Source organism: Elaeis guineensis, chromosome 14 (genome assembly GCF_000442705.2).
Source record: "Elaeis guineensis isolate ETL-2024a chromosome 14, EG11, whole genome shotgun sequence".
Taxonomy (NCBI): domain Eukaryota; kingdom Viridiplantae; phylum Streptophyta; class Magnoliopsida; order Arecales; family Arecaceae; genus Elaeis; species Elaeis guineensis.
In genome coordinates this window covers 21,743,886-21,815,974 of record NC_026006.2, presented here as the reverse complement: position 1 = coordinate 21,815,974, position 72,089 = coordinate 21,743,886, and positions in this window count along the sequence as shown.

Below are 72,089 nucleotides of genomic sequence, written 5' to 3'. Positions count from 1 at the left end.
CTTGCTCAATCATTCCATCAGCTCGATCATGTACAATACATGATCAGTGACAGAGGCACCATCCTGTATTTTGACGTTGAAGATGGCACAACTAGTCCTGTGCCTCTCCACATCATCGGGTGTGCCAAAGGCATCATCCAACACTTGAAGCATGTCCTTTGGCTGAGCTGTCTCGAATCTGCAACTGAGCTCGTCGCTCATGGCAGCCAGCATGATACAGTGCACCGTTGTCCGATCATTGAGCCACTTCTGGTAAGTGTCTCTAACTGTTCCACGTGCATTGACAGCTGGCTTCTCAGGTGCAGGATCCATTATCACATATAGGATCCGTTCATGCTCCAGGACTATCTTCAACTTTCGGTACCAGCTATCGAAGTTGGATCCCACCAAGTTATCATTGTCCAACAATGATCTTAGCGATAGGGAAGTGGCCATATCTGCACAAAAGAAAATCATAACCTAATTAGTAATTGATTCATTAAACCTAAGGATTTGGACTTTAATCAAAAGGTTTCTCCCACTATTTTATTCGAATTGGTAGCCTCTACCTCCAATTCGAGGAATTACCCCAATTCCTTAGTGGGTACTAGAATCCACTTAGACTGCACACAAGCCCAACTTTTGTTGGCCAACCTATGTACATCTAAGGGTAGGTTCATAACCAATTGTTTCTCTAAATAATTTCTAGTAATTTTAATTTTGCCCCAGAAATCTAATCAGTAGGCTTTGGCCTCCACTGTAAGGATCCAGTTAGGTCCAACCATTAACATGATCATACTTGGTGTATCTAACCAACGAATGATTAAGCCCAACTTTGGTTGGCTCACCTAACCACCATTAGAGAGACACTTCCAAGTCGTCATATGATGAGTGATAATTCCATTAGTCAACAAGCACCAGGCCTTTGGGTCTGCAATGATTATTGAGTTAATGGACTCATTATCAAATACCTTAATGGGAGGCTATGACTCAGTTATCTCCATAACTTTATCATTTTAAGGACCTAATAATTTTAGAGGATTTAAATAATATAGAGGATGAGGTCAGATGAACCAGCTTATCATGATCCTCCCACTGGCTTCACCAAGTCAGCTTAAGGGAGACCATTAAAAGGGCTGGTCTAGGAGCACCTGAATCAGTCACACTGATTTATCTAGCTGACATGGGTCAGCTCGAATAGTCAAGTGATCCGATCAAAACATAATTTCACCAAGAGCCCAGGTAAGTTTGATTAGTGGGAGGGTCTGCCAAAGCTTGCCTTAGACACCATCAGAAATGGCCAGGTAAGCGGGCTCCCAATTAAAAACCACCGGTCTGATTTACCTTAGACACCAACTGGTTTAATTAGTTTCAATTAGATCAACCTAACAGTTCGTGCTAGACCGCTTAACCAAGAATCAAGTCCATTTGGTTCTCGTTAAAGATATGGACTTGACCAACTACAACTATTGTAATTGATCTAGAGAATCCTTGACCTAATCTAAGACAACAATTGATTAGATTTAGTCAATTCTCTAATTAAATCCATCTTCAATCTAACCATAGATCTAACCCAATTAATGGACCTAATTCTCACTAACCCATTAACCCAATGTGTTATGGTTTGTGTCTTAGGTTCTTCAATTCACAATTCTAGAACCTAATCAAATAACTTCTTAATTCTTAATTAAGTTTTGTGCTGAGGGTTGGGTTCGACTTTTCAAAAAATAATTTTTATATTGATAAAATAATTTTATAATATGATTCTACCAACCATATTGCATGTTTGTTTCATAATCAAGATACAAGTGAAATAAACATGAAACTACTTTAGATCTAATCTAAACAGATTCATGTAATTGAAACAATTTCAACTTTAAACAATTTATTTGCACAAAATTATTAACAAAGAGATTTTATTTCAGATTTAAACATCTTTTAAATTCAATAAATCATAAATTTAATCTAGATCATATCTAACAAATTTATGATTAAAGATAGATCTACACAAACTAGGACAACCTTTGCACTGTAAGGGGTAAACCTTACAGTAGGACAACCTTGCAGTTCGTGATTGATCTAAAATTTTAATTTTAGATTTAATAATCAGATTATAAATTAGATCTAATCTAAGAAATAATCTAAGCATATATAAATAATCATGTAATAAAGAACCTAGGCTCTGATACCAATTGTTTGAACCAGATCTAGGGTTTCAGGGTTAGATCTTGAAACTTTTTCAAGATCATACAGCGGAAGACTAAAATAAATCAAAATTATTTTTTAAAATCAGAGAATCCCTAGATCTAAGATCTTATTACATGATTATTACATAACATTAAATCAAAAATTAAAATATATAAATATAGCATGAACTACATGTTGATCATATCAACATGTTTCTATACTACATCTAATGTATGTATTAAATAATAGATCAAATCTATTACCTTGTAAGTTAGACGTTCTAACCTCGCTGATCCGGGCTTGAGGATGATGTTGTAAGCCGCACATGCATCCAGCCTCTAGGAGTCATCCACACGAGCCCACGAATCTCGATCAGAAGTCCTGCTTCAGGAAATCAGCACAGTATGCTAGTACTGCGCTGATCCTTCTTTGATGGTTGATCGGTGCCTCCTTCTTCTTGATTTGGACTCTTCCAAAGATGAAAAGTAGAAGGAGGAGTTTCAGATCTGAGACGCTCTCAGGAAACTCAAGATGGAGGGAGGAAAGATATGAAAAACAAACAACCCTAGAAGAAGACCCTCTTCTTCTTCTCATTTCTCTCTCTAGACACCCTAACTTGTATCTTTTATGTCTCCACGACCCAAAGGTCTTTCTCTTTGATTTTTGGATGGCTCAAAGGTCTCTCAAATCTCTATCTTTTTTAAAAATTTTATGAAGAAACTCATTTTATACAGAGAGATATGATAGAGTCCTTGTCTAGATCAAATACCTAGTCAAGGCTTATCCAAACATGGCAAGTTAAGGGGTGCCCAACTCTTGAGCACCTCCTCCATATTTTCATACATGGATCATCAGAAAAGGATGCACAATGTATACCCTAAAAGCCATGAAAATTTCAAAAAAATTTTGGATAAATTTGGTGCAAAATTGAAAGAGTTTTGGATTTCTAAAACTCTATCTCATAGAATTCGAAATCCAAACTTATTCCTTTTTGATTTGATCCAAACCACCTTCCATGTAAGAAATAAGAGAGGAAACCTTTTGTGAACGTGGGAGAGACCTGGGAGAGGGCTTTTGTCACACAAAATAAGTGGAGATTGGTGTTGAATAAGAGAGAGGGCGTGGGGAAGGCTTATGTGGCACAAGGTGGAATCCTAGTCTTACTAGGATTCTATCTCATGACTTGTTTTAATTTGGTTTCTCAAACCAAATCAAACCAAAATTAGATCAACCTAATTAAAATAGATCTTAACCTAATTAAAAATCTAATTTAATCAGATTAAATTAGATTTAAATCTGATTTAATTTTTTAATCAAATTAGAAATTAGATTGACCCAAGTCCTAGTTGAACTAGGACTAGTTTTTTCTTGCACTTGACTTATCCAATAAACCAATTGGACTTGATCCAATCAAGCCCAAACTAAATCTAATTAAATCATATTTAATTAGACTTAATCTCAGCCCATTGGCTTAATCAAATTAAGCCAATTAGCAATCGAATTGCTAATCGATCCTCCTGCAACACTTGCACTGGGTTAAATGTCAATCGTATTGATCATTTAACCCTAGAATGATTCTTAATCATTGATCAACCATCCGATCGGATCATGAACTCTAATGTGTGTAACCTCATAGGTCCGAACCTAAGTCGGTAGCACAGGAATAAATTTCTGTACCAATCGAAGTGACCATCTAGCAATGGTACCCGACGACCGGATAGGTCGAATGTATAGAACAACGTCCTTAGAACCCATGTAGATATAGTTTTCATATAATTCATCCCCTTGACCAAAATGATCATAGAACATCCTAGAGTTCAACTGTCAACTCTGATCAGGTTGTCCACATTGTATTTCAAAATATCAAATCCATCTAATGGATTACCCTGGCCAAAGTTTTGCTAAATTGAAATACAGCGACTCATTCTTCTCCAACTCTTGGAGTGGTCAATCCCATCTCGATCACACTCTGACTTCGCAAGTACTTGACTGTGCCCAGAAGCCTTCCATCTCTGAATTAGAAATTCAGTTAGTCCAGTACCAAAGCATAGTGAGTTGCTTGCAAGTCACTGAGGCGATCTCAAGTCTAAGGGACACTTATACTTATATCTCATCAGAGACATTCTCGACAGCAGAATGCTCTGGAGTTGGTCATGTTCAATGATGATGTACCCTTACATCTCACCTGTATGCCATACCAGTGTCTCCACACTCCTTGGTTAAGAGGACAACCAACTCATATGGCCTACAACGACCTATGCTCGATAGAAGCTGTCGTCCTTATTAACAGCCTATCATTTGGTCATGAACAGTTTTAAGGACTAATCGATAAATCCTCTCTTTATCAAACTTAAATAGTCTTAAAGACTTCATCATAACAACAGAGTTCATTAGAAGATGAAAGTTTATGATGAAGATGTCAAATATATTTTATTTATTAACAAATCAATTACAATACTTGGTTGCTCAACCGTCAACAGCTTGACAATTGGCTTTTGGGACATATTTTCCAACATAAATTTTATTCCTATGTTATCAATTTAAGTTCGAACCTATGGGTTACACACAATAGAGTTTCTCTCTGATCAATTGGTAGATCGACGATTGAGAATTGTTTGAGGGTAAAATCATTAATATGATTGATGATTAACCCTATGCAATAGTTGCAATAATATTATTCGCTAAGTGTTAGTAAAATTCAAAGAGATTAATTAAGAATTAGATTACTGATTAACTTAATTTAATTGAGTATTAAAGTTTGGATCAAGTCTAATTGAATTGGATTCAATTAGGTCAAGCCCGATTAGGTTATGAGATGACCTAATCACTAAGAAAAAATGAATCCTGATTTGATCAGGACTATGGCTCAGTTAATTCTCTGATTCGATCAGGTTTAATTAAGGCAATAGGAACCTAATTAGATTAGATTTATTATGGTCTATTTAGGTCTAATTAAATTCGATTTGGATGAAATCTAATTCAGGACTTAATTGACTAAACCCTAGAGTCCAATGTGATTGGATTTCCTCCCTTGTGCCACTCTCCTTTCTTCATGCCATGCTCTCTTCGCTAAATCTGATTTAGCATGAGTTGACACCATGCCAAATGCCCCATGTGGTCACCCATTAAGGATAGGATAGGGTTAGTTTTAGTTTGAATTCGATTTGAACTAAAAGTCCTTATCCCAAACAAACTCCTACCTATCGGCCCCTTATGAAGGCTTCCGATTTGTGCGACACTAAGGGAAGAGTTCTTGATTATTTTCCATGCAAAAAGGCTTTATTCAGCCCCCTCTTTGATCTAGCTTTGGATGGAATCAAGTGGCATTTGATTTGAAATTCAAAGGAAGTTTGAGTTTGAATCAAACAAGACCTTATCTCATCCTATATCCTTGGTTCGACAATCATTAAAAGGAGATGTTTTTTTGTGTGCCACCCTAGAGAAGAATTCTACTATAAGAAATCAGATAGAGAGAGGGGTCGAACATGCCTTGGGGCGTGAGGTTTGGGGTGGGCTTCTATTTCTTTGGCCTAAGCATTGGAGGAGATCCAACTCCTCTTTGGGTGAGAGACCTAGAATTATTCTGGGGTTTTTGGGTGAGGAAAAATACAAGAGAGAAAAGAGTTCTCCTCTGATTTTTTCTCCACCAACCAGCACTTCCTCTGATCCATCTTCGATGTTATAAGGGTTCGAGATGATCGAAGAAGAGGATCAAATTAGATCCACAATCAGAAGCTATCTATGTGAGCTAGCACTCCCATGGAAGGCTGATCGGTTCGAGAGTTTCATATGGATAATTTATAGAGGCCAGATACTCTGTATGGTTGCGAGCGACTAGCATAGCCTCAAATCAATGAGTTTCAATTGCGGTGTTCATCTACCCACACTCAGGTATAGGGTTCGAAACCGTAATAATTGTAGATATGATCTACTCCTTGTGCAAATTTTTTCACATACTTGTTGATTTTAAATTCAGATTTTTTTATGCATACTATATAATGTTATAGATTCTTTTATAGGTGTTTTAAGATTTGATCTTATACATATATTTTTAGATTAAAATATTTAATTTAGCTTTATTCTGCTGTGAAAATTTTGAAATACATACATGAAATCTTATCTTTTCTCATCAGTGGTATCAAAGCACTAGGTTCTTTATGACATGTATATCTATACATATAGTTTAAAATTTTATTTTAAATTGAAGTATGTGATGTTTATTTATGATGTTTATTATCTAATTTTGATTGACCAAAATACAATAATCAGATCTGAAATAATTTAGATTAAATCTAAATTAATTAGATTAGATGATCTGAGTAGTGTAGTAGTCAGATTGGGTAGATTGCTATGACCGTCTGATCATAGGAAAAAGTAAGATTTCATGACCCTCTCCTTCCATTCGATGAGATTCTCTTATGGCGTGTAGGGGTGCCCTTTTAACTCATAAAGATGAACAGTGAAAAGAAGTGATATCTAATCTAATAATTAAAATTATTTTAATCATCGATGTATAAAATAATTTTGAAAAAATTTAGCAATCTATTGCTATTCTGTCGAACTGAGCCGACTCAGTCTTATTTGAGTCAACTCAATTCGGGAGTTTGTCGATCTTATCCTTATTTGGGTCAACCCAGTATCCTTGTGTGTCAGCTTAGTTTCTTGCGAGCGATCTATTTTTGTATTAGAAACCCTAATTTATATATCACCACAGTGAGCGACTAAGTTTCAAAACTTGGTCTACCCACTTTGGTGAGTTGGCTCAGTCATTTAGAACTATTATATTGCATATAAATTTATTTATAAAAATATTTACAAAATTTAAAACTATTTTCAAATATTGAACCCTAATCCATGTTAGCCTCAAACTTAATTAAGAATTAAGTTGAACCTATTAGATCTATAATTATAAATTAAAGATCTAATGTCATTTGCATAAAATATGGGGGATGGGTTTATGGGTTAGTTGGATCAGGTCTTCCTAATTGGGTTAGACCTTAGGATTAGAATCAAAGAACTAAATAGAATAAATAGAGAAATTAATTAAGTCTAACTAAAAATTAAATTAGCTTAAATCAGGATTTCTCTAAAGTCAATACAATAGTTGTAGTTGGTCAAGTTCATGCCTTTGATTAGATCCAAATAGACTTTAATTTTAAGCTCAGTGGTTGAACCCAAGTCTATAAGCTAATCGAATTGAAATTAATTGACCAGTTGGTGTCTAAAGTAAGTTTGGCAGTCTTGATCGATAGTTATTAATTAGGAGCTATTCGTATAGATTGAGTTTATGGTGAGTTAGTGACATATCTCTTCCATCGATCTTACTTATTTGGCCAACATGGTGAATTATATTTTGATCAGATCACTTAATGATTAGGGTTAACCCATGCTCACTAGAAAATCAGTTGTGACTGATTTAGGTATCCCTAGTTCGACTTGTCTTTGTCCTCTTTATGACTTGATGAAGTCAGTGGGAGGATTTGTGGCTTGTCAGTTAGACTGACTTGTTTCTAGTTCACCTTGATCTGACTTGGTAAAGTCAGTGGGAGAATTATGATTAGCTGATCTATGTCTTTAATTTTATTAAATTATGTTAATCAAATCTTCTAAATTATTAGATCCATAAAATGAGCTAGTTATGGGGATAATTAGATCATAGCCTCTCACTAAAGTAAATGGTAATGGGTCCATTATTTCAGATTGACATTGTAGGCACCTTACGTCTGGTATTTTTCTGAATGATAAAATTATCATTTATTATATGATGACTCTGTTGTACTATCTGATAAATGATTAGATTGGTTGAGCCATACTCGAGCTTAACCATTCATTAGTTAGAATCACTGAGTAGGTTCATATTAATAGTTGGACCTAATCAGAACTTTCAGTGGAAGCCCTTAGCCTACTGAAACTTATTATTAAAAATTATTTAAAGAAATAATTAGTTGAAAATCTACCTGTAGATGTACATGGGTTGGCCGAGCTATATTCGGACCCGTATGCAATCTGTGTAGATTCTAGTACCTACTAAGGAATTAAGATAATTCTTCAAATTGGAGGTAGAGACTACCAATTCGTATAAAATAATAAAAAAATCTTTAGACTAAAGTCCATATCTTTAGACTTAATTAATTCATATACTCATTAGGTCTGTATTTTTTTTTCAGAAATGACCAGTACCATGTCGCTCCACTCACTGTTTGATAGTGAGGAGCTTATTGGATCCAACTTTGATAACCAGTATAGGAAGTTGAACATTGGCCTTGAGCTCAATCTAGCTGAGAAGTCTAAAGCTGAACCGAGTCGACAGACTATGACCCAAATAGGCTAAAGAGAAATGAGTAATTAGTTACTGATCAAGGTGATAACACCTTATAATTTCTCTATATGTGACATTACTACCTGGGTATTAGATATCGAAAGTTCAGTTCATATTTGTAATTCATTACAAGGACTTCAAATTAATAGAAAATTTATGAACGACGAGAGATTCTTGAATGTGGGAGATGTAAGCCAAGTTCCAATCCTGACTTTAGGAGTCGTCGAGCTTGTTTTCAAATTCAATAGTATCATTTTGAGTAATTGTCACTATTGTCCATCTTTCTTGATGAATATAATCTCTATTGGTTTTTTGACCAAAGATAGTTATAGTTTATCAATAAAAAATAATTATTATGATATAATTATGAATGATGTTACAATAATATGAGGATAATTAAGAAATGGCATCTATATTTTTTTACAGCCTATGAGATTAATGTACACTCCAAATAAACATCCTAAGTTAGATAATGTCACAGATGCCTACCATTGACATTGTAGACTTAATCACATTAACAAGAATAGGATAAACATGTGAGCACAAGAGTATCCTCAATATCAATGATTGTGAAACTTTGCTAACTTGTGAGTCTTGTCTTCATGAAAAAATGACTAGGTCATCTTTACTAAAAAAAGTGAATGAGCCAGTGAAGTTCTAGATCTAATATATAGTGATGTATGTAGATCTATAAATATTAATGCTAGAAGAGGGTATACTATTTCATTATGTTCACAGATGATCTATCTAGATATGGATATGTCTACTTGATGAAATATAAGTCTGAATCATTTGAAATATTCAAATGATTCCGTAATGAAGTAGAAAAATAAACTAAGAAAAATATTAAAACTCTTTGATCTGACTAAGGAGGTGAATATTTTTCTAGTGAATTTCTAATATATTTAGGAGAGAATGAGATTTTCTTATAATGGACTTCTTCAGGGACACCACAGCATAATGGCATCTTAGAAAGGAGGAATCAAATCCTGTTAGATATGGTTCAGTCCATGATAGGATTTACAAGTCTGTCGATCTTTTTTTGAGGATATGCACATGAGATGGCCTATTTTATGCACAATAATGTTTCGAGCAAGTCAGTTAGTAAAATACTATATGAGATATGATCAGAATGTAGGCCGAACCTCTCTTATCTTAAGATTTGGAGATGTCCGGCTTATGTCAAACGATTACAGACCGACAAGCTCGGAGCTAAGTCCGATAAGTGTTATTTTGTAGGGTATCCTAAGAAAATGAGGGGATATTACTTTTACCTTCCTACTGAATAAAAGATGTTTATCAGTAGTAAGACACACTTTTTGGAAAAAAAGTTTCTTAGTGAAGGAACAAGTGCCCCTAAAGTTGAGCTTAATGAAGTTCGACAAGTAGAAGAACTGACACCAATGATTAAACTTGAATCGAATTTGATGAGATCAAATTCGGAGCCCAATGTAGAATCACTTTTAAGGTGATTCGGTAGAGTACCACATCAATCGGATAGATACTATGATTTTTTGATTCGAGACAGTGATCCTGTTGAGCTCGATGAGAACGATGATGATCCGATCATCTATATGGATGCAATGCAGTGGTCTGACTTTGAGAAATGACTTGAAATCATGAAGTTCGAAATGGAGTCCATGAAGATCAATGATATGTGGGTATTAGTTGATCCACCTGAAGGGATAAAACCCATAGGGTGTAAGTTAGTCTTCAAAAGAAAAAGGGACACAAATGGAAAGGTGTAGATCTATAAAGTCCTTCTGGTTGCCAAAAGATATCATCAGCATTATGGTATTGACTATGACAAGATGTTTTCTTCTATGATAATGCTCAAGTCCATTCGAATCATGTTTGCGATAGCAGCACATCTGGACTATGAAGTCTGATAAATAGATGTGAAGATAGCTTTTTGAAATAGAGAGTTGAATGAAGAAGTGTATATGATACAACCTGAAGGGTTCACATCCACAGATGAGTCTAAGTATGCAAGCTTCAAAGATCCATTTATGGATTGAAGCAGACATCTCAGAGTTGGAACATATATTTTGATAAAGTGATTAGAACTTATGGCTTCGTTAAGAACGAAGAGGAACCCTGCATATACAAGTGAGCTAATGGTTCAATGGTTATATTTTTTATTTTATATGTGGATGATATTCTCTTAATCAAAAATAATATTCCTATATTATAGAGAATAAAAGTGTGGCTGTCGTCACAGTTCTTCTTGAAGGATTTGGGAGAAGCAGCCTACATCCTAAGGATGAAGATCTATATAGATAGATCTAAGAGGCTACTTGGGCTCTCCCAGTCTATATACATAGATACTATGTTGAAACAGTTTAGCATAGAGAAGTTCAAGAAAGACTATCTTATGATAGGCCATGGAATATCTCTTTTGAAGAAAGATTGTCTAACAACCCTTCAAGAGAGAAAGCGTATGAGTAGAATTTTATATACCTCGATAGTGGATTCTATAATGTACGCCATGATATGTATGAGATCGAATGTGGCATACTCATTAGGGGTAGTGAGCAGATACCAGTCAGATCCAAATGAAAACTATTGAAAGGTTGCAAAAACCATCCTTAAGTATTGGAAAATACTAAGGATCAGTAGCTCATTTTTGGAGAATTTGACTTGAAATTCATGGGATACACTGATTTTAGTTTTCAGTCAGATCATGATGATAGCAAGAGCATGTCTGGATACATATTTATCTTGAATGATAGAGCAGTCTGTTGAAAAAATTTTAAGCAACATACTGTGGCTGACTCAATATGCGAGGTGGGGTATATCGTGGCATCTGATGCTGCAAAAGAAGCTGTGTGGCTGAGAAAGTTCATCAGCAAGCTTAGAGTGGCACCCTCTATTGATGGTCGAATTTTGCTCTACTATGACAGTACTGTAGTCATAGCTCAGGCAAAGGAGTCGAAGGCATATCAGCGGACGAAGCATATTCTATGTCACTAACACTTTGTCCGAAAGATCGTGGATCGAAGTGATATCGAACTTCAGAAGATCGATAGAAAGAAAAACCTGATCGACCCATTTACTAAAGCCCTTACGGTCAAGATGTTCGAATACCATAAATTGAAGATGGATATACGATACTGTACCGATTGGCTTTAGTCCAAGTGGGAGTTGTTGAAAAATATGTTCCAAAGCCAATCATCAGTCTATTGACAGTTATGCTAATTGGTGTAAGTATATATGAATTAATCATTAATAAAATATTATTTGACAGTTTTCATCATAAGTTGTACATCTTTATTTACGAACTCCTGTATTGTGATGAAGTCCTTAAAACTATTTTATTCGATAAAGGAGGATTTATCGTTTAGTCCTTAAACTTGTTCACGACTAAATGATATATTTATTATAAGAACGATAATTGTATCAAGTATAGATCATTATGTGCCATAGAGTTAGTTATCTTCTTAACCAAGGAGCGTGGAGATGCTGGTATGGCATGTAGGCAAAATATAGATATACATTTCACTGAACGTGACTAACTCCGGAGTACTCTACTGTCAAGAGTTACTCTGAAGGGATATGGGTATAAGTATCCCTCCAATCTGAAATCACCATGGTAACTTGCAAGCAACTCACTATACTTTGGTATCGGACTATCTAAATTTTTAATTCAAGATCGAAAGGTTTTTAGGTACCGTCAAGCACTTGTGAAGTCAGTGCATGAGTCAAGATGGGATTGACCACTCCAAAGGATTGGAGAGAATGCTTTGTATTTCAATTTAGTATAACTTTGGCCAGGACAATCCTTGTAAGGAGTCACAAAATTTATTAGACTGAGACACATAATGGATGTACTGTTAAGAGTTGACAGTTTAAACTCTAAATCATCTTGAGCATCAAAGGTCAAAGAGATGAACTATACAGCAACCATATGCTAGTAGGTTCTGAGTATTACTTTGCATATATTTGGCCTATCTGGACATCAGATACATTGCTAGATAGTTATTTTGATGGGTATAAAAATATGTTCCTATGCTACTGACTTAGGTTCGAATCTATGAGGTCACACACAATAAAAATTTCTCTCCAATCAATTGGTAGATCGACGATTGAGAATCATCTGAGAGTAAAATTGTTGATACGATTAATGATTAATCCTATGTAATAGTTGCAATAATATTATTCGCTAAATGTTAGTAAAATTTAGGAGGATTAATTAGCAATTAGATTGCTAATTAACTCAATTTGATTAAGCATTAAAGTCTGGATCAAGTCTAATTGAATTAGATTTAATTAGGTCAAGTCCGATTAGATTATGAGATGACTTAATCGTTAAAAGAGAATTAATCCTGATTTGATCAGAACTATAGCTTAGTTAATTCTCTGATTCGATCAGATTTAATTGAGGCCAAAGGAACCTATGTAGATTAGGTTCATCGTGGTCTATTTAGGTCTAATTAAATTGGATTTGGATGAAATCTAATTAAGGACTTAGTTGACTAAACCCTAGTCCAATGTGATTGGACTTCCTCCCTTGCACCACTCTCCTTTCTTCATGCCATGCTCTCTTCGCTAAATCTAATTTAGCATGAGTTTGTACCATGATAAATGCCCCATGTGATCGCCCATTAGGGATAGGATAGGGTTAGTTTTAGTTTGAATTTGATTTGAACTAAAGTCCTTATCCCAAATAAACTCCTACCTGTCGGCACCTTGTGAAGGCTTTCGGTTTGTACGACTCTAAGGGAAGAGTTCTTGATTATTTTTCATGCAAAAAGGCTTTGTTCAGCCCCTTATTTGATTTGAAATTCAAAGGGAGTTTGAGTTTGAATCAGACAAGACCTTATCTCATCCAACATCCCTGGTTCGGCAACCATTAAAAAGAGATGTTTTTTTGTGCACTACCCTAGTGAAGAATTCTACAATAAGAAATTAGATAGAGAGAGCGACCGAACATACCTTGGGGCATGAGGTTTGGGGTGGGCTTCTAGTTCCTTGACATGAGCATTGGAGGAGATCCAACTCCTCTTTGGGTGAGAGACCTAGAATTGTTCTAAGATTTTCGAGTGAGAAAAAAATACAAGAGAGAAGAGAATTCTCCTCTAATTTTTCCTCCACCATCTAGCACCTTCCCTAATCTATCTTCGACATCGAAAGGGTCCAAGGTGATCGAAGAAGAGGATCAAATCAGATTCACCATTAGAAGCCATCTATGCAAGCTAGCACTCCCGTGGAAGGTTTGAGGGCTTCATGTGGATGATCCTTAGAGATCGGATACTCTGTGTGACTGCGAGCGACTAGTAGAGTCTCAGATCAATAAGTTTTAGTTATGGTGTTCATCTACCCACACTCGGTATAGGGTTCGGAACCCTAGTAGCTGTAGATATGATCTTCTCTTTGTGCAGATATTTTCACATGCTTGCTAATTTTAAATTCAGATTTTTTTCATGCATACTATATCATGTCATAGATCTTTTTATAGATATTTTAAGATCTGATCTTATACATGTATTTATAGACTAAAATATTTAATCTAGCTTTATTCCACTATAAAAATTTTGAAATGTATACATGAAACCCTACACTTTTCTCATCAATGGTATCAGAGCACTAGGTTTTTATGACATGTATATCTATACATATAGTTTAAAATCTGATTTTAAATTGAAGCATGTGATGTTTATTTATGATATTTATTATCTGATTTTGATATGATCTAAATGTAATAATCAGATCTAAAATAATTTAGATTAAATCTAAATTAATTAGATTAGATGATCTGAGTAGTGTAGTAATCAGATTAGGTAGATTGCTATGGCTGTCTGATAATAAAAAAAGTAGGGTTTCATGGCCCTCTTCTCCCATTCGATGGGATTCTCCTATGGCATGTAAGGGTGTCCTTTTTACCTATGAAGATGAACAGCAAAAAGAAGTGACATCTAATTTAATGATTAAAATTATTTTAATTATTGATGTGCAAAATAATTCTAAAAAAATTTAGCAATCTATTACTGTTCTGCCAAACTGAGCCGACTCGGTCATGTTTGAGTCAACTCAATTTGGGAGTTTGTCAATCCAATCCTTGTTTGGGTCAACCCAGTACCCTGGTGTGTCGGATTAGTTTCTTACTGAGTCGACCCATTTCTATATTAGAAACCCTGATTTATGTATCACCACAGTGAGCCGACCAAGTTTCAAAACTTGGTTGACCTACTTTGGTGAGTCGATTTAATCCAGAGATGAGCCAACTTAATCATTCAGAACTATTATTTTATGTATAAATTTATCTATAAAAATATTTAATAAAATTTAAAACTATTTTCAAATATCAAATCCAAACCCATGTTAGTCCGAAACTTAATTAAGAATTAAGTTGAACCTATTAGATCTAGAATTATGAATTAAAGATCTAATGTCATTCACATAAAATAGAAGGATGGATTTATGGGTTAGCTGGATCAGATCCTCCTAATTGGGTTAGACCCTAGGGTTAGAATCAAAAAACTAAATAGACTAAATAGAAAAATTGATTAAGTTTAACTAAAAGTTGAATTAGATTAAATCAGAATTTCTCTAGAGTCAATAAAATAGTTGTAGTTGGTCTAATCCATAGCTTTGATTAGACCCAAATAAACTTTGATCTTGAGCTCAGTGGTTAAAACCAAGTCTATAAGCTGATCGAATTGAAACTAATTAACCAGTTGGTATCTAAGATAAATTTGGCAGTCTTGATCGATGGTCATTAATTGGGAGCTACTCACATAAATTGCGTCTATGATGAGTTAAGGGCATATTCTTCCCACCGATCTCACTTATCTGATCAATATGGTAAATTATATTTTGATCAGATTACTTAATGATTAGGGTTGACCCATGCTTACTAGAAAATCAGTTGTGACTGATTTAGGTGCCTCTAGTTCAACTTATCTTTGTCCTCTTTATGACTTGATGAAGTCAGTGGGAGAATTTTTGACTTTTCAGTTGGATCGACTTATTTCTAGTTCACCTTAATCTGACTTGATGAAGTCAGTGGGAGAATTATGATTTACTGATCTGTGTCTTTAATTCTATTAAATTGTGTTAACCAAATCTTCAAAATTATTAGGCCCATAAAATGAGTTGGTTATGGGAATAACTAGATCATAGCCTCCCATTAAGGTGAATGGTAATGGATCTATTATTTTAGATTGACATTGCAGGTGCCTTACGCCTGGTGTTTCTCTAAATGATAGAATTATCATTCATTATATGATGACTCTATTATACTATCTGATGAATGATTGGATTGACTGAGCCATACTCGAGCCTAACCATTTATTAGTTAGAATCACTGAGTAGGTTCATGTTAATGGTTGGATCTAACCGGGACTTTCAGTGGAGGTCTTTAGCCTACTAAAATAAAATCTAGGGTAAAACTTATTGCTAAAAATTATTTAAAAAAATAATTAGTTGAGAACCTACCCATAGATACATATGGATTGGTCGAGCCATACTTGGGCCTGTATACAGTCTGTATGGATTTTAGTATCCACTAAGGAATTAAAATAATTTTTCGAATTAGAGGTTGAGGTTATCAATTTGTATAAAATAGTGAAAGAACCTTTAAACTAAAGTCTATGTCTTTAGGCTTAATTAATTCATATACCAATTAGGTCTGTATTTTTTCTTTTTTTTAGAAATGGCCAGTACCATGTTGCTCCACTCACTGTTTGACGGTGATTGGATCCAACTTGGATAACTAGTATCAGAAGTTGAACATTGATCTTGAACCTAATCTAGTTGAGAAGTCTAAAGCTAAATCGAGTCAGGCAAACTATGACCCAAATAGGCTAAAGAAAAATGAGCAATTAGTTGCTGGTCAAGGTGCTTATATGATAACAACTTGTAATTTATCTATATGTGACACTACTATCTGGGTATTGGATACCGAAAGTCCAATTCACATTTACAATTCATTGTAAAGACTTTAAGTTAATAAAAAATTTAAGAACGGTGAGAGATTCCTGAATGTGAGAGACGGAAGTCAAGTTTCAATCCTGGCTTTAGGAGTCGTCGAGCTTATTTTCAAATTCAATAGTATCATTTTGAGTGATTATCACTATTATCCATCTTTCTTGATGAATATAATCTCTTTTGGCCTTTTGACCAAAGATGGTTATAGTTTATCAATAAAGAATGATTATTGTGATATCATTATAAATGATGTTACAATAATACGAGGATAATTAAGAAGTGATATTTATATATTGTCACAGCCTGTGAGTGTAATGTACACTCCAAATAAATATCTTAAGTTAGATAATGTCATGGATGCCTACCTTTGACATTATAGGCTCGATCCCATTAACAAGAGTAGGATAAATAGGTTAGCACAAGAGAGTATCCTCAATATTAATGATTATGAATCTTTGCCGATCTGTGAGTCTTGTCTTCTTGAAAAGATGACTAAGTCATCTTTTACTGAAAAAGGTGAACAAGCCAGTGAAGTTCTAGATCTAATATATAGTGATGTATGTAGAACTTTGAACATTAGTATCAGAGGAGGGTATAACTATTTCATTACATTTATAGATGATCTATCTAGATATAGATATATTTACTTGATAAAATACAAGTCTGAATCATTTGAAATGTTCAAACGATTCCATAATGAAGTAGAAAAATAAACTGGAAAGAGTATTAAAACTCTTTAGTCTGACCGCGGGGGTGAATATCTTTTCAGTAAATTTTTAACATATTTAGGAGAGAATGTGATTCTTTCACAATGAACTCCTTCAGGGACACCACAACATAAAGATATCTCGAAAAAGAGGAATCGAACCCTATTAGACATGGTTCGATCCATGATGGGGTTTGCAAGTCTGTTGATCTCTTTTTAGGGATATGCACTTGAGACAGTCTATTTTATGCTCAATAATATTTCGAGCAAGTCAGTTAGTAAAATACTATTGAGATATGGTCAGGGTGTAGGCCGAACCTCTCTTACCTTAAGATTTGGAGATGTCCGACTTATGTCAAACGATTACATATTGACAAGCTCGGACTTAGATTCGATAAGTATTATTTTGTAAGATATCCCAAGAAAATGAGAAGATATTACTTTTACTTTCTTACTGAATAAAAGATGTTTGTCAGCAGTAAGGCATATTTTTTAGAAAATGAGTTCCTTGGTAAAGGAACAAGTGCCTCTAAAGTCAAGCTTGATGAAGTTCGACAAGTAGAAAAACTGACACCACTGATCGAACTTGAACTGGATTTGATTAGATCAAACCCGAAGCTCATTGTAGAACCACTCTTAAGGTGATCCGATAGAGTACCACGTCAATCAGATAGATACTATGATTTCTTAATCTGGGATAGTGATCCTGTTAAGCTTAATAAGAACAACAAGGATCCTATCACCTATATGGATACGATGCAGAATTTTGACTCTGAAAAATGGCTTGAAGCCATGAAGTTCGAAATGAAGTCCATGAAGATCAACGATGTGTGGACATTAGTTGATCCACCTGAAAGGGTAAAACTCATGGGGTGTAAGTGGGTCTTCAAAAGGAAAAGGGGCAAAGACAGAAAGATGGAGACCTATAAAGTCAGTTTGGTTGTCAAGAGGTATCGTCAGCATTATGATATTGACTATGATGAGATATTTTCTCCTGTGATAATGCTCAAGTCCATTCGGATCATGCTTGTGATAACAGCATACTAGGATTATGAAGTCTAGCAAATAGATGTGAAGATAGCTTTCCTAAATGGAGAGCTAAACGAAGAGGTGTATATGATACAACCTGAAGGATTCACATCCATAAACGAGTTCAAAGTGTGCAAGCTTCAGAGATCCATTTATGAATTGAAGCAGGCATCTCAGAGTTAGAACATACATTTTGATAAAGTGATCAGAATGTATAGCTTCATTAAAAATAGAGAGGAATCCTATATATACAAGTGGGCTAATGATTTAGTGGTTGTATTTCTTATTTTTTATATGGATGATATTCCCTACATTTAGGAAATAAAAGTGTGGCTATCGTCATACTTCTCCATGAAGGATTTAGGAGAAGCAGCCTACATCATAGGGATGAAGATCTATAAAAATAGATCTAAAAGGCTGCTTGGGCTCTCCTAATCTATATACATAGATACCATACTAAAATGATTCAGCATGGAGAATTCTAAAAAGGGCTATCTTTCGATAGGCAATAAAATTTCTCTGTTGAAGAAGGATTATCTGACAACCCCCCAAGAGAGAGAGCATATGAGTAAAATTTTATATACCTCGGTAGTGGGTTCTATAATGTACGTCATGACATGTACGAGATCGGATGTGACATACTTACTAGAGATAGTGAGCAGATACCTATCAGATCCGAGTGAGAATCATTGAAAGATTGCTAAAATCATCCTTAAATATTTGAAAAATACTAAGAACCAGTAACTCATTTATGAAGAATCTGACTTGAAATTCATGAGATACACTGATTTTAATTTTCAATCAGATCGTGACAATAGCAAGAGCGTGTCAGGATACATATTTACGCTGAATGATAGAGAAGTTTGCTGGAAAAATTTCAAGAAGCACACTATGGCCAACTCAGTATGTGAGGTGGAGTACATCACGGCATCTGATGCTACAAAAGACCCTGTGTGGCTGAGAAAGTTTATCAGTGAGCGTGGAGTGGCACCCTTCATTGATAATCCAGTTCTGCTCTATTGCTACAGTATTAGAGCCATAGCTCAGGCAAAGAAGCTGAAGGCACATCAGCAGATGAAGCATATTCTGCATCATTATCATCTTGTTCGAAAGATCGTGGATCAAGATGACATCAAGCTTCAAAGATCGATGGAAAAAAAAACCTGGTGTTGGAAAACAGGCAGTTCAAACATGTATATTTTTTAAAAATTTTTATAGCTGAAGCAGTAGATTAAACTATTTAATCTCCTACATATACTTTAGATTAGATCTAAACTATCTTTCTAAGGATCTATGACATGAAAATATTGCACAAAAAAATCCGATCTAAAAAAAAACACTACATCGATTGTATCGATGCCCTAAATCAGATCTAATGCTTAGATCTCATCCGATGAGTTCAGAACCTATTATCTAATCATGGGTCAATGATCACCACTACTGATACACATGATAGGAGGTCTTTTCTGATGTCGAGTAGCTGCACAGTGCATCCGACCTCCACAGGTGATCCACTCGAAATGCCAAATAGATAGTCCATCCTGAGAGTGCTAGCTCGCGACGAAGGCTCTAGATGGCTGATGGAGACTCCTTTTTTCAGATCAAATGGATCCCTCTAGACTAGAAGAAATAGCTTTTCAAGGAGGAGATGGTGTGGAAGAAGAAGAACAAAACACTTTTTGTCTTTTTCTCTCATAAAATAGGAACTAGAAAACCCTAGAACCCCCACCCTAGATCTCATGCCCCAAAGAGGATCTTCTTTCTCTTTTTCTCATGCACGAACACCCACCCCTCTCTCTCAGATTTCTCAAACCCTCTCTAAGGTTCTCTCATGCCAAATCTGAAGTTTTTTGGCACGTAAGAAATTAGCCCTTCTTAAAGTGGCATCCCATGAAGAGTTGGATAATTTGGTTCAGCTTCAAACAAGATATAATCTTATCATGAATTCAAATCAAATTTGAACTTTTTTTAAACTAGATTTAATCCATAACTAAAGAACTTAGAAAGGAGGGTGACATAACTTAGATTGGTATAAAAAATATCACGCAAAAATTTATTTTGCACATGAGAAGAAGGTGGCTAGGTAGAGTCCCACAAAACTTGGACTCTTGATTTAAGTTTGATTTCAAACCAAGTTAAACTCAAACTCAATCCAACAAAATTTTAATCCAAAGAGAATCAAAAGAAGGCATCACACACCTTCTGAGCATAAAAAATTCCACATGAAATCTATTCTCATGCATGAAGAAAGGATGGGCACAGGTAGAGGTAGCGCAAGGGGTGTTTTCGTACCTTTTGAATTCAAACTTGTGTTCTTATCTAATTAAGTTTTTGATCTAACTAAATTAGGTTAGACCCAATTAGATTATTTAATCTAATTAGGTAACAAGTGATCTTGATTAAATTCTAATCAGATTAGAAATTAATTGAGCTTGAATCAGGAATCGAACACCCTTAGCAATTAGACTATCTCATAACCTAATCAGGTCAAACCAAGTTGAATCCTATTCAATTAGATTTAATCCAAACTTCAATACACAATCAAATTGAGTTAATCAGTTATGTAATTACTAATCAATCCTTTTATAATTAACCAATAATTAGAGAATTAATTTATTATAATTTTTGCACAAGGTTAATCATCAATCAAATTGACGATTAAATCCTAGAATGATTCTCAACTGTTGATCAGCCACATGATCAGTCAGAAACTTCTTTTGAGCATGATCCCATAAGTTTAAACCTAAGCTGGTAACATAGAAATAACTTTCTACACTAATCGATGTAACCATCTAGCAATGAAACCCAATGTCTGGATAGGTCGAAAGATTGCAAAGCATCATTCATGAACCTATTGGCATATGGTTATCGTATAATTCATCTCTTTGATCCTAATGCTCAAGGTGACCTAGAGTTTAACTGTCAAATCCAGATAAGTCAGCCACATTGTATCTCAATCTTTCAAATCTATCACATGTATTATTCTGGCCAAGATTTTACTAAATTGAAACACACTGATGCATTAACTCCTACTTATTAAGAGAGAGGTCAATTCTATCTTGACTCACATACTGACTTCACAAGTACTTAGCTGTATCCAGAAATCTTTTATCACTGAATTAAAAATTCAGATAGTCTGACATCAAAGCACAGTGAATTGTTTGCAAGTCATCGTGATGATCTCAGATTGAAGGGATACTTATATCGATATCTTTCGCGAGCTTCTCTTGACAGCAGAGTGCTCAACAGTTGATCATGTTCAACGAGATATACTCTTACATTCTACTTGCATACCATATTAGTGTCTCCACACCACTTGGTTACGAGGACAACCAATGCATAGGACACACAATGACCTATACTCGATAAATGCTATCATCCTAGTAATAGCGTAATATTTGGTCATAAACTAAATTTAAAGACTAAACGATATATCCTCTTATATTGATTAAGATAGTCCTAAGAACTTCATCACAATAATTAGAGTTCATTAAGAAGATGTACACTACTTTATGATGAAAAAATTAAATAATAATTTTATTAGTTTATCAATTCATATACATTGATTAGCACAACTGTCAACAGGCTGATGATTGGCTTTGGGACATAATTTCTAACAACTCCCACTTGACCTAAAGCCAATCATACAGTATTGGATATCCATCTTCAGTTTATGATCTTCGAACTCCTTGATACTGAGGGCTTTAGTAAATGGATCAGTCAGATTCTTCTTTCTATCGATCTTCTAAAGCTCGACATCATCTTGATCCACGATCTTCCAGATCAGATGATAGCGGTGCAGAATATGTTTAGTGCACTGATGTAACTTCGGTTGCTTCACTTAAGCAATGGCTCTAGTGCTGTCACAATATAATAAAATAGGGCCATCGAGGGAGGGTGCCACTCTGAGCTCGTCGATGAACTTCCATAACCACACAGCTTCTTTCGTAATATCGGATGCCGCGACATTTTCACCTTGTAAGTAGAGTCGGCCACAGTATGCTGCTTGAAATTTTTCTAGCAGATTGCTCCACCATTTAGGATATAGATATAATCCAACATACTCTTGTTGTCATCATGATTTGACTGAAAATTGAAGTCTGTAAACCCCCTAAGTTTTAAGTCAGATTTTTCATAAACAAGCCACTGGTCCTTGGTATTTCTTAAATACTTAAGGATGGTTTTTACAATCTTCTAGTGGTTCTCCCCTGGATCGGACTAGTATCTGCTCATTACTCTTAGTGAGTATGCTACGTCTAGTCTTGTATATGTCATAGCGTATATTATGGAATCTACTACTAAAGCATATGGAATCCTGCTCATATGCTCTCTCTCTTGAGGAGTTGTCAGACAATCTGTTTTTGAGAGAGTAATTCTATGACCTATCAAAAGATAGCCCTTCATAGAATTTTTCATATTGAACTATTTCAGCACAGTATCGATGTATGTGGACTGAGATAATTCAAGTATCCTTTTAGTTCTATCTCTATAGATCTTCATCCTAAAGATATAGGATGCTTCTCCCAAGTCCTTCATGGAGAACTGAGATTACAGTCAGACCTTTATTCCTTGTAATATAGGAACATCATTTTCGATTAAGAGAATGTCATTCACATACAGAATAAAAAATACTATCATAAAATTGTTAACCCATTTGTATATGCGGTATTCTTCTCTGTTCCTAACAAAGCCATACGTTCTGATCACTTTATCAAAATGCATGTTCCAACTCCTACTTGCTTGTTTCAATCCATAAATGGATCTCTGAAGGTTGCATTGTTAGAAAATATATCCCAAAACCAATCATCAGTCTGTTGACAATTGTGCTCATACTTGTAAATGTATATGAATTTTTATTAATAAAAGTTATTTGTCTTTTTCATTATAAATTGTCCATCTTATTTTGAACTCCTGTATTGTAATAAAGTCCTTAGGACTATAATTAATCGATAAAGAAGGATTTATCATTTGTTCTTAAAGGTGTTCGCGATCAAATGATATGCTGTTAATAGGACAATAGCAATATCAAGTATAGATCGTTGCGTGCCATGTGAGTTGATTATCCTCTTAACCAAAGAGTGTGAAGATACTTATGACATGCAGATGGAATGTAGAAGTACATTCACATCGAACGTGATCATTTATCGAGCACTCTGCTATCAAGAGTAGCTCGTGAAGGGTATGGGTATAAGTATCCTTCAGATCTGAGACCACCATGGTGACTTGTAAGCAACTCACTATACTTTAGTACTGGACCATCTGAGTTTCTAATTCAATGACGGAAGGATACTTGATGCAGTCAAGTACTTATCAAGTCAGTGTGTGAGTCAAGATGAAATTGACTTCTCTGAATTAGCAGGAGATATGCATCAGTATATTTCAATTTAGTAAAATCTTGATCAGAATAATCCATCTGATGAATTTGAAAGGTTGAAATATAATGTGGTCAACTATATTAGGATTGACAGCCAAACCCTAGGTCACCTTAAGCATTAGGATCAAAGAAATGAATTATACGCTAACCATATGTCAGTAGGTTCTAGAGTGTTGCTTTGCAATTTTTCGATCTATCCGAATGTCGGATCCCTTTGCTAGATGGTTACATCGATTAGTATGAAAAATTATTTTTATGCTATCAACTTAGGTTCAAACCTATGGGGTCACACACATTAGAAGATTCGGACAGATTTGATGGCTGAAGAGTCCAATTGAATTGTGACTCTGGTAAGGAGTCCCACTGGAATTAGGACTTCGGAGGACAGTCCCATTGGATTGGAACTCTACTATTAATAAAAAATTAATTAATAATTAAATTACTAATTAACTTAATTTGATTGAGTAAAGAGCTTTGGATCAAGTCTAATTGAATTAGATTCAGTTCGACTTAGATTGGGTTTGATATGATCAAGCCTGATTACAAAAAAAATTTGATCCTGATTCGATCAGAACTTGAGCTCAGCTAATTCCTAATTGGGTTAAAAATTTATTGAGATGATTGGACTTTTAATTAGATTAAGTTTATTTCGATCATTGAGTTCAAACTAAATTTGATTTGGTTCAGAATCAAATTAGAAATGAAGAGTTCCAGTCGGCAGAGACTCTATCCTTATCTCTTGCGCCACACTTAGACCCATGCCCACATCTCAATGCCAAATTGGATTTGGCTTGAGCTTTTTGGCATCAAGGGAGTGGGCTCAGTAAGGGTGGGTGGCAATGGATGGTGAGTCATATTCTTATCTGCTGCCTAATTCGAATGCGATCCGAATTAGAGATAAGGTGATAAGAAGGAAAGGAATTTTTCAAACAAGGAAAGAAGGTGGCACCAAATTGAATTTTTCCTTAATTTTTTTGAAGTGTTTTTGGGTATGTGAGATATCAAATCTCTTCCTCATGCCAATCAGCAATTTTTTAAAATTTTGAGATGCCCAAAATTTTGTTTTGGCATGGACTCCATGGCGCCCTCCCCTTGGATCAAAACCCCAGCACTGGTCTATATAAAGGGGGCTCCTCCCTTGGACGTCCAATCATTAGTTCCTGTTGCCCAGCTATGCAACCCAAGAGGGGGGGGGGTGAATTGGGTTTCTAAAAATTTTAAGCTTAACTAATGACTTATGAAAAATATTCGTCAATAGCTAAATGAATGAGGAGAGTAAACTTAAATCAAGACTAATTGCCAAAAGCAAGAATGCAAGGAAATAATGAAGAGTTAAAGAGAAGCAATTATGCACACCACAAATAAAAGAATTTATAGTGGTTCGGTGCCAACCTTGCACCTACATCCACTCCCCAAGCTCCTACTTGGGAATTCCAATCTACTAATCTTGTATTCAACCCAAATACAAACGTCGGAAACTCTGACTCTAGCTATCCCAAGCTAGACCACTTATTTTTCGGGTACAAGCCAACCCAATACACTCCGATTCTAGGTTCGGATCAATCTTCCCTTGTTTTGGAACCCCTCCAAAATAAAAACAATCACACAAACTGAGTGAAACAATTTATAGCATAAATAAGTACAGAAAAAGCTCCTTTAATGAGCGAATATAACTTTAAATACACTTTACTCAAGAGAAGAAGACCCTCTTTGGATTTTCTTAAGGTAGTTGGAGACTTAAAAGTATACTTGAAGAGTTGGTGAGCTTGGATTAAAGGCTTCTTCAAAGCTTTGAATGAACTCTTGATAAGGGCTGAAAAGTTGACTTGAAAAACCCTTTTTCAAATTCTCTCTTTTGAATGCTCTTGAATGCTCTCTTGAATGCTCTTCAAATCTCTTTTCTTTTTCTTTTGAATGCTCTTGAATGCTCTCTTGAATGCTCTTCAAATCTCTTTTTTTCTCTTACTTGTTTCCCACCTTTTGAATCCTTTTATAGCTTTAAGAAATAGAGGAAAACATTCTAGGCTGAAAAAGAGCCGTTAGACCACATTAAATGAGCATTAAAAGTACTTAAAATGGGTTAAAAACTAGCCGTTGCGGAGAAATTCCGTCACAGGGGTCGACTCATGGGTCGACTCATGCCTGGGGGTCGACTCATGGGTCGACCTCTGTGGTTGAATACCAGAAAACAGGGTTCTGTGATTTTTGGCCTAAAAACTGCAGGGGTCGACTCATGGGTCGACTCATGCCTTGAGGGTCGACTCATGAGTCGACTCACAGGTTGTGCCAAGCCAAAAATTCTGCGTGCCAAACACCTCATTGTACCATGAGCTGACTCATGGGTCGACTCATGGATTTCAAACATGCATAACTTTCAAAATATAAGTCCAAAAACAATAAAAATTTCGCCAATAGATCACAAATCTTTTGTTCTATGATTTAATACTTTCAAATCAGGATTTTGGTAAAATTACGATTTTGCCCCTGAAGAACAATGGGTCTTTTTCAAATGAAAATTATTAGTACCCCTTCAACTGCTTTGTAATCATCAAAATCAATCTAAGGAGCAACAATCTTCCCCTTTTTGATGATGACAAAATACTTGAACAAAAGTATCTATGTGAATCATGAATTTCAAAAGAATGCATTATAAGTGCATTAGCTTGAAAAGAAGATTGATTCTTTTGGCATGTGATACAAATGCTCATTTGCATAAAAAATTTGCCCATTTGCTTAAAGATTTGAAAATTTGCTCATTTGATTATATGATTTTGGTGTTAGAGTAGAAAATTTATTTTTGTTATCAGAGCAAATTGTATCTTGAAAATTTGCTCATTCTCATTTGATTATTTAGTTTTAGTATCAGAGCAAAAATAATTAAGTGTACCAATATATGTCTAAGAATTAATTATAAAATATATCAGAGCATGTCAAATTTAAGATGTATCAGAGCAAGTTAAATTTTAAAGCATATCAGAGCATGTTTAAGGAGTAATTTTAATGGTTGCTCATTTTCATTGTACTTAGCAATTTACTCATTGTATTTTTGAGTCATTTAATAATTTTGCTTTTGATATTATTCTTTAATTTCTCCCCAATTCATTTATTTTATTTTCAAGTCTTTTAATAATTTATAATTTTGTTTTTAATTTTTTTTCTTTAATTTCTCTCCCTTTTTGACATCATCAAACATTGTTAACTCCCCCTCTTTTTCTGAATACATTTTCTCTTTAGTGTTTCTTCAAACTTCTAATGCTAATCATTAATGTTTGCTCCCCCTAAATACAGCAATCATTAACCAAAATATGCCATAGATTACCATAGATATGAATTATCAACAAAGAGAAGATATATAATCAAGAGATGATTGACATCATTACAAAGAGTAGATATATAATTAAAAGATGATTAAAAACATAGTTGTTTCAATACATATTTCATATCATAAAAGTCAGCTAGCTAATGTCATTACATGGCCCAAAATACAGATCCTAGAAAGAACAAGAGACTAACACCTAGGATCTAGTAAAGCTCATGACTAGATGGATCGGAGTCATCAGAGATAGGGTGAGGAGATGATGGATCTCGACCAAGAGCACGTCCTCTACCCCGTCTGCCTCTGCCACGAGTGGAGGTGCTGGCACGAGCAGGTGAGCGAGATGAACTAGGAGGCTGAGAACGTTGAGAGGCCAAAGACTGGACTGAAAGAGTGAGTCTAATGGAATCAAGAACGTTCAGTGCTCTCGAAACAGACTGAAGCAGAGCAGTGAACTGAGTAGATGCATGCTCACTCGAGCCTCTGATCTCTCTCCTCAATAACTCATAACCACCCTCCAAAGCACCTCTAAGCCTGCCAGCCTCTGCAGTAAGGTCTGTGACCTCAATAGAGCTCTCCTGTGGCTGAGGATGGGCCAAAGCTAAGACTTGCCCCTGCAAGTCAAGAACTCTCTCAGTTAGTCTCCAAATGCTGTCCTCGAGCTGCTAAATCCGAATAGACTGATCTGAGATCAACTGAAATACAGTGGAGATATGGGGAATCAAGGTCTGATCAGATGAATCTAATGAAGTGGACCCTGGTGTAAATGTAGAAGTGCTCCACTGTCGAGAAAGCAAGGTAGCCACATGCTGAGAAATCTGCTCGATCTGATCATCAGCTAATCTGAACTCTGGAGGAGGTGCTCTGCTCTCTGGCTGCTGTACTGGTGTGTACCTCCTGGCAGAATCTGAAGGGCCAGCCTCTGGGTCTGAAACAAACTGGATATCTGGAGATGCTGCCCTGAAGTCATGGAGAGGAGATGAGGGACCTTCTTCTTCAGCTCTGTCTTCTACTCTATCCTCAGCTCTCTCCTCAGAACCCTTGATCCAACCACCATCAGATTTAGTGAATCCCATATGGTGCAGAGTGTGTTGGTTGATGGTGTCTGCGTGAGAAAGCTTAGCAGATGCCTCCCCCTCAAAACTGACTCCAAACCTCCTGAAGACTAGTGTGAGAGCCATACCAAAAGGCAAATGTGCCTTGGATCTGTTCAGTGTCTCTCTCATGGCCTCAATCATTAAAACAGGGAGGTTTAATGGGGTTTGAGTGATCACATGAAACATTATACAAATATCTCTGTCAGAAAGGAGGTCATGCCTACCACTTCTAGGGAAGAAGAGCTTTGTCACTAATTGGTGTAAGATCCTCATTTCAATTGACAAAATTTTGGCTTCCAATTTATTCAAACTTCCTGAGTAGGTTCCTCCTAGAATTACATTGATCCCCTCTTCCTTTACTGGGAGTTCCATGTAAGAATATCCCTCACAGGGCAAATGTAGTATCTCTCCCAAAATAATAGGATCCAGACAGATATCAACTCCCTTAACTGTAGAAGTTACTGTTCCATTGCCATAATGCAGATTTTGATAAAATTCTCTAACCAGGTCTACAAAAGTAACTTCCTTGAGAGAGCAGTAAAAACCCCAACCCTGGTTTTTTATCTTTGTCCCAAAGGAGAAATCTTCTTTTTCAAAGAATCTAAAATCCACATTCTTTCCGATTTCAATCTTTCTATCAGATAGAGGGATTTTGCTAGGGCTAAGGGGAGACTGAGAGGGACCTTGAGCTGACACTGAAGCCGAAATGGGAGCAGTGGAGGACTGAGCAGCTTGCCTTTTCCTACGGACGCTTTCTTCCAGCTCACAGACCGATTTTCTTCTTTGAGAGAGCTTCATCTTTGGGGTCATTCTTACCACAAGAGCAGGCAGGGAGACTCGGAGGATCAAATGGATGAGTAGAAGAAGGGTTACAAGAGGATGGAAAGGGATTTTGGTGGAGAGAAGAGATGGTTTTGAGAAGAACGGTGGATGCTAGGGCATGCTCCAACCGCTTCAATCAACGGAGAAAGATGCGAAAATCTCCTTTCCCAGGCGGTGATTTGAGGTGGAGAGGAGAAGGTAGAATGTTCTTGAGCTAAATCTTTAGTTTTGGAGAGAAAGAAGATGAAGATGATGGGTCTTGGAGGGAGGAAGACGAAGAGAATGAGGGGTCGGCTCATGAACAGGTTTAAGATAAAAAGGAATGAACCCGTGGGATATTGGCCGAAAATTACAAGTTTGCCAATGGGTCGACCCTAGGGGGTCGACTCATGAATCACAAAAATTCAGAAAAAATATGAATAAATTTCGAAAAAATTTAAAATTTTGGGAGAAGAAATTTTGCTCAAAGATAAGTTGTGAGAATGATAATCTTAAGCTTTTAGGACCAAGAGAGATGATGAAAATTGATCTCAAATCGATTCCTTGGAAATGGAGAAACACTTAGGCATAAGGATCAAGAATTCCTAGATTTCTCCTAATTTCACAGAATCTATCCTCGCTAAGGGCCTTTGTAAAGATATCAGCTAATTGATTTTCAGTGCAAACATATTCAAGAGTTATATCTTTGTTTTGAACATGTTCTCTTATAAAATGATGTCTTATTTCAATATGCTTAGACCTTGAATGTTGAATTGGATTTTTAGTTAGATTTATGGCACTTGTGTTGTCACATCTTATGGGTGTTTCATTAAGTTTGATTTCAAAATCTTCGAGTTGTTGTTTAATCCACAAGATTTGAGCACAACAACTTCCGGCTGCAATGTATTCGGCCTCAGCCGTAGACAGTGCTACCGAATTTTATTTCTTGCTAAATCAGGAGATTAGGTTAACTCCAAGAAATTGGCAAGTTCTACTTGTGCTTTTTCTATCTAATCTACATCCAGCAAAATCAGCATCTGAATATCCTAATAAATCAATTAGTGAGTCCTTAGAGTACTATAACCCTAGAGTTTGAGTACCATTCAAGTATCTAAAGATTCTTTTAACAACATTCAAATGAGATTCTTTAGGATTAGATTGATATCTAGCACACAAACAAACACTAAACATGATATCAGGCCTACTTGCAGTTAAATATAATAGAGAGCCAATCATACCTCTATAGTATTTTAAGTCTACACATTTACCTTCATCATCCTTGTCAAGCTTACTTGAGGGGCTCATGGGTGTGCCAATCGGTTTGGAGTTCTCCATTCTAAATCTTTTGAGTAGTTTCTTGGTGTACTTGCTTTGGGTGATGGAGATTCTCTCTTTTGTTTGTTTGATTTGGAGTCCGAGGAAGAAAGTGAGTTCTCCCATCATGCTCATTTCGAACTCTCCCTGCATGAGCTTAGCAAAGTCTTGACAAAGAGATTCATTAGTAGACCCAAAAATTATGTCATCAACATAAATTTGTATTACTAACATATCATTTTGATTTCTTTTAATAAAGAGGGTTGTGTCTACATTACCTCTTAAAAAACTATTATTTAGTAAAAATTTGCTTAGTCTATCATACCAAGCCCTAGGTACTTGTTTTAATCCATATAAAGCTTTATTTAATTTAAAAATATGATTAGGAAAAGCATGATTTTCAAATCCTGGGGGTTGTTCTACATAGACTTCTTCAGCAATATATCCATTCAAAAATATACTTTTAACATCCATTTGAAATAATTTGAATTTCATAAAGCAAGCATATGCAAGTAGAAGTCTAATGGCTTCTAATCTAGCAACAGGTGCAAAGGTCTCATCAAAATTAATTTCTTCTTCTTGATTATAACCTTTAGCAACCAATCTTGCTTTATTTCTTATTACATTACCATGTTCATCTAATTTGTTCCTAAAGACCCATTTTGTACCAATTATTGAATAATTTTTAGGTCTTGATACTAAAGTCCAAACATTATTTCTTTCAAATTGATTAAGTTCCTCTTGCATTGTATTAATCCAATTATGATCATTTTCAGCTTCTTCAATAGTTTTTGGTTCAAAATGAGATACAAAAGCACAATGATTAAATATATCTCTAAGTGAAGAACGAGTTTTTACCCCATGCATAGGATCACCAATAATCAACTCCTTAGGGTGATTGTGAACATACCTCCATTCTTTGGGTAGATCATTTGTACCTTGAGGTTGTTCTTGAATTTCTTTACCTCTCTCATCTTGTTTGTCTTCTTGTTCCTCGTCCTCTTGAGTTGTTGAATCTTTCAGAGTGATCTCCTTCATTCCTTCTATTAGAGGATCTGCATCATCAATACCCTCATTCTTCCTTGAAGGAAGATCGTTAGATTCATCAAAAACAATATGTATGGACTCCTCTACTACTAAAGTTCTTTTGCTAAAAACTCTAAAAGCTTTACTAGTGGAGGAGTAACCAAGAAAGATCGCTTCATCTGATTTTGCATCAAATTTACCAAGTCTTTTTTTGCCATTATTTAGTATAAAATATCGACAACCAAAAACATGAAAATATGTAATATTTGGTTTTCTTTCTTTCCAAAGTTCATAGGGGTTTTCTTTAAAATTTGTCTAATCAAAGCACGATTTAAAATGTAACATGCTGTGTTAATTGCTTCCGCCCAAAAATATCTTGGAAGGTTGCTTTCACAAAGCATGGTACGGACCATTTCTTCTAAGGTTCTATTTTTCTTTTCTACTACCCCATTTTGTTGGGGAGTCCTAGGAGCAGAGAAGTTATGGCCAATTCCATTTTCATCACAAAAGTTTTCAAAGTCTTGATTTTCAAATTCAGTTCCATGATCGCTTCGAATATTTTGAATTGAAAATCCTTTTTCATTAGAGACTTTTCGATAAAATTTAGTGAAAATATGAAAAGTTTCATCTTTGTGTGCTAAAAAGAAAACCCAAGTAAAACGAGAGTAATCATCTATAATTACAAAACCATATCGTTTTCCTCCTAGACTAGTGGTTCTAGTTGGTCCAAATAAGTCCATATGCAAAAGCTCTAAAGGTCTAGAAGTTGAAACAATATTTTTGGATTTAAATGAAACTCTTGTTTGTTTACCTAGTTGGCATGCATCACAAATTCTATCTTTTTCAAAATTCAGTTTAGGCAAGCCAAGAACTAATTCTTTCTTAATTAATTTTGAAAGAGAATGCATGCTAATATGTGCAAGTCTACGATGCCAAAGCCAACTAGTCTCATTAACTTTAGCATTCAAGGATACTAGGCATTGCATGTTTATTTTGGCTAAATCATTTAAATCTACCATATAAACATTGCCATGTCTATATCCAATAAATTTAATGCCATCGTTAATAGGACTAGTTACAATGCAAACAGATGATTCAAAAACAACTTTATATCCTTTATCATAAAATTGACTAATGCTTAGTAAATTATGCTTTAAACCATTAACTAACAAAATATTTTCAATGTATTTGGAGGGAGTGATACCAATGTTACCTATACCGATGATCTTTCCTTTGTCATTGTCTCCAAAGGTGACCATCCCTCCATCCTTAGCATCAAGCGTGATGAATTATGATTCATCACCAGTCATGTGTCTCGAGCATCCACTATCAAGATACCATTTCCTGTTTCCTCCTTGGGATGCTAGACACACCTGCAAGCAAAAGTTAAATTTTTGTTTTAGGTACCCAAGCTTTCTTGGGTCTTTTTTGGTTAGTCATAATGGTTCCTTTTGAAACCCATATTTTCTTTATAGTTGAGTTTGCAGATTTGTTAAAGAAGCAAGTGTATGACTTATGTCCTACTCTACCATATTTAAAATAAGTAATATTAGTAGACTTGTTACTTAAAGAGTTTACATAAATATTTTTCAGATATTTTTGTTTCTTCAAGGGGTTATAGCCAAGTCCAGCCTTATCATATACGGCTTTTTGATTATCAAGAATCATATTGAGTTTATTTGAACTCAAGGTGAACTTTTCTACTATTGGTTTCAGCTTGGCAATTTCATTCTTTAAGCTTTGATTTTCTTGAAGCAAGGTGGATTTTTCAATTGAAAAGTTTTCAGCTTGTTTCAATAAAGATTGATTTTTCAATTTTAGCTCTTTGTTCTTCATCCCTAGTTTCTTTAATTCATCAACTAAATCATAGAATGCTTCATGTAATTCTTCAAATGTAAAGTCACTAGGGGTTTCGAAAATTACCTCATTTTCGTGTGCCATAAGGCACAGATTGGCTTGTTCGATTGAGGTTTCTTCATCGGAGCTTGAGTCATCACTCGCACTCCATGTGGCCATCATGGCCTTCTTCTTGAACTTCTTGGGACCTTTCTTCAGTTGAGGACATTCGGATTTGAAGTGTCCCGACTTCTTGCACTCGTAGCAGATAAGGGGTTGGTCTTTCTCTTTTTCTTTGCTTTGTTCCTCTTTTGTGAATGGCCTCTTCCTCATCCCCTGTTTCCTTTTTCTCAAAAATTTCTTAAATCTTCGGGTGATGAGTGCCATCTCTTCATCCTGTTCATCATCTTCAGTGTCATCAGTTTCTTCATCAGGAGGAGCTGTGGATTTGAGGGCAATGGTTCTTTTCTTTTTGACTTCTTCCTCTTGATGTTGCTTCATGCTTAGCTCATGAGTCATCAAAGATCCAAGAAGCTCTTCTAGAGGTAGAGTGTTCAAGTCCTTGGCTTCTTGGATGGCAGTCACTTTGGCTTCCCAAGTTCTTGGCAAGGACCTGAGAATCTTTCTTACAAGCTCACTATTAGTATAGGACTTATCAAGACTCTTTAAACCATTAATGATATCAGTAAAACGAGTAAACATTACAGTTATGGACTCATCATGCTCCATTTTAAACAATTCATATTTATGCACAAGCATGTTTATTTTAGACTCTTTTACTTGATTGGTTCCCTCATGGGTTACTTCTAGTCTATCCCATATTTTTTTAGCAGATGAGCAAGTAGAAATACGATTAAATTCATTTGCATCAAGAGCACAATAAAGAACATTCATTGCTTTAGCATTTAATTGGGCCATCTTCTTATCAACCTCATCCCATTCTTTCTCGGGTTTGGTTGATTCCTCACCATCTATAATTTTAGTGGGTGTGTGAGGATCGTTCACTATGATACTCCACATATCATAGTCGAGTGCTTGTATGAATATTTTCATCCGAGCTTTTCAATAGGTGTAATTAGACCCATTGAAAAGTGGAGGTCGGTTGGTGGATTGCCCCTCGGCTAGAGAAGTACCGATGTGGGTTGCCATAGATCTTTGGCTCTTTGATTGTTTAGATCAAAGAAGGGCTAGAGCACCGGGCTCTGATACCACTTGTTGCCCAGCTATGCAACTCAAAAGAGGGGGGGTGAATTGGGTTTCTAAAAATTTTAAGCTTAACTAATGACTTATGAAAAATGTTCGTCAATAGCTAAAGAATGAGGAGAGTAAACTTAAATCAAGACTAATTGCCAAAAGCAAGAATACAAGGAAATAATGAAGAGTTAAAGAGAAGCAATTATGCACACCACAAACAAAAGAATTTATAGTGGTTCGGTGCCAACCTTGCACCTACATCTACTCCCCAAGCTCCTACTTGGGAATTCCAATCCACTAATCTTGTATTCAACCCGAATACAAACGTCGGAAACTCTGACTCTAGCTATCCCAAGCTAGACCACTTATTTCTCGGGTACAAGCCAACCCAATACACTCCGATTCTAGGTTCGGATCAACCTTTCCTTATTTTGGAACCCCTCCAAAATAAAAACAATCACACAAATTGAGTGAAACAATTTATAGCACAAATAAGTACAGAAAAAGCTTCTTTAATGAGCGAATATAACTTTAAATACACTTTACTCAAGAGAAGAAGACCCTCTTTGGATTTTCTCAAGGTAGTTGGAGACTTAAAAATGCACTTGAGGAGTTGGTGAGCTTGGATTAAAGGCTTCTTCAAAGCTTTGAATGAACTCTTGATAAGGGCTGAAAAGTTGACTTGAAAAATCCTTTTTCAAATTTTCTCTTTTGAATGCTCTTGAATGCTCTTCAAATCTCTTTTCTTTTTCTTTTGAATGCTCTTGAATGCTCTCTTGAATGCTCTTCAAATCTCTTTTTTTCTCTTACTTGTTTCTCACCTTTTGAATCCTTTTATAGCTTTAAAAAATAGAGAAAAATATTCTAGGCTGAAAAAGAGCCGTTAGACCACATTAAATGAGCATTAAAAGTACTTAAAATGGATTAAAAACTAGCCGTTGCGGAGAAATCCCGTTACAGGGGTCGACTCATGGGTCGACTCATGCCTGGGGGTCGACTCATGGGTCGACCTCTGTGGTTTAATATCAGAAAATAGGGTTCTGTGATTTTTGGCCTAAAAACTGCAGGGGTCGACTCATGGGTCGACTCATGCCTTGAGGGTCGACTCATGAGTCGACTCACAGGTTGTGCCAAGCCAAAAATTCTGCGTGCCAAACAGCTCATTGTGCCATGAGCTGACTCATGGGTCGACTCATGGATTTCAAACATGTATAACTTTCAAAATACAAGTCCAAAAATAATGAAATTTTTGCCAATGGATCACAAATCTTTTGTTCTATGATTTAATACTTTCAAATCAGGGTTTTGATAAAATTACAATTTTGCCCCTGAAGAACAATGGGTCTTTTTCAAATGAAAATTATTAGTACCCCTTCAACTGCTTTGTAATCATCAAAATCAATCTAAGGAGCAACAGTTCCCTTGCTGGTTTTTATTTTTTCAAAGCTCCTCTTCCTCTCTTTCTCCTCCAAATCTCTTCATTCTTTGGAGCATCCAAGGCTCTTGAAGAAGGAAGAAATCAGCCTTCAAGTTCCTTACAAGCTAGCACTTCTAAGGTCCCTGATCTGCGCCGGTCTTCATGTGGACGTGCTGTAGGGGCCAGACAACTTTGTGTGGCTGCGAGCAACTTAAAAGAGAGCTTCTCCAAGCATTGGACCAGCAAATATCAAGATTCTTTTATTTTGGTAATGGTTTCTAAACTCTCTTGATCATTTTGTTAGATCTAATAGTTAGATCTAGAATTACAGCATCGATCAGATCGATGCAAGTTTTTATTTTCAAACCTAAAATATATCTTAGTTCATATTATTTATCTTGACATGATAGTCTAGATTAGATCTTATGCATATAATTTAGATTAAATTATTTAATCTTATTATTTCACTGCTTAAAAATTTTAAAATTGCATGCATAGCATTATCATTATATCCTTCAATTGGTATCAGAGCCAAGATTATTATGATATAATTTATTATGCCTTTAGATCTGATTTTATGATATTAGGTCTGATTATTTATGATTTAGATGAGATCTAAATATGTTTATTTTTAGATCTGATTTTATCTTGTTAGATTAGATGACCTTAGTAGCAAAGTACTCAGATTGGATAATCACCAGACCGTCCGATCATAGGAGCAAGTAAGGTTACATTACCCTCTCCTTCCATTCAATGAGGTACTCTTATGGTGTGTAGATGTACCACTGTGAGGTCCCATGAAAAAAAAAATAAAAAGAGAAAAACTTACTTTCTTATAAAATCCTAGATCTTGAAACCTTAGGAGTTATTGTATGTAATGCAAGTTGTAAAAAAAAATTAGTTACATCTAATCTTCATAATTAAAATTATTTTAATTTAAAATCATAAAAATTTAAATTTGATCTAAAAGATTTTATGATTTAATGTAAAAGATTTACATAAAAAATTATTTCAAAATCTAAACCATGTTGATGTAAAAACTTAATTAAGAATTAAGTGTTGAATTAATTAAATCTAAAATTATGATTTAAGATCTAATGACATTACGTAAAACATGGGGCATGAGTTAGCTCAAATCAGATCCCTTTTAATTGGGTTAGACCTAAGGTTAGAATCAAAGAGTTAATTGACCCTATAGAGAAATTGATTAAGTCTAACCAAATATTGAATTAGATTAATCAGGATTTTTCTATTACAACAGTTATAAATGGTCAAGTCCATGTCTTTGATTAGACCAAATGGACCTTAATTATGGCTCAGTGATTGAACTTGAATCATTAAGTTGGTTTAATTAAAATTAATTAATCAATTGGTGTCTAAGATAAGTTTGACATTTCGATCGATGGTTTTTAATTGAGAGCGACTTATCTGGCCATTTCAATAGTGTCTAAGGCAAGCTTGGCAGACCCTCTCATCAATCTCACTTACCTAGCCAATTTGATGAATTATATTTTGATTAGATCACTAAGTGATTCGAGTTAACCCGTGCCATTAAGGTTGATCAGTGTGACTGATCTAGGTGCCATTTCAATCAGCATGACCCTAACCTGATTCAGTGACTTGGTGAAGTCAGTGGGAGGAATGTGGTTTACTGATTGATCTCTTTTCTTCTCTTTTCTTAAACCATAATTAAATTCTCTAAATTATTAGATCCCTTAAATGAGATAGTTATGGTGATAACTAAATCATAGCCTCCCATTAAGTTGGATGATAATGGGTCCATTAATACGATGATCATTGGAGGCCCAAAGGTCTGGTGCTCATCTGTTATTAGAATTATCATTCATAATATGATGACTTAGTCAAGTCTCTTTGTCAAGTTGTCAAGTTAATCGATCAAAAGTGGGCCTAATCATTTGGTAGTTGGATTTGTCAGTATGATCTTGTTAATGGTTGGACCTAACCAGGGCTTGCAGAAAAGATCAAAGTCAACTAAAAAGTTAATTGGGGCTAAATCAAATTATTAGAAATTGTTTAGTGAAACAATTGATTAGTGAAACTATCCATGGATGTACATGAGTAAACCAGCCAAAGTTGGACTCGTGTGGTATTGACTATGACTATGTATTGACTATGATGAGATATTTTTTTCTATGGCAATGCACAAATCTATTCAGATTGTGCTTGTGATAGCGGCATACGTAGACTATGAAATCTAACGAATGGATATGAAAATAGCTTTTCTAAATAAAAAGCTGCAAGAAGAGGTATATATAATATAGCCTGAGGGTTTCACATCCACAAATGAATCCAAAGTATGCAAGCTTCAGAGATCCATCTATGTATTGAAGCAGGCATCTGAAGTTGGAACATGCATTTTGATAAGGTTATCAGAACATATGGCTTCGTTAGGAATGAAGAAAAATTCTGCATTTACAAATGGATAAATGACTCTATGGTTGTATTCTTCATTCTGTATGTGGATGATATTCTCTTAATCGAGAATGACATCTCTACATTACAAAGAATAAAAGTCTGGTTATTATCTCAATTTCTTACGAAGGACTTGGGAGAAACAGCCTACATCCTTGAGATGAAGATCTATAGAGATAGATCAAAAAAGTTGCTTGGATTGTCCCAGTTCACATACATTGACACCATGCTGAAGCGGTTTAGTATGAAAAATTTTAGGAAAGGCTATCTCTCGATAGGCCATGAAATTTTTCTCTCGAAGAGAAATTGTCTGACAAATCCCCAAGAGAGAGCATATGAGTAGAGTTCCATATATTTCGACAATTATTTCTATAATATATGCCATGACATGTATAAGACTAAATGTGGCATACTCACTAGGGATAGTGAGTAGATACCATCCTGATCTAGGAGAGAACCACTGGAAGATCGTAAAGACCAACCTTAAGTATTTAAGAAATACTAAAGATCAGTGGCTTGTATATGGTGAAACTGATTTAAAACTAGTGAGATTTACTGGCTCTAGCTTTCAGTCAGATCATGATGATAGCAAAAGTATGTCAGATTATGTTTTTACTCTGAATGATAGAGCAATCTACTGTAAGAGTTCCAAGCAACACATCATGGTGGTTGTTTGCAAGGCGGAGTATATCGCGGCATCTGATGCTGCAAAAATATTGAAAATTATGTCCTAAAATCAATTATACTCTAAAATCAATTATGTGATGATTGAGTTTCTCTTTATATATAAATTATTAATTAATAAATAAAAATTATTTTGATATTTTTCATTATAAAGTTTTATCTTTCTTAAACTCTTGTGTTGTGATGAAGTCCTTAAAACTATGTTAGTGTACGATAAAGAGAGGATTTATCGTATAGTTCTTAAATATATTCGTGATCAAATGATATATCATTACAAGATGATGATGTTTATCGAGTGGAGGTCGTTGTGTACCATATGGGTTGGTTATCCTCTTAATCAAGGAGTGTGGTGATACTAGTATGACATACAGATCAGATGTAGGAGTACATCGTTACTGAACAAGTGACTCACCTGCTGAGCATTCTGCTGTCAAAAGCTACTTGCGAAGCATATGGTGAAAGAAGAGTGCCCTATAAGTCAATTGCAAGTGTGTTGCGATGGAACTTTTCTTTGTAATTTTCTAACTCATGTAATGACATTTATTATTTGATAATAAAATGAGGTATTGATTCATCATATTAGCTGCTTCTTATTATTACTAAGATTATGATGAATCTCAAAGATTAGGACAATAATTTTAAGAGACATGAATGGGTCATGCTAGTGAGATCTAAAATCCTAAAATCCTAATCTTAAATATTCTTGATCGTAGAAATATTGAGTCGGGGATCAATATTCCGGATAGACTGGCACATCCTATGTATGCTCGATGGAGAGGATGGCAGATCTTACTAGCCACTTGTGTGAGACACTAATACTAGGTTGTGGGTGCTCATTTGAGAAATGAGTCCACTGAATTGACTCGATGAAAGAGAATATCTTATGGAAGTCTACTTGCATGTCAAAGATGGTTCTCTAAGTGAGAGTTGTGCAAATGATCCTTAGATCTGAGATCACCATGAAATCTTATGCACATGAATCAATATTTTGATTCATACTCAAATATGGCTTTAAGATATGTACAGTGTGTTCTAGATATGGTAGGAGTGTGTACGAAGGTTGTGAGTAGGTCAACATGGAATCGATCGCTCCTAATAAGAGGAGATCGCATCCTGTGTATTCTCATTCATAGATGATTCAGAAAAAATCTTTTGACCAAAAGTAGGAAGGAGATTAGAAAGAGTTTCTAATACTTCTTTATTGGAGTCATCATTGGTTAATTAAGAATCGATATGAATATGTGTTTGAGTTTGATATAATTCCATACTCATGAATATATTCAGGGTACTGGGATGATCGAAGGATTGTATTGCACGGTAACTTGCCATTGAAGGGCATATTTGATATTTCTATCAAATTTTTACATCTTCTAGGTAGTCATGATATGTTGCTAGATATCAATCTTGACTTCTAAATTTTTGATTGAATTAAAGAGTTTAAATTGAATGCCAATTAGAAAGAGTTCTAATTACTAAAATCATGTTAGCTCGATTGGACCTAAATCGGTTAGATTAAATTCTAATCAAATTAGGTCAACTTACACCCAAACCAACTCCTAGCTAGATGTGAAACCCAATGGGTCACACATATATAGAAATTGGCCAATGACCCTTTTTTAAAAAGGTTGATTGGAATTTTGGAATCAATCGGGGTTCTAGTAAGCATGCTAGCACGTGTGGAATCCCTTGCTCTTTTAGAGATCAATTTGGTCTCATGCCTTGCTCATTTGCTAGTCTAATTTGGTGAACATTTGGGTTAGGTCAAACCACCTAGAAGCAGCTAAAAAGAGGCACCATATCTGGTATACACGCCAAATAACTAAGAGTCCAACATAAGAAGGACTCTTAGTGCTAATATGCAAAATGCATGTGCACTTTATTTGTGACATGGAGAAGGACTAAGAATCCTTCTGTTTTGGGCCTCTACTTTTTATGACAAGTATATCAGATGATGAGCCACCTAGCACACCTTTTGAAGTATTAAAAATCTACCAGATTGTGTATGAAAAAATTGCTTGAAGCTTTGCTACGCGCACGATAATTTTTTCTGGATGAGCGAAGGGATGTGAAGAATCCTTCTATTTAGGGAGTCTTAAGTGACTTTTTATCTGATAATTTTTGTGATAAGGATTAGTTTTAAGTACTGATCATGTGGTAAAAATCTAAAAAATTATCAAATTAAGAAGGGTTGCTTTTCGCACGATAGGGAGAAGGTACTCATGCATCTTTTCGATGAAGAGTCCTTCTCACATATGAACTATTATCCAAATAATGTGTCATTTGGTGATGGTCTTCATATTTCAATAAAAGTTTATGTAGCAAAATTTTACACTAATCTGATGCGTGAAGAGATATGAAAAGTATCTCATTCTGGGCATGCACGCATGAGAAGGCAGGAATCGACATATCACCCCCTGAAGAGTCCTTCTGTTTAAGGACTCTCAGATAAATGATACGAGAACTTGATATACCTTTTCAGATGAGGCATTCCTTCTATATTATCACCCTTTCTGGTGCTATAAATAGGTGACGGTAGATGGGGTGATCATTCAATTCTTACATCCCCTATCCACTCCCTCTTTCCCTCTCTTACAACTCTAGATTTTAGGACAAGGCTTGTTCTTTTAAGACAAGCCTAATCCTAATAGCTCTAAGGGTTTAAGAGGTCTAAAAAAAGGTGATCAAGTCTAGTGGATGGTTTAAAAAGGTTCAGACTCAGATCTAGAGGAAGATCTGATCGATTGGTGGTTGGTTGAGTACTAGAGGCTAGAACTCTTGAAGCAAGGTGAAGGAGTGCTGTCCTTGGTTCAATTTTCATGTGGATCATCATTGGAGGGTGGATACTTAGATGCCTCATAAAAATTAGATTAGTGTTATAGATATTCTTTTGATCTAAATTTATTTTATTGTACTTTGATTGATATAGTCAAGAGTTTCTGGGCATCAGGGTTTTCGATGCATCGGATGTTTTTAATGAAAATTTTAAACACCTAATCCTTCTGCTGCACCATCGAAATCCAACATATGGATATAAGTATCTTTCAAACCTGAGATCATTATAGTGACTTGCAAGTAACTCACTATGCTTTGGTGCCGAACTATCTAGATTTCTAATGCAGTGATGGAAGGCTATTAGGTACAGTTAAGTACTTGCGAAGTCTGTATGTGGATCAAGATGGAATTAACCTCTCTAGATTATTGGAGTTGATATATCACTGTATTTTAATTAAGTAAAATCTTGATTATAGTAATCTATAAGATAGATTTGAAAGGTTGAAATACAATATAGATGAAGCAATCTCCGTTGATATTTAACCTAAGACCATCCTAGAGCATTCAGGATCAAAAGGATGAATTATGCGGTAACCATGTGCATGGATCTTGAAATATTTTTTTACAATAATTTGATCTATCTAGACATCGGGAACCATTGCTAGATGGTATCTCAATTAATGTAGGAATTGGTTCCTATGCTACTGACTTAGTGTTTGAACCTATGGAGTCACACACACAAGTCAGACACCATAGAAAAGTATTAGCCTATATTTGTATGTCCAATTTAGAAGTATTTGACTTGATTAAATATATAAGCTAACTTGATTGAGAATTAAGTTATGGGTCAAATGAGATTGAAGAGTTGACTATGTCTAGCTAGCACTACACATGAGGTTCAGGTCAATCTCAGAGATGAACAGTTGCTGATCAATGATCCATGGAGCACATGAGAGATTAGATTTAAGTATTAATTAATTTTAAATTAGATCTAAATTAATTAAGCTTAAATAAATTCAAAACTTTAAGTTAGACTTGGTATAAAAATCTTAAAGAGTTTGGGATTGACAGTCTTTCAAAATTATTTCGAATTTGTTTCGAATTGGATTCGAATCAGATCCGATTTGGATAAGATATTAAGAATTTGACTTGCACTAGGGTTCTCCTCTCTTATGGGCCAACCAGCACCTGGAATCTTGTTAGTTGTGGGCATCCCATGTGGGTGTGGGATTGGATGCAATGTGGTTGCCATATGTGAAGGCAATTGTATCTCATGTAAGAGTTCTTCTTTCATGAGTATTGGACTGATTCAAAATATGTTTGAGTTAGAAGTCCTATACTTATTGGGTCATAGGAATCATCTATAAATAAAGAGGGTCTCTACCTATGGATGCATAAAAAATAAATCAGATTGAGAGAAAAGAGAAAGAGAGAGAGAGATGTGAGAAGAGAGAAGCCCTTCTTTCTCTCTTTGGTATCTTCCCTTTGGTGCCACCCCTTTCTCCTTGCCGTGGGCCCACCTTGGACATCCTCCTTGCTGGTGTGAGACATCACATCAGCACCTCTTCTTCCTCATTTGATTGGATTGTAAAGGTGATTTGATCGGAGTTCATCCCACTTTCTTGCAGTGTCTCGCGTGCATACGAAGTAGAGGGTCTGTACATCCAGGCCTCTGCGAAGATTTATTTTAGATTTTTAAAGATTTAACCTTTGGTTTCACTATTTTTTTAATAAAAAAATTTTAGATACAATCTGGACTATCTAAAGAGAAATAGTTTTCCTTCCCTTCAATTGGTATCAGATCAGACTGTGATACATACATGCATATCTGAATTTTTTTAGATTATTTACATATTATGTGTAATTAAAATTTTATGTTATACATTAAATCTAATTTAAATATATTTATATAAAATTTTTAATATAATTTTGATTGGATTAGATGATCCTAATCAATTATGGATTGAGATTCTTATAAGATTGTTATAATAAAATTTTGCTGTTTCTGAATTTCTGATAGAATAACAATGAGATTTAAAATCTATTTTAAATTTATTTTAATCAAATTTTAATGTTATTATTTCTATTATGAAGTGAGGCTTATTTTAGATTTGAATTAGATCTATTATGATAGATATTTAGATCTGAATCTTATCGAAATTCAGCACTACTCGAAAATAGATTTTATCAAAAATTTAATCCTTATGCATTTATGTTTGCATCTAATTAATTTTTTATAAGATATCAAATCTAAAAGTAATATTTTATAATTAGTATAAGATGTGTTTGAGGTCTGATATGATGCATATGATGCATCAAATCTAATTAGATTAAATGAAGAATATGATTGATAAGATCAAAGACATGTTCATGACATAAAATTATTTTATCAATAATTGCATGTTGATATGATTACATATGAAATTAAATTTTAAATATTAGTAGCCTAGTATTCAGATTGATGAGATCATCAGACCATCCGATCATAGGAGATTGAAGAGATTAATCTCTCTTTTGCCTATTCGATGGGTTCTCTTATGGTATGTAGGGATATCATTGTGATCCAGTTTCATGAAGAAGAAAAGTGAATCAATTCTTATAAATTATTTTGATCATAAATATATTTAGATTAGATCTAAAATAATTTATAATTCATTACAATAAGATAAAATTCAGATATAAAATTATTTTAGATCAGAATAGCATGTTACATAAGATGTAATCGGTATAGATCTAAAGGTTGTCATGATGCATGTGATGTATGTATGAAGTTTAGATCATACCTATGCATGTTTAATTGTTAAACATATTATAAAAATTTATTTTCATGAATTGAAACATATGGTATGCTTTATTTGAAATTATGATAAAATAGTTTTATAGATTGAAACACACATTTTACACACTTAATTTTGAATTAAGCTGTAAATGATTTAGATTTGAGAACTAAAAATCATTAAGACATCACATAAATCAATGGGCAAAGAGTTAGCTTGGATCAGATCCTTCTAATGGATTAGACCTAGAGTTAGAAACGCATATGGATCAAGTAAAAAAATTGATTAAATCTAATCAAGTGTTGAATTAGATTAGATCAGAATTTTTTTAGATCAATCTCACTAGTAAAAGTTTGATCAAGTCCATATTTTTGACCTAATAAATAGACCATGATCATGGCTCCGTGGTCGAGCCTGAATCTTCAGGTGGACCAAATCGAAACTAATTAACCAGTTGGTGTCTAAGGTAAGTTTAGCAGATTCGATCAAATGATTTTTAATTGAAAGCTATTCACCTAGATACGTCTAAGGTGAGTTAAAGGTACATCCTGTTGTGATCCAGATGGTGTGCCCAAGGCCCAGGGGACTAAGGCTAAGGCCAAGGTCCATCATTCATGAGGGCTTCATGGAGGCTCTAGGGCTAGTTGGGCCCTAGGTTGAAAGGCTGTGGGCCTTTTGGGTTCTTGAGGTCTAGGTTATGTGGGCCTCAAGGGATCAACTCTTTATGGGTTAGGTCTGAGCCCAAGATAGGTGAGATTAGGTCGAGTCATGGGTGTACATGGGCTTGGGTTAACCTAATCTCCCATAGAGTTGGTCAAGGGAATTTTGGGTTTGGGTCACTTGACCCTGTGTTTATATATACATGCACTGTATAGGTTTGATTAAGCCAAAAAATATGAAAACTCTTTCTCCCAAATCTCTCTCTCTCTTCTCCCTCTCTCTCCAGCTATTATCCATGCCCCAGGAGCAAGAAACCCTAGCAGGGGAGGCACTAGCCCCTCCCCCTTTGTGCCACCAACTCTCTCTCTTCTCCCTCTCTTGCAGCCACCTAAACATCAAGTCCAGAACTTAGAATCTCTTTCTACGAGGTTGGTACAAGTTTCTCTCAGATCTGGAGTTGATCTGAGGTCGTTTGAGGTGCGGGTGAGATCTCCATCAACAGATCTACAGGAAAGGCTGCAGCAGGATAGATCTGCAAGATCTGGTTCTATCTACCTTCTTTCCTATCTAGAATGTTCCAATTTGAGATCTACGAATTGAAAGACCTCGGTCTAGGCCTGACTAGTTGGGTACCAGATCTTGGATTTTTTAGAGGTGATCTTAGAGGCGTTCTTTATCTAGAACGAAAGGCTGACGAAGAAGACAGCAACCAGGCTGATTTCGTCAAGGGCCTTCGATCGAGTCTAGAAGTCTCCAGATTTATTCGTTGCTGGTTCTGCTACACCCAAGGTCCATGGGAGGAGTCAGGATTGTGCTCCAATAGTTGGTATCAGAGCTATGGTGGTGAGGAAGCGGTTCCAAGCACGAGAAGTTAAAGATCGCAAGTGCTGAAAATTTTCAGTAAGGTACCATCAAGGTATATTCTACACTTCTTGATTTTATATTGCTTGTTTGGCTTGGATCCAATCATGGGCAGCAATATGAAGGTTGATTTCGAGAAGTTTGATGGCAAAAAAAAATTTTTCATGTGGAAAATCTGGGTGGAGGATCTTCTGGTGCAAGCAAATCTGGATCAGGCTTTGAATGAGAAGCCTGAGGGAATGACAGATAGATAGTGGGCATCGTTGGAGAAGAAAGCATGCTTGGTGATCAGAGGATGTTTGGCGGATGTGGCGTTGTATTCGGTGCTGGAAGAAAAGACCCCGAAGGGCCTTTGGTCGAAGTTGCACACCATGATATGGGGAAGAATATGTGCAACAAGCTAATACTGAAGAAGAGGTTGTACAGTCTTTGGATGCAGGAGGGATCTGATATGATTGGCCACATTCAGAGGTTCGACCAGTTGTGTACGGAGTTGATGAATATCGGGGTGAAGCTGGATGAGGAGGACAAGTCTCTGTTGCTTTTGTGTTCACTGCCAGGATCATATGACTCTTTGGTGACTACACTGCTCTACGGCAAGGAGACTCTGGAACATGAGGACATGGTCTCGGTGCTGAGGTCTAATGAGCAAAGGGAAAAGTTGACCAAAGATCGGGCTACCCAAGAGGGTTTGGTAGTAGGGGAGAGGACAGGTAGAGGCAGAGGCAGAAGCAAGTCCAGGGGGCGGTCCAAGTCCAGAAAGGGAAAGAAAGAGATGAAATGCTTCAAGTGCAACGAGTTCGGGCACTTCAAGCGAGAATGTCCACTATGGAAGAGCAAGAAGGGAGAAAGAAGTGGCTCAGAATCAGTAAGTGCAGTTGCTGAGCAGCAGGTGGAGGATGATCTACTTGTGGTATCAGATGGTCACAGGCATTACACAGAGGAGTGGACACTAGACTCTGCGTGCTCACATCACTACACACCACACAGGTCTTGGTTTGCGACATACACCAAGATAGATGAGGGATCAGTGACTCTAGGCGACAATCATCCTTGCAAGGTGGCTGGGATAAAGACAGTCAGGGTGAGGATGTTTGATGGGATTGTGAGGACATTGACAAATGTAAAGCACGTCCCGGAGCTGGAAAAGAATCAGGTGTCACTAGGCTACTTGGAGCGCAGTGGATACAGCTTCAGCAGTAGGGCTAGAAGTGGAGTATTAAACATCTCCAATGGAGCTATGGTGGTGATGAGAGGCAGGAGGTTAGACAATAACCTCTATCGCATGGAGGGATCTGTGGTGATCGGAGAGTCTGATGCAGCAGCTGCAGCACAGGACCAGCAAGGGGCTTACAGGATGTGGCACTACCGCCTAGGCCACATGGGTGACAAGGGGCTGAGGGAGTTGAGCAGGATAAGACTCATCTCTGATCTGGAGGATGGTGCTACATGGGAGATCTGTGAGCCTTGCCAGATGAAAAAGCAGAGAAGAGTTCAGTTCAATATCAGTACAACCTGCAGTGCAGCCCCTCTGGAGTTAGTACACACGGATGTGTGGGGACCAGCCCCAGTTTCAGCTAGGAATGGGGCCAGATACTTCAAGATCCTGATTGATGAGTTCTCAAGAAAACTCTGGATTTACTTCATGAGAGAGAAGTCAGAGGTCTTCGTCAAGTTCAAGATCTGGAGAGCTGAGGTGGAGAAGGAGCAGAGGAGGAGCGTGAAGTGTCTGAGATCAGACAATGGCGGGGAGTACACCAGCAGAGAGTTCCAGGACTACTGTGAGGAGTGTGGGATCAGGAGACACTTCTCAGTTAAGGGGACTCCACAGCAGAATGGGATGGCCGAGAGGATGAACAGAATACTTCTGGAAAAGGCACGATGCATGAGGCTGCAGGTAGGGCTTCCAAAGGCATTCTGGGTTGACACAGTTGACGCAGCGGGTTACTTGGTCAATCGGTCACCTCACACCAGGTTGGATGGCAGGCTTCCAGAGGAGGTGTGGTCTGGGAGGACAGTTGGGCTGAGCCATCTACAGCTATTTGGGTGCATGGCCTATGTGCACATTGGAGCTGGTGAGCGGAGCAAACTAGATGCCAGATCACGCAAGATGGTGTTTCTCGGATATCTGCGAGGAGTTAAGGGATACAGGCTGTGGGATCCCTTGGAAAAGAAGGTCCATTAGTCGGGATGTGACTTTTGATGAGGAGTCAGTCCTACAGAGGCGAGCAGGCATGGAGGAGCAGCAGGAGCAGGAGGAGGTCCAGCAGGGCGCTGCTGGATAGCTTACCTCTTTGATTTTGCCTCTTGCGGGTACTACTGGAGGACATGACATTCAGGTGGAGCACCTATCTAAGGTGTCTCTACAGGTGGAGAGGACTCGGACAGATGATCGAGGCGAAGAGGTCCAGCAGGAGCGAGCTAGACCGAGGACTGATATTGGTGTTGCCCTACACAAGCCCAAGAGGACCATCAGGCAATCGGACCGATATGGCTTCGAGGAGATGCTGTCATATGCCCTGGTGATAGCGAATGGAGACCCATATACGTATCAGGAGGCTATTGAGAACCAGGACAGAGAGCGATGGGTCCAGGCGATGTCCGAAGATATGCAGTCTCTCCACCAAAACCAAACGTGGGGATTGGTGCAGTTGCCACAGGGGAAGAGGCCCATTGGCTGCAAATGGATCTACAGTCGCAAGGAAGGGCCTTCAGAGTAGGGAGGTATCAAATTCAAGGAGAGGTTAGTGGTCAAGGGATACTCCCAGAAAGAAGGCATCGACTTCAGCGAGGTCTTCTCTCCTGTCGTCAGACATACTTCCATCAGAGTGTTGCTGAGCATTGTAGCAACTCAGGATTTAGAGCTGGAGCAGATGGATATCAAGACGGCATTCCTCCATGGGCATTTGGAGGAGAAGATTTACATAGAGTAGCCACCCGGTTTCAGGGATCCAGGATCAGAGGGAAAGGTTTGTTTGTTGCAGAAGTCGCTGTACGGGCTGAAGCAGTCGCTGAGGCAATGGTACAAGCGGTTCGACTCCTATGTGCGCAGCATTGGACTTTTCAGGTGCGAGTTTGATCTCTGTGTTTATGTTCAGTCTCTTGAGGATGGTTCTAGGGTGTTCCCACTCTTGTATGTGGATGACATGCTTATAGCATGCAAGAGTAGGAAGGTTGTGCAGGATCTGAAAGCATCCTTATCTCGGGAGTTTGAGATGAAGGATTTGGGCCCTACAAGGAAGATCCTAGGCATGGAGATTTTCAGAGACCAAGCCCAGAGGGTGCTGCATCTATCTTAGGGGGGCTACATATAGAAGGTCTTAGAGAGGTTCGGGATGAAGGGAGCAAAGCCGGCGGAGCTGCCACTTGCCGGTCACTTCAGACTCTCGAAGACCATGGCGCCACAGACTGAGGTGGAGGCTCAGGAGATGGAGACGGTTCCTTATGCTTCAGGAGTTGGGAGCTTGATGTATGCGATGGTTTGTTGTAGGCCAGGCATCGCTCATGCAGTGAGTCAGGTTAGCAGGTTCATGACGCAGCCTGGCAGGGAGCACTGAAGAGCTCTGAAGTGGATATTCAGATACCTGACAGGTTCAGTTGGAGTTGGCATCTGCTACGGATAGCGAGGAGGTGCAGTGGGATACTCTGACATGTCCAGAGAGGCTCAGGGGCTGATTGACGGTTATGTAGATGCAGACTTCGATGGAGATGTGGATACCCGGAGGTCTACGACAGGCTTCATCTTTAGCCTATATGGAGGTCCTATTTCTTGGAGATCGAGTTTGCAGCCTATCACGGCCCTATCCACTACAGAGGCAGAATACATCGGGCTGATCGAAGCAGCTAAGGAGGTAATTTGGCTGAAGAGTTTGTTGACGGAGATGGGCCTTACTCAGGAGGCCATTAGAGTTCACTGTGACAGCCAGAGTTTACTTCTATTAGCATAGAACTCAGTCTATCACGCAAGGACAAAGCACATCGACATTCGGTATCATCAAATTAGGGAGCTTGTGGAGGATGATGAGGTGGAGCTAGTAAAGGTACACACCAAGGAGAACCCAGCTGATGCACTTACAAAGGTACTTCCACAGAACAGCTTTCAGAGATGTGTTGAGCTGATTCGGCTGATGGATAGAGTGGAGCTGGTTGAGGCCTTGGGACACCAAGGTGGAGATTGTTGTGATCCAGGTGGTGTATCCAAGGCCCAGGAGACCAAGGCTAAGGCCAAGGTCCATCATTCATGAGGCTCTAGGGCTAGTTGGGCCCTAGGTTGAAAGGCTGTGGGCCTTTTAGATTCTTGAGGTCTAGGTTATGTGGGCCTCAAGAGACCAACTCTTTATGGGCCAGATCTGAGCCCAGGATAGGTGAGATTAGGTCGAGTCATGGGTGTACATGGACTTGGGTTAACCTAATCTCCCATAGAGTTGGTCAAGGGAGTTTTGGGTTTGGATCACTTAACCCTGTGTTTATATATACATGCACTGTATAGGTTTGATTAAGCCAAAGAATACGAAAATTTTCTCCCAAGTCTCTCTCTCTCTTCTCCCTCTCTCTCTAGCTATTCTCCATGCCCCAGGAGCAAGAAACCTTAGGGTTTCTTGCCGCCAGGTCCATAGAAGGCAGGAAAAGTAGGGGAGGCGCTAGCCCCTCCCCCTTTGTGCCGTCAACTCTCTCTCTTCTCTCTCTCTTGCAGCATCCAAACATTAGGTCCAGGACTTAGAATCTCTTGCTATGAGGTTGGTACAAGTTTCTCTCAGATCTGGAGTTGATCTGAGGTCGTTTGAGGTGCGGGTGAGATCTCCATCAACAGATCTACAGGAAAGGCTGCAGCAAGACAGATCTACAAGGTCTGGTTCTATCTACCTTCTTTCCTATCTAGAATATCCCAATTTAAGATCTATGAATTGGAAGACCTTGGTCCAGGCCTGATCTGGTTGGGTACTAGATCTTGGAATTTTTAGAGGTGATCTTAGAGGCATTCTTCATCTGGAACAAAAGGCTGACGAAGAAGACAGCAACCAGACTAATTTCATCAAGGGCCTTCGATCGAGTCTAAAAGTATCCAGATTTGTTCGTTGCTGGTTCCGCTGCACTCAAGGTCCGTGGGAGGAGCCGAGATCATGCTCCAACACATCCCTCCCCCTAATCTCATTTACCTAGCCAACATAGTGGATTATGTTTTGATTAGATCATGAGTTGATTCATGCAGACCCTTGGCATCAAGATGAATCAGTGTGACTGATTTAGGTATCTTTAGACTAGCTTGTATTTAATCTCCTATATGACTTGGTAAAGTCAGTGGGAGGATTTACAGCTTGCAGGTCAGCTTCTTCTCCTATTCTCAGATCAATGAAATCAAATCCACTAAATTATTTGGTCGATAAAATGATAAAGTTATGGGATGACTTGATCATAGCCTCTCCATTAAGGTGTGTGATAATGAGTCCAATATTTCAAATAGACATTGAAGGCACCACACGTCTGGTGTCTATTATGTATTGAAATTATCATTCATCATATGACCATTATGATGTACCTTCAGATCCATACTTAGGTTTGTCGAGCTACACTAGGGTCTGGACATCCATTTATTGGATGCACTTGATGTTGTCATGTTAATGGTTGGACCTAACCAGAATTTTTAGTGGAGGCACCACACGCCTGCTGAAGGGATGCCTGAGAAAAAACCTAATTGTTAGAATTTATTTGGAGAAATATTTGGTTATGAACCTACCCATGGATGCACCAAGGTTGGTCGACCCACACTCGGGCCCGAATATAGTCTGTATAGATTCTAGTACCCGCTAAGAAATTAGTATAATTCTTCAAGTTGGAGGTAGAGACTATTAATTTATAAAAATAGTAGGAGGACCTTTAGACTAAAGTCTATATCTTTAGGATTAAAAAGTAATTTATATACTAATAGGCTTATGTTTTCCTTTCAGTTATGGCCAACACACTATCCCTTCATACGCTGTTGGACAATGACAAGCTCATCGAACCCAACTTCGATAGCTGGTATCAAAAATTGAAGATCATCTTAGAGCACGAGAGAATTTTATATGTCCTTACGGATGAGGCACCTGAAGAACTTGCTGCCAACGCTTCTCATACCGTGAGAGATACTTACGTGAAGTGGCTTAATAATCGCATGACTGTGCATTGTGTGGTGAGGGCAGCTATGAATGACAAGCTTAGCCGTAAGTTCAAGGATGCGCAGTCTGAGGAGATCATTCAAATATTGAAAGAGTCCTTTGGTACCCCTAAGGATGCTAAGAGACACAAAACCTCCTGCGTAGTGTTCAATGCCCGTATGCGAGAGGAGGCTTCAGTCATCGATCATGTAATGTACATGATTGAGCAGATTAAATGTCTTAGCAAATTTGACTTTCTGTTACATAAATAGTTAGACAAGGATGCAATCTTCAATTCACTACCGAAATCTTACATATCCTTTCTCAATCATTACAGAATGACGAAGCCTGCGGTGAACTACCATGGTTAGCTAGAGTTATTATAGACTTTTGAGAAGGACCATCAGCTCTAGAAAGAGTCGATGAATTTAGTGGGAGGTTCATCTGCAGGATGTCGATCCTCTGAGAGAGGAAAGAAGAAGAAGGTGCAGAAATCCTGTGCCGTCGATCTGAAGCAGAGCAAATCATCAAAAGTTATAAGAGCAGGTAGAATACTTTTTTCTATAAGAAGCTGGATCATTGGAAGAAGAATTATCTGGCTTACATAGCTATCCTTAACCCAAACAGGCCTAAGAACAAAAGAAAGAAGCAAGCGGTTGCTTCACAAGGTACTTATATGATAACTCCTTGTAATTTCTCTGTTTGTAATACTATTATCTAGATATTGGATATCGAAAGTTCTATTAATATATGTAATTCGTTACAGAGATTATAGGTAAGTAGGATGTTTCAAGAGGGCGAGCGGTTCCTGAATATTTGAGATGGAAGCCTTATTCCAGTTCTGGCCTTAGAAACTTTGCAGCTTGTCTTCGAGTCCAGTAGTGTCATGTTAGATGACTGTCATTATTGTCCCTCTTTTTTCTTGAATATCATCTCTGTAGGCTTTTTGGCCAAATTTGGTTTCAAATTTATAATAAAGGATGATTTTTGTGATATCATTATGAATGATACTGTAATTATGTATGAAGAATTAAAACATGATATATACATAATATCACGATCTGTTAGTATAATGTACACAGCTAGTAAATATCCCAAATTAGATAATGTCAGTGAATCCCACCTTTGGTATTATAGGCTTGTCATGTGAACAAGAGTAGGATTGACAGGTTGATCAAAGAATGTGTCCTTGAAATAGATAATTGTGAATCATTATCTACCTATGAAACCTACCTACTTGGTAAGATGACTAAGTCACCTTTTAAGAAAAAAGATGAAAGAGCCAGCAATATCCTAGGTCTAATATATACTGATGTATGCGGATCTATGAATATAACTGTCAGAGGAGGATACTACTACTTCATTACATTTATAGACGACCTATCGAGGTATGGGTATGTCTATGTTATGAAGCATAAGTCAGAATCATTTGAAATATTCAAACAATTTCGTGCTAAAGTAGAGAAACAGAGTGAAAAGAGTATTAAGACCCTTCAATCAGATCAAAGAAATGAATATCTCACTAGTGACTTCCTGATATATCTAAAAGAGAACAGGATTCTCTCATAATGGACCCCTTCTGGAACACTATAACATAATGGGACGTCCGAGAGAAGAAATCGAACTTTGTTAGATATAGTCTGATCCATGATGGGCTTTGCGAGTCTGCCAATCTCCTTTTGGGGATATGCTCTAGAAACTGTCTGCTACATTTTGAATAAGGTGTCGAGTAAGCCTGTCGATAAAACTCCATATGAGATATGGACTGGACGTAACTCGGTACTCTCACACCTTAGGATATGTGGGTGTCCAACTTATGTCAAGCATTTAAAGACAGATAAGTTTGGACTGAAGTCTGATAGATGCTTGTTTGTAGGGTATCCAAAAAAAACTAAAAGGTACTACTTCTACCTCGCTGCAGAGCAAAAGGTGTTTGTTAGCAGTCGGATAGTTTTTTTGAAAAAGGAGTTCCTTAGTAAAGGAGCTAATGCCTATAAAATTGAACTTGATGAAGTTTATGAGGTAAAAAAATCAACACACACAAAATTAGATTTGATTGGATAATCGAATTCGGAGCCAGTAGAGATGCCATTAAGGAGATCCGGTAGAGTACCGCATCAGTCAGATAAATACTATGATTTTTTGATTCAGGACGGTGACCTCATCAAACTTGATGGAACGATGACGATCTGATCACCTATATGGAGGCCATGCAAAGGCTCGACTCTCAAAAATGACTTGAGATCATGAAATTCGAGATGGAGTCCATGGAGATCAATGATGTATGGACACTAATTGATCTGTCCGAAGGGATTAAATCCATAGGGTGTAAATAAATTTTTAAGAGAAAAAGAGAAGTGAATGAAAAAGTAGAGACCTATAAAGTCTATCTAGTTGCCAAGGGTTACCGTCAGCATATGGTATTGACTATGACGAGACGTTCTCTCCTATGACAATGCTCAAGTCCATCCAGATTATGCTTGCTATCGCTGCACACTTAGATTATGAGATCTGACAAATGGATGTCAAAATCATTTTCTTTAATGGAGAGCTAGAAGAAGAGGTGTATATGATACAACCTAAAGGGTTCACATCCACAGATGAGTCGAAAGTGTGCAAGCTGAAAAGGTCTATTTATGGACTTAAGCACATGTCTAGGAGTTGGAACATGTATTTTAATAAGGTGATCAAAACGTATGGCTTCGTTAGGAACAGAGAAGAGCACTGCATCTACAAGTGGACTTCTGATTCTGTAGTCATCTTTCTTGTGCTGTATGTGGATGACATACTGTTACTAGAAAATGACATCCCGACTTTGCAGAGTGTGAAGCTGTAGTTATTATCATAGTTCTCCATGAAGGACTAAGGAGAAGCTTCCTACATCCTTGGGTTGAAGATCTATAAGGATAGATCTAAAAGGATGCTTGGATTATCCCAATCTACGTATATTGATATCTTGTTGAAATAATTCAACATGGATAATTTCAAGAAAGACTATCTTTCGATAGGCCATGAGATTACTCTTTTCAAAAAAGATTATCCGATAACTTCTGTGAGAGAGAGCATATGAGTAGAATACCATATGCTTTAGCAGTGAGATCTATCATGTACGCTATGATATGTACGAGGCTGGATGTAGCCTATTCACTAAGGGTAGTGAGTAGATACCAGTCTGATCTAGGAGAGAAGCATTGAAAGATTGTGAAAGTAATTCTTAAGTATTTAGAAAATACTAAAGATCAATAGCTTATCTATGAAGACACTGACCTGAAACTTGTGAAATATACTGATTCCTATTTTCGATCAGATTGTGATAACAGCAGAAGCGTGTCGGGCAACGTATTTACTTTGAATGGGAAGCTGTTTGCTGGAAGAGTTCTAAGCAACATACTGTGGTCGATTTTGTAAGCGAAGAAAATACAATGCAGCATCAGATGCTGTAAAAGAGGTAGTGTGGTAGCAAAAATTCATCACCGAGCTGGGAGTTACATCTTCTATTGACGGCCCTTTCCCGCTGTACTGTGACAGCTCTAGTGCCATAGCTCAGATAAAAGAATCAAAGTCACACCATCACACCAAGCATGTTCTGCACTACTATCACCTGGTATGAGAAATCATGAATCGAGATGACGTCGAGCTTCAGAAGATCGATGGAAGAAAGAACCTAGCTGACTCCTTCACTAAAGTTCTCGGGATCAAAGAGTTCGATGACTTCAAATGAAAGATGGGTATAAGATACTGCCCCGATTGGTTTTAGTCTAAGTAAGAGTTGTTGAGAATTATATCCTAAAATCAATCGTATGATGATTGAATTTCTCTTTGTATAAATATTATTAATTAATAAATAAAAATTATTCTAATATTTTTCATCACAAAGTTTCATCTTTCTTAAACTTTTGTATTATGGTGAAGTCCTTAAAACTATGTTTGTATATGATAAAGAGAGGATTTATCGTATAGTTCTTAAATATGTTCGCGATCAAATGATACGTCATTACAGGATAATGATATTTATCGAGTGGAGGTCGTTGTGTGCCATATAGATTGATTATCTTCTTAACCAAGGAGTATAGTGATACTAGTATGGCATATAAGTGAGATGTAGGAGTATATCATCACTGAACAAGTGACTCACCTGCTGAGCATTCTGCTATCAAGAGCTGCTCGTGAAGTATATGGGTATAAGTATCCTTCAAACCTGAGATCACCATAGTGACTTGCAACTAACTCATTGTGCTTTGGTGCCAGACTATCTGGATTTCTAATACAGTAACGAAAGGCTATTGGGTACAGTCAAGTACATACGAAGTCTGTATGTAGATCAAGATGAGATAGATCTCTTCAGATTATTGAAGTTGTTATATCGTTGTATTTTAATTTAGTAAAGCTTTGGTCAGGATAATCCATGAGATAGATTTGAAAGGTTGAAATATAATGTGGATGAAGCAATCTCGGTTGATAATTAATCTGAGACCATCCTAGAGCATTCAAGGTCAAAAAGATGAATTACACGGTAACCATATGTATGAATTTTAGAATATTTCTTTACGATAATTTAACCTATCTGGATGTCGAAATTTATTGTTAGATGGTATCTCGATTAGTGTAAGAATTAGTTTCTGTACTACCGACTTAGTGTTTGAACCTATGAAGTCACGCACACAAGTCAGATACCATAGAAAAGTATTGACCTATGTTTGTAAGTCCAATTTGAAAGTACTTGACTTGATTGAACATATAAGCTAACTTGATTGAGAATTAAGTTATGGGTCAAACGGGATTAAAGAGTTGATTATGTCTAGCTAGCATTACACATGAGGTTCAAGTTCGATCCCAGGAATGAACAGTTTCTGATCAATGATCCATGGAGCATACTAGAGATTGAATTTAAGTGTTAATTAATTCTAAATTAGATCTAAATTAATTAGACTTAATTGGATCCAAAATTTTAAAGAGTTTGAAATTGGCAGTCTTTCGAAATTATTTCGAACCAGCTTCGAATTGGATTCGAATCGAATCTGCTTTGGATGAGATATTAGGAATCTTATTTATACTAGAATTTTCCTCTCTTATGGGCTGACCAGCACCTAAAATCTTGCTGGTTGTGGGTGTCCCATATGGGTGTGGGATTGGGTGCAATGTGGTTGCCATATGTGACGGCAATTGTATCTCATGTAGGAGTCCTTCTTTCATGAGTATTAGACTGATTCAAAGCATATTTGAGTTAGGAGTCCTATACTTATTAGGTCATAGAAATTATCTATAAATAGAGAGGATCTCTACCAATGGATCCCTAAGAAACAAATTAGATTAAGAGAAGAGAAAAAGAGAGAGAGAGAGGCGTGAGAAAAGAGAAGCCCTTCTTCCTTTCCTTGGCATCTCCCCTTCAGTGCCACCCCCTTCTTGCCATGGGCCCACCTTGGGCATCTCCCTCGCTGGTGTGAGACATCATATCAGCACCTCTCCTTTCTCATTTGACTGGGTTGCAAAGGTGATTTGATCAGAGTTCATCCCACTTTCCTACAGCATCTGGCGTGCATACGAAGTAGAGGGTCTGCACATTCAGACCTCTGCGAAGGTTTGTTTTAGATTTTTAGAGATTTGATCTCTGGTTCTATTACTTTTCAGATAAAGATTTGATCCTTAATCATATAGATTAATAAAAAAATTTTAGATGCAACCTAGACTATCTGAAGAAAAATAGTTTTTCTTTTCTTCAGAAGAAAGCTGTATGGTTGTGAAAGTTCATCGGCAAGCTTAGAGTAGCACCCTCTGATGATGGCCCTGTCCTATTATACTGCGATAGAACTGGAGCCATTGCTCAAGCCAAAGAGTCGAAATTCCTTCAACACACCAAGTATATTCTACGCTGCTACCACCTTATCCGGGAGATCGTGGATCGAGATGACGTCGATCTTCAGAAGATCGATGGGAAGGAGAATCTAACTGATCCACTTACTAATGCTCTCAGAATCAAGGAGTTTGATGATCACAAGTCGAAGATAGGTATTTGATACTATACCGATTGGCTTTAGTCCAAGTGAGAGTTGTTGGAAAATATGTCTGAAAATTAATCATCAGTCTGTTGACGATTGTGCTCATACTTGTAAATATATATAAATTTTTATTAATAAAAGTTATTTGACTTTTTTATTATAAATTATCTATCTTATTTTAAACTTCTGTATTGTAATGAAGTCCTTAGGACTATAATTAATTGACAAAAGAGGATTTATCATTTAGTCCTTAAAAGTGTTCGTGATCAAATGATATGTTATTAATAGGACAATAGCAATATCAAGTATAGGTCATTACGTGTCATGTGAATTAGTTATCCTCTTAATCAAAGAGTGTAGAGCACTGTTATGGTATGCAGATGGAATGTAGGAGTACATTCGTATTAAACATGATCATTTGTCAAGCACTCTACTGTCAAGAGGAGCTCGTGAAGGGTATGGGTATAAATGTCTCTAAGATCTGAGACCACCATGATAACTTGTCAGCAACTCACTATACTTTAGTACCAGACCATCTAAATTTCTAATTTAGTGATGAAAGGATACTGAATGTAGTCAAGTCCTTATCAAGTCAGTGTGTGAGTCAAGATAGAATTGATCCCTCTGAATTAGTAGGAGATATGCATCAGTGTATTTCAATTTAGTAAAATCTTGATTAGGATAATCCATTTGATGGATTTGAAAGGTTGAAATACAATGTGGTCAATTATATTAGATTTGACAGTCAAACCCTAGGTCACCTTGAGCATTAGGGTCAAAAGGATAAATTATACGATAACCATACACTAGTAGGTTCTAGAATATTGTTTTGTAATTTTTCAGTATATCCGGACATTGGGTCCCATTGTTAGATGGTTACATCGATTAGTATGAAAAGTTATTCCTACGCTATCAGCTTAGGTTCAAACCTATGAGGTCACACACATTAAAAAATTCGGACAGATCTAATGGCTGAAGAGTACAATTGGATTGTGACTCTAGTAAGAAGTCCCGCAGGGACTTAGACTCTGGAGGAGAGTCCCATTGGACTAGGACTCTACTATTAATGAAGAATTAATTAGTAATTAGATTATTAATTGACTCAATTTGATTGAGTAAAGAGTTTTGGATCAAGTTTAATTGAATTAGATTCAGTTCGACTTAGATTAGGTTTGATATGATCAAACCTGATTGCAAGGCAAATTTGATCCTGATTCGTTCAGGATTTGGACTCAGCTAATTCTTAATTGGATTAAAAATTTATTAAAATAATTAGACTCTTAATTGAATTAGGTTTATTTTTATCATTGGGTTCAAATCAAATTTGATTTAGCTCAGAATCGAATTAAAAATGAAGAGTCCCAGTCAGCAGAGACTCTATCCTTATCTCTTGCACCACACCTGGACCCATGCCCATATCTTAACACCAAATTGGATTTGGCTTGAGTCTTTTGGCATCAAAAGAGTGGGCCCAGTAAAGGTAAGCAGCAATGGATGGTGAGTCATGTTCTTATCTCCTGTCTAATTCGAATGCGATCCGAATTAGAGATAAGGTGATAAGAAGGAAAGAGATTTTTCAAATAAGAAAAGAAGGTGGCACCTAATTAAATTTTTCCTTAATTTTCTTGAAGTATTTTTGGGCATCTGAGATACTAGATCTTCTCCTCATATTGACCAATAATTTTTGAAAATTTTGGGATGCCCAAAATTTGGTTTTGGCATGGACTCCATGGTGCCCTCCCCTTGGATCAAAACCCTAGCACTAGTTTATATAAAGGGGGCTTCTCTCTTGGACGTCCCATCATTAGTTCCCTTGCTGCTTTTTATTTTTCTAGAGCTCCTCTTCCTCTTCCTCTCTTCCTCCTCTAGATCTCTTCATACTTTGGAGCATCCAAGGCTCTTGAAGAAGAAGGAAGAAATCAGCCTCTAAGTTTCTTGCAAGCTAGCACTTCCAAGGTCCCTGATCTGCACCTGTCTTCATGTGGATGTGCTGTAGAGGCCAAATGACTTCGTGTGGCTGCGAGCACTCTGAAGGAAAGCTTTTTCAAGCATTGGACTGGCAAAGATCAAGATTCTTTCATTTTGGTAATGGTTTCTAAAGTCTCTTGATCATTTTATTAGTTCTAATAGTTAAATCTAGAATGCAGCATCGATCAGATGGATGTAAGTTTTTATTTTCAGATCTAAAGTGTATTTTAGTTCATATTATTTATCTTGGCATAGTAGTCTACATTAGATCTTATGCATGTAATTTAGATTAAATTATTTAATCTTATTATTCTGCTACATAAAAATTTTGAAATTACATGCATAGCACTATCATTGTTTTCTTCATACATATCTTAGACTCGTCTGTAGATGTGAAATCTTCAGATTGTATCATGTACACCTCTTCGTCCAGCTTACTATTGAGGAAAGCTATTTTCACATCTATTTATCAGATTTCATAGTCTAGATGTGCAGCTATCGCAAGCATGATTCGAATGAATTTTAGCATTGTCACAGGAAAGAATATCTCATCATAGTCAATATCATAATGTTGATGATACCCCTTGGCAACCAGACAAGCTTTTTAGGTCTCTACCTTTCTGTCTACACCTCTCTTCCTCTTGAAGATCCACTTACAGCCTATGGATTTTATCCCTTCAGGTGGGTCAACTAATGTCCACACATCGTTGATCTTTATGGACTTCATTTTGGATTTTATGACTTCTAGCTATTTATCAGAGTCAAACCTCTATATTGCATCTATGTAGGAGATCGAATTTTCGTTGTTCTCATCGAGTTCAATAGGATCCCTATCTCGGATCAAAAAATCGTAGTATCTATCCGATGGGCATGATACTCTATCAGATCTTCTTAATGGTGCATCATTAATAGGTTCTGGATTTGACTCGGTCAAATCAGATTCTTTGGATTCATTAGATTGTGTCGGTTTTTTTATTCGTCAAACTTTATCAAGCTTGATTTTAGAAGTTAGAAGCACTAATTCCTTCATTAAGAAATTTCTTTTATAAAAATTATGCTTTATTGCTTACAAACACTTTTGTTCATGAGCAAAGTAGAAGTAATACCCTTTGGTTTCTTTAAGATATCCTATAAAGATACACTTGTCAGACCTAGGTTCTAGTTTATCTAATTTTAAATGTCTGACATAAGTCGGATACCTTCAAATCCTGAGATGTGAGAGTACTAGTTTATATCCAGTCTATATCTCATATAGTATTTTATTCACAGACTTACTTAGAATCCTACTAAGTACATAGCAAGCCAACTCGAGTGCATATCCCCAAAATGAGATTGGCAGATTCGAAAATCCCATCATGGACCGAACCATGTCCAACAAAGTTCGATTCCTCCTTTCTGAGATGCCATTATATTGTGGCAGACCAGGAAGAGTCTATTGCGAGAGAATCCCATTCTCTTCTAGATGTATCAGTAATTCATTGAAAAGATATTCACCTCCTCGACCAGATTGAAGAGCTTTAATGCTCTTTTTAGTTTGTTTCTCTACCTCACTATGGAATCATTTGAACATTTCAAATTATTCTGACTTGTTCTTCATCAAATAGACATATCCATATCTTAATAGATCATCTGTGAATGTAATGAAGTATTGATGCCCTCCTTTCGCACTTGTGCTTATCTGTCCACATACATCAGTATGAATAAGATCTAGAACATCACTGGCTCATTCATCTTTTTCAGTAAAAAGTGGTTTGATCATCTTTTCAAGTAAATAAGATTCACAGGTTGGTAATGATTCACAATCATTATCTTTAAGAATTTTCTCTCGGATTAACCTATTTATTATGTTCTTGTTAATATGACCTAGCCTACAGTGCCAAAGATAGTTATCCGAGACATCATCTATCCTAGGGCATTTTCTCGATGTGTACATTACACTAGACTGCGATACAACATAAATTCTATTATTTAGTTGTCTATGCATTACAGTAATACCATTCAAAATGATATCACAAAAAAAAAGATTTTATTAAAATTTCATAATTTTCTTTGGCTAGAAGGTTTACAGAAATTACAATCAATAAAAAACTAGAATAATAATGACAATTACTAAGAACAATTATATGAGAATTGAATACAAGTTTGATGATTCCTAAAGCTAGAACTAAAACTGATTTTTCATCTTCAATGTTCAGAAATCTCTCGCTGTCTTCAAATCTCCTACTGATCTGAAGTCCCTACAATGAATTGCAAATGTTAATAGGGCTATCGATATCTAATATCTAGGTCATTGTATCACAAATTGAGAAGTTGCAAGGAGTTATCATATAATTATCTTGCTTAGCAATCGGTTGCTTTTTCTTCTTCAGTCTATTCGGATCAAGAGAAGTAATGTATTGAAGATAGTTCCTCTTCCAATGACTCTGCTTCCTATAGTAGAAGCACTCCGCCTTACTCTGGTCAGACTTGGACTTGGACTTCATGATCTGACCCCCAACACTTGGCATCTTATTTTTCTTCTTCTTCTTTCGTATCTTAAAGGGACGACACTTGTCTGAAGAAGATGCTCCCACTACATTCACCGTCTCCTTGTAGAGTTAGTGATCTTTCTCATAAGTCTGTAGCAACCCCAACAAACCATGATAGTTTACTACAGGCTTCATCATTCGATAATGATTGAGAAATGATAAGAAGGACTTCGACAGAAAATTCAGAATCTCAACTTTTCCAAGCTGCTCATGCAAGGAAAAGCCGAGCTTGTTAAGGCGCTCGATTTGTTCGATCATGTACAATACATGATCAGTTACCAACGCCCCTTCTTTCATCCTGGCATTGAAAATGGCACAACTAGTCTTATGCCACAATGTCATCAGGAGTGCCAAAAGAATTGTTCAACACTCTGAGCATTTCTTCTGGCTGAGCTTCCTCGAATTTATGACTGAACTAATCATTCATAGCCACTTGCATAATACAATATACTATGGTGCGATCATTGAGCCGCTTCAAATAAGTGTCTCAAACTGTACCACGAGCATTGGGAGCTGGCTCCTCAAGTGTTGGATCCATCAGTACGTACAAGATCTACTTATGCTCCAGGACTCTTCAATTTCGATACCAGCTATCGAAATTGGGTCCTCTCAATTTATCACTCTCTAATAGCGATCGGAGCGACAAGTTGATGGCCATAACTGCAAACAAAAAATCAAAATCTAATTAGTATATGAATCGATTAAGTCTAAAGATATAGATTTTAGTCTAAAGTCTAAAGATTCTCCCACTATTTTAAACAAATTGATAGCCTCAACCTCCAATTCGAAGAATTATTCTAATTCCTTAGAGGGTACTAGAATCCATGTAGTTGCACATGAGATTGATTTTGGCTGGCCCATTCATATACATCTATGGGTAGATTCTTAATTAATTGTTACAACAAATAATTTTTAGTAATTGATTTTGCCCCAAAGTCTTAATAGTAGGCTTTGGCCTCCACTGAGAGGTCTGGTTAGGTCTAACCATTAACATGATCATACTCAGAAATCAAATCACAAATGATCAGGCTCGATTTTGATCAATCATCCTGATCACCCATAAGAGAGGCTCGACTAAGTCATCATATTATGAATGATAATTTCAATAGTAGATGAGCACCAAGCATTTGGATCGTCCAATGATCATCCAACTATTGGATCCATTATCACTCAACTTAATGAGAGGCTATAATCTAGTTATCTCCATAACTATTTCATTTTTAGAGATCTAATAATTTTAGAGGATTTAATTGATTGAGTTGATAGATGAGAAAAGACTCGACTAATTTTTCTTAATCCTCCCATTAACTTTACCAAGTCAGATTAAAAGAGATCTGATCTTCTCACTGACTTCACCAAGTTATGAAGAAGACTCAAAACAAGTCAGACTAGGGGCACCAAAATCAGTCACACTAATTTCTTAGTTAGTATGGATCAAGCCCAATCATTAAGTGATCTAATCAAAATATGATTGATCATGTTGACCAGATAAGTGAGATCAATGGAAGGGATATACCATTAACTCATCATAAAGTCAATCTATACAAGAAGCTCCCAATTAGTGAATACCGATCAAGACTACCAAACTTACCTTAGACACTAACTGGTTAACCAATTACAATTTGATCGACTCATAGACCTAGATTTGACCATGGAGTTATGATCAAGGTCCATATTGATCTAATCAAAGACATGAACTTGATCAACTATAACTATTGAAAATTGATCAAAAGAAGAAATTGACCCAATCAGAATTAACTTTTAATTAAATTTAATCAATTACTAACATGGTCTATTATCAATGATTTCTAACCTTAGGTTTAATCCAATTAAATGGACCTGACTTGAGCCAACCCATTAACCCATGACTTATGAAATTGATGTCTTACATCTTTGATTCTCAAATGTAGATTGCTTAATTCTTAATTAAGTTTTGGGTTGACATGGGTTGGGGTTTGGTGTTTGAAAATAGTTTTCAGTTTTGTAAAATATTTTCACAAATAATCATCCAATGATCAAAATCCTAATTTTAGATCTAAGATACATAATTTCAGATTTAAAATAAAATTTAAAAAAAAATTATTATTTATCATCATGAAAAAAACTGTGCAGTATCCCTACATGCTATAGGAGATCCCATCGAATGCATAAATAGGGCTACGAAATTTTGATTTCTCCTATGATTGGATGGCTATGAGATCTATCCAATCAGATTACTACCGTACTCAGATTCAAAATTAATTATTTAAATCTAATCTAAATAATTAATATCAGATTAATATCAGATTTATACAAAAAAATTATGTCATAAGAAACCAATGCTCTGATGCCATTATTGAGAAACAGGCAATTCAAGAATGTATATTTTTTTAAAAATTTTATAGTGAAAGCAATAGATTAAACTATTTAATCTCCTACACTTGCTTTAGATTAGATTTAAACTTCTTAAGGATCTATGATATGAAAATATTGCATAAAAAATCTGATCTGAAAGAAAATACTACATCGATCGTATCGATGCCTTGAACCAGATCTAGCGCTTAGATCTAATCCGATGAGTTCAGAATGAAGGAAAGTGTCATGGTTTTGTACATGTATTTTTAAAATTTTATAGTGAAATATACATAAATTAAATAATTTAATCTACAATGCATACATAGATCAAATCTAAAACTATCATACAGGATCTATGACATGAACTAATAGCATGTATACAGATCTAAAATCTAAAATTTAACAAACATAAATCACATCTATATCAAATTAGATCATATCTAAATTATAAATTTAGTTCAAAACTCTATACCTAAGTGTGGATAGCAAATCACCACATCTGAAATATATGATAATTGATTCTTCATGATGCTCAGCAGCCGCACACGCATCCAGCCTCTACAGATATCCACACGAAGCCCTTATACTGATCGATCTCCCTGAGAGTGCTAGCTCATGAAGATATCTTTTGTTGGTTGATCTAAGAGAAATACGAAGAAGATGAAGAATAAGGAGATCCTCTCCTTTTCTTTCTGAATCCACACATCAGATTTCTACGATAAAGATCAAGAGAAGAATTCTTTCTTCTCAATTCTTCCATGCACAAGAGAAAATATTTCTCTCTTCCTTTTATACCTTTACGAAGAACTTTTCTTCTCTAATTTTTTATGATAAAAATTAAATCTAATCTGATTTCTCATGTAGAAAATAACATAAAATTTTAAGTCCTAGAAGAATATAAAAGAGAGACTCAAGAGAAGAACCATTCTTCTTTTTTTTCTCTTTTTTTCTCCTTGATCTAAAGCCCTAGGAAACCCCAAACATCCAATCAAATTTTTGTGATAATTCATCTCTAAATTTTTATGTTAAAAATTAGATCTAATTTAATTTTTATAGTAAAAAAATAAAAAAAAATAGAGAGAAGAACTTCTCCAAGGCTGCACACGAGAAAGAAGACCTTTCTTCTCTTTCTCTCATTGCGAAGAATCTTTTTTCTCCAATTTTCTACTGTAGAACCAGCAAGAGGCCAAGAACCAGCAAAATCCCTTGAAAATCCTTTTCAAAGAGGTGTGAGATAAGGGCTTGGCGTGTGGGGTTTTGGGGCGTCCAACTCCTAGACACCCCCTCCTTTTTAGGCGACTTGGAGAAAGGGGAGGGGCGCCATATTTTTCATGGAAGAGAGGAGAGGAGCGCGGCACTTCTTTTGGGGTGTGGTTTCTCATGGTAAAAGGAGTGGGACGTGGAGAATCTTAAGTACATGAGGTTTAGGGAGTTGGTTAAGTCCTAGTCCAAATAGGACTCTTGATTCCTGATCAAATTCTAACTAATTCTTGGATCCAATCCTAACTAACTTAGAAATTAGTTATAACAAACTAACTAATTAGATATTATCTCAATTAAAAAATCAATTAGGCCCTAATCCAATTAGAAAATCAGTTAGATAAACCCCATCAATCTAGAGATTTATTCTTCTCATCTTATTGAACATCAGGAAAGCATTTAATCAATAGGAATTGATCCAATCAAGCCAATTATCCAATAGAATTTGATCTAATCAAATTTAAATCAAATTAAATTGAATCCTATTCAACTCAAAATTTGATTTGCAATCTTAAGATCAATTGGAACAAGCCCTGTTATCCATTAGGATTGGATCCAATCAATCCAAAGCAAACCTAATGAAACCAAATCAATTAGATCTGATCTAATCCTTATTGCTCAATCAAATTGAGCTAATTAATAATTAAATTATTAATTAATTATTCTTCTAATTTATCAATCATTAGTAAATAATTTGCTGCAATGTTTGCATAGAGTTAATCATCAATTGCATTGATAGTTAAACCCTTCAATGATTTATAATCATCGATTAGTCATTTGATCAGATAAATACTTCTACGTGTATGACTCCATAAGTTTGAACCTAAACTAGTAGCACAAGAATAATTCTTGTACTAATCGATATAACCATCTAGCAATGAGATCTGCATCCGGATAGACCGAATATATGGTCAGCAACACTTTACAACCTACGTAAATATTGTTATCATATAATTCATCCCCTTGACTCTCGATGCTCAAGGATGACTTAGAGTTAAACTGTCAATCCTAGATGAGTGGTCCATATAGTGTCTCAATCTCAAAAATTTTATGTCTTCTCACTAGGACTACTCTGATCAGAGTTTTACTAAATTGAAATATAGTGATGCATCATCTCTAATTTTACTTGAAGTAGTCAATCCCATCTTGACTCTCACTTAGACTTCACAAGTACTTGACTGTACCCAAAAATCTTTTATCACCGAATTAGAAATTCGAATAGTCAAGCACCAAAGTACAGTGAGTTACTTGCAAATCATTGAGGCAGCCTCAGATCAGAGAGACACTTATACCCATATCCCATTAGGGCAACACTTAACAGTAGAATACTCCGGAGTTGGTCACATTCAGTGAAACATACTCCAGCATTTCACCCATATGCCATACCTGGGTTACCACATACTTTGGTTAAGAAGACAACCAACTAATATAGCACACAATGATCTACACTCGATATAATTATCATCCTTATAATAATTATATCATTTGGTTGCGAGCAAGATTTAAGAATCACACGATAAATCCTTGTTTATCATTTTGAAAATAGCTCTAAGAACTTTATCATAACATATAAGTTCTATTTAAGAAGATGTATACCTTATGATGAATTTGTCAGATAATATTTATCATTTTATAATTCATATACATGTATGGAGCACAATCATCTACAATCTAGATGATTGGCTTTAGGATACAGTTTTCAATAACTTCTACTTGGACTAAAGCCAATCGATCGGTATCAAATATCTATCTTTCATTTGTGATCATCAAATTTCTTAAATCTGATTGCTCTAGTCAAACGGTCGGCCAAGTTCTCCTTTTAGTCGATCTTTCCAAGGTTGACTTTCTCTCAATTTTTTCAAATAAGATGTTTGCAATGCAAAAGGTGTTTGGTTCTCAGATGGAATATCAGTTCTTCAGCTTAAGCTATGGCTCCAGTACTGCTGTCAATACATAATGACTGGACCATCAACGAAGGATGCCACTCCAAGCTCGCTAATGAACTTCCATAACTAAATAACTTTTTTACCAATATCAAATATCGCAAAGAACTCTACATCATAAATAAAACTGACTATTGAATACTGCATGGAATCTTTCTAGCATATCGCTCCTCTTTTTAGAATAAAAAACATAATCTGACACAACTTTATCATTTCAATCTGACTAGAAATTGGAATCAATATTTTACAGATTTTAAGTCAGATTTTATATAAACGAGCCATTGGTTTTTAGTATTTCATAAATACTTAAGGATGGTTCTCATAACGTTCCAAATCTTTATAGAGAATAGAGATGACAACCAAGCTTTTATTCTCTGTAAGGTGGGGATGTCATTCCTGATTAAAAAAATTTCATCCCAAATAATACAAAAAATACTATTATAAAACTATTAACCTATTTGTACATATAGGATTCTGCTTCGTTCTCAATGAAGCCATATATTCAAAACATATGTTCTAACTCCAAGAAGCTTAATTCCATCTGAATAGACTCGAGGATTGCTAAAAAAAATATCTTATCATAGTCGACACTATAATCTTGATGAAATACTTTGACAATCAGATAGAATTAATAGGTTTCCACCTTTCTGTCTATGCCTCTTATCCATTTAAAATCTACTTACATCTTATAGGTCTTACCCCTTTAGGTGAATCAATAAATATCCATACATCATCGATCTTCACAGACTTCATTTCAGATTTAATGGCTCCAAACTACTTTTTAAAGTTAGATCCCTATATGACATCTGTATGGAAGATCAAATTTTCTTTCTAAATCTAAAAATTGAAATATCTATTCGACTGACACGATACTCGACCATATCTACTCAAGGATGTTGAATTCTGACCACACAGTGAAAAGTGATTTTAAAATTTTAAAATTGTATAAATTAATAGCTTTATCAAATAAAACTATCGAGCCAGAATTCAAACCCTAGAATCACCTTGTCGATATCGATAAAACAAAAACAAGCATACAAAAGGGATAGAATTTTATACTTTCATCAAAATAAAAAATAGAATGTTGATGTTCTCCATAAGACTCCAAAGTAGAAGTCTTCCAATGATGATCCACACGGAAGTTAGCCAAAGTCCTTCCTAACTGGTGCGCTGCCACAGCCTTGTCTTCTCAAGAATACTGTCGGATTCGAACTTGTGTAACGATTGCACCAAAGCCAAGTTACTTTTGATCTTACCACCAAAATGACACCAAGAAAATACTCTTCAAATGTCACACAACTTAGAATTTAATTTTTAACTCCATATAAAAAAATCAAACCCTAGAGCACACTAGCAATACTTGCTAAAAATCTCACCATCCTTCTTGCAACTTTTGCCACTCAAATTTTCTTTGCCTTTTTCTCAATTTTTTTTCAAAATTTTTTTTATGATTACCACATCCCTCCTCTCTGGTTTCAATCCAAAATTATGGTAAGAAACCAAGGGGGGCATCCCATATAAATAGGGGACCAAGGGATGTCACATGGGATGAAGGGGCGCCAACCTTTGGCGCTCCATTTTCTCACATTGTGAATAAATTCACCATGTGAATTTTTGGCATATCAGATACTTGTAGTAGAAGGAATCTCCCTCTTCCACATGCCATAAAAAACCCAATTAATTTTGGCATTAAATCAGAGGATATCTGATTTATCTTTTAAGGCAACATGTATAATTAAGAGCCTTCTTTAAGAAGGACTCTCCATTTCACATGATAATTTGAGATGGGGCGGCATTTATTTTTTTTGTGACTCTTGGTGGACATGAGGAGTCCTCCACTTAAAATTAGTTCAAGTTGGAAAAGGTTCTAATTTAAATTGATCTAATCCCATTGGATCAAAGGCAACTGATCTAGATTAGCTCAAACATTTTGAACCAAACCAATTTAGGAACTTGGGTTAATACAATATACTAGCATATCAAATTAACCCATAGAATTTATATTAAACTCTAATTAAATCAGATCAAGATCAAATTTTAAAGTATGTGATCCATTGGGTTTCAAATCTAACCAGCAGTGGATCAAGACTTTTGATGTAACCCTAATCCGATGAGATTAGGTCACCCGAAGAGTCCCAATCAACTTGAACTCTAACAAATTGATTTCAGAATCAAATTCTTTTAATTCTAACAAATTCATAAATTAAGATTGATATCTAGTAATATATCATGACTACCCAAAAGATTTAAAATTTTTATAAAAAAATATCAAAATATCCTTCAGTGGCAAGTTTTTGTGTAATCTAATCCTTCAGTCAAATAACATCCCAGATGAGCTGTGGATAAAAAAATATGTCAAATCTAATTACTTATCATTATATATCTTGATTTGAAAGTGATGATTCAATTACTGATATATTAAAAATTTTTTCTAATTATCATCCTGCTTTGGCTAAAGACTTCCGAATTACCGACTTATAAGATCACATAGAATATTCGCTCCCCTTTTTAGGAGTGACTATTCCTTTATTGATCACTCATAACCTCCATACATACTTTACCATATCCAAAACATCCCACATAAGGATCAAAGAATCAAGTTAGGTAGTGAATCAAAATATAGATCCATGTATATAAGGTACCATAATGACCTCAGGTCTAAGGATCACTTACACAACTCCTACTAGAGAATCATCAGTTGACATGTAAATAAGACTCCATCTGATATTCTCTCATAGGTCAAATCAGTAAACTCATTCTTTAATAAACATCCATATTCTTGTATTAGTGTCACCACACAAGTGGTTGTGAGATCAACCATCTTCATTTCTGAGCATACATAGGACATACCAATCTTACCGATATCATTAATTCCCGACTCAATATACCAATGATTAAGAATATTTTAGATTGGGGCTATCAAGGATTTAGGTCTCACTGGCGTGATCTTATCACGATCTTAAAATCATTATCCGGACCTATGGGGTTCATTATAATCTAAAGAACAAAAGATGCAGCATATAATGAATCAAAAATATCTATTTTATTAATAACATAAATATTAATTACATGAGTCTAGAAAATAAATTATAATAAATACCCTATCGCATCTCCTATGCGATTGACTTGTAGGGCATTATTCTTTTGAATGATGCTTTTATATCAGACTTCGAATTTGATCTAATCAACTTCGATTTTGTTGGTTCATGTGTCAGTGTTGGTTCCTCTACCTATCAAGCTTCACCAAGTTTGCTCTTAGTGGCATCAATTTCTTCGTCAAGGAACTTCTTTTTTGAAAAAAATATCTTAAGATTCATGAACATCTCATATCCATTAAGAAGATAGAAGAAATATCTCTAAAATAAGATTTATCATATCAAGATCTAAGCTAGTTAGTTTACGAATAGTTCATATAAGTCCGACACCCCAAATCCTAAGGTAAGAGAGTATCGAATTATCCAAGTCCATATCTCATATGGAGATTTGTTGACCGATTTGCTCAAAACATTCTTGAACACATATCAAGTAGTCTCTAAAACATAATCTCAGACATACTAGCAAAGCTCACAGTAGACTGAACCATGTCTAACAAAGTTCGATTTCTCCTTTCAGACATCTTTTTAAACAGTGGTGCCTCAGGAGAGGTCTATTGAGAGAGAATCCAATTCTCTTTAAGACATGTCAAAAACTTACTGTAAGGATATTCACTTCATCAATCTAACCGATGAGTTCTAATACTCTTTACAATTAATTTTTTTATTTTATTAGGAATCATTTGAATATTTCAACCGATTCAGACTTGTGCTTCATAAGCAAGATGCATCCATACCAAAATAGATCGTCAGAGATTTTAATGAAGTAGAAGCCCTCTTCCGGTACTTATGTTCATGAGTGCAAATATATCAATATACACCAAACTCAGAATATCACTGGCTCATTCACCCTTTTTAATAAAAAATGAGTAAGTCAATTATGCTAAAGATAGGCTTTCATGACATTATGTAATCTAGGGTGCTAGTTAGATGTGTATATTATACTAACAGACTATGGTACTGGATTTATGCCATTTTCAATTGTCTACTCATTATTATAGTATCATTCATAATGATATCACAATAATCATTCTTATTGACACTGTGAATAAGATTAGACAATACTGACAATCACTTAAAATGATATTGTTAGAGTTGAAAATAAGCTTGACGATTCCTAATA